The sequence below is a fragment of the Alnus glutinosa genome, chromosome 3 (assembly GCF_958979055.1).
Source record: "Alnus glutinosa chromosome 3, dhAlnGlut1.1, whole genome shotgun sequence".
NCBI classification, from domain to species: Eukaryota; Viridiplantae; Streptophyta; class Magnoliopsida; order Fagales; family Betulaceae; genus Alnus; species Alnus glutinosa.
Genome location: NC_084888.1, coordinates 7,142,354 through 7,208,547, shown reverse-complemented (window position 1 = coordinate 7,208,547; position 66,194 = coordinate 7,142,354). Strand labels below are relative to the sequence as shown.

At 34.7% G+C, this 66,194-nt stretch overlaps 6 protein-coding genes and 1 non-coding gene across 9 annotated transcripts; 2 read left to right on the top strand and 5 right to left on the bottom strand.

Moving 5' to 3' along the window:
• Positions 1-10,665: 10,665 nt before the first annotated feature.
• On the bottom strand, positions 10,666-12,611 carry LOC133864591 (ethylene-responsive transcription factor CRF5-like). The gene has a single exon (XM_062300974.1). It carries the CDS (start codon positions 12,338-12,340, stop codon positions 11,408-11,410), a length of 933 nt encoding a protein of 310 aa, XP_062156958.1. The 5' UTR covers positions 12,341-12,611; the 3' UTR covers positions 10,666-11,407.
• Positions 12,612-15,244: 2,633 nt separating this feature from the next.
• On the bottom strand, positions 15,245-20,528 carry LOC133863095 (ubiquitin-conjugating enzyme E2-17 kDa). Its single transcript, XM_062299086.1, has 4 exons — positions 20,315-20,528; positions 17,346-17,473; positions 16,007-16,111; positions 15,245-15,615 (listed from the first exon to the last, which is right to left on the bottom strand). The coding sequence occupies exons 1-4, from the start codon at positions 20,382-20,384 to the stop codon at positions 15,472-15,474; spliced, it is 447 nt and encodes a 148-aa protein (XP_062155070.1). The 5' UTR covers positions 20,385-20,528; the 3' UTR covers positions 15,245-15,471.
• Positions 20,529-24,770: 4,242 nt separating this feature from the next.
• Positions 24,771-27,238, bottom strand: LOC133863969 (NDR1/HIN1-like protein 6). The gene is made up of 2 exons (XM_062300142.1): positions 25,871-27,238; positions 24,771-25,145 (listed from the first exon to the last, which is right to left on the bottom strand). Exons 1-2 carry the CDS (start codon positions 26,590-26,592, stop codon positions 25,130-25,132), a joined length of 738 nt encoding a protein of 245 aa, XP_062156126.1. The 5' UTR covers positions 26,593-27,238; the 3' UTR covers positions 24,771-25,129.
• A 13,871-nt stretch (positions 27,239-41,109) lies between these two features.
• LOC133864787 (exosome complex component RRP41 homolog) lies at positions 41,110-45,657 on the top strand. The gene is made up of 13 exons (XM_062301199.1): positions 41,110-41,302; positions 41,767-41,933; positions 42,034-42,080; positions 42,167-42,227; positions 42,338-42,376; positions 42,455-42,522; positions 43,077-43,155; positions 43,239-43,275; positions 43,713-43,829; positions 43,924-44,009; positions 44,895-44,984; positions 45,156-45,219; positions 45,302-45,657. Exons 2-12 carry the CDS (start codon positions 41,880-41,882, stop codon positions 45,201-45,203), a joined length of 726 nt encoding a protein of 241 aa, XP_062157183.1. The 5' UTR covers positions 41,110-41,302; positions 41,767-41,879; the 3' UTR covers positions 45,204-45,219; positions 45,302-45,657.
• Positions 45,658-47,715: 2,058 nt separating this feature from the next.
• TRNAM-CAU (transfer RNA methionine (anticodon CAU)) lies at positions 47,716-47,787 on the top strand. The gene has a single exon. It is a non-coding gene; the product is annotated as a tRNA-Met (tRNA).
• A 126-nt stretch (positions 47,788-47,913) lies between these two features.
• On the bottom strand, positions 47,914-51,852 carry LOC133863706 (putative glucose-6-phosphate 1-epimerase). The gene is made up of 8 exons (XM_062299761.1): positions 50,656-51,852; positions 50,483-50,557; positions 50,309-50,365; positions 50,066-50,229; positions 49,391-49,525; positions 49,050-49,152; positions 48,462-48,561; positions 47,914-48,341 (listed from the first exon to the last, which is right to left on the bottom strand). The coding sequence occupies exons 1-8, from the start codon at positions 50,767-50,769 to the stop codon at positions 48,148-48,150; spliced, it is 942 nt and encodes a 313-aa protein (XP_062155745.1). The 5' UTR covers positions 50,770-51,852; the 3' UTR covers positions 47,914-48,147.
• Positions 51,853-54,933: 3,081 nt separating this feature from the next.
• LOC133863098 (common plant regulatory factor 1) lies at positions 54,934-61,882 on the bottom strand. Of its 3 annotated transcripts, none has more exons than XM_062299090.1 (13): positions 61,623-61,882; positions 59,314-59,452; positions 59,033-59,095; positions 58,800-58,895; positions 58,597-58,677; positions 58,098-58,139; positions 57,775-57,935; positions 57,579-57,627; positions 57,377-57,434; positions 56,184-56,425; positions 55,900-55,977; positions 55,680-55,805; positions 54,934-55,565 (listed from the first exon to the last, which is right to left on the bottom strand). In XM_062299090.1, exons 2-13 carry the CDS (start codon positions 59,374-59,376, stop codon positions 55,326-55,328), a joined length of 1,299 nt encoding a protein of 432 aa, XP_062155074.1. In that variant the 5' UTR covers positions 59,377-59,452; positions 61,623-61,882; the 3' UTR covers positions 54,934-55,325. The 3 variants fall into 3 exon arrangements, with proteins under 3 accessions (XP_062155074.1, XP_062155075.1, XP_062155076.1); XM_062299091.1 differs by having other exon boundaries at positions 57,775-57,932; positions 61,623-61,881; XM_062299092.1 differs by lacking the exon at positions 61,623-61,882 and having other exon boundaries at positions 59,193-59,331.
• Positions 61,883-66,194: the final 4,312 nt, after the last annotated feature.

Genomic DNA, 66,194 nt, shown 5'->3' with positions numbered 1-66,194 from the left:
AGCACCAAACATCTTTATTAGACTACAAAATATAATAAAATAAGAGCCCCAATGAGAATCGCCAACTTGTTTCAAAGTGTCAATTTGGTTAACTCTTTTTTCTATTTTCAAGTTAATCAATAGCTAGCATATGTGCAATTTGGGCCGCTAGCTTGGCAACTTGTAGTTTAGCATGACATTTACACAAAGCATCATTCAGCGTCGACTCAATAAATTTTAAGGCTTAAGATAACAAGTTTAAACGGAATTTTCATTATTATCTAGCACTATTTTGATATTATTGTGAAAAAAAATTGCATTGATGTGTCATGTGTGAGGAAAATGATCACACTCCTAGTACACTACTGACTATCTAAAAAAAATATTAATGAATTTTCATTTACTTATCTCATCTTTTACGGAATTAATCTCCCTTTTTTCTTTTGACTATACAAACAAAACAAAAAATGATTATCATACGTCTCTCATGCACCTCTTAAACACTTCATTCTACGTCGTGTCATTTTTTTTTTTTTTTTTTTTTTTTTTATCAACTAAATTTTAGTGACAGATTTAAAATGAAAAATGACACAACATAAAATGAGATGTAGGAAAAGTATATAAAAGATATAAAAAAAATATATATATATTTCTCATTCAAAAATACGTGGAGCTTCACATGTCTAGAAGCACATGAGAATGTTCTTTTATTGATAATATTACTAGCATTTGATACGGTATTGGCTCATTCATAGTACTATACATCCTTTTAATTGTGGGTCAGTTATTCGTCATCGTGGGCTTAGGCTTACAATGTAATTAGAAGCCCTTATCGAAACAAGTATTTTACAAAGAGTCGACAAGAAATTCCATCCATTTCACCAACAAAAAAAAAAAAAAAGAAAAAAAAAAAGAAAAAGAAAAAAGAAAAAAAGAAGAAGACAAGAAATTCCATCAATAACTGACAGGTTTGAAACCCACATTTTTCTCTATTTTATTGCATTTTATATTTTTCTCAATGTATAATCAAACATAAAAATGGCTTTGATATCACTTATTTAAAAACGAGACCTTAATAAAATATGAGTTTAACCCAATAATTATAACTTTTGGATTTAGATCCAATAATATTATATTAATAACCTATTTTATGATTATCAATTTAGGTGGGACATATCAACTTACATTGACACACACAAACTCCAATACATACGTCTGATGAAAGTTGCATTCATCACTTTCTTTTGTGGGCCTGTGGCAAACACATTATGGGCCCAGCCGAATCGATGTTCCTCTATTCATCTGGTCGGGCGTATGACTGCACCGTTTTCAATCCACAACGTAATTCAACGACAGCAAACGCCAACACCGGCCATCTTATTGTTGTGACCCGAAAAAAGTAAATAATTAATTAATGGAACAAAGCATTGGCCTACATAATCTGTGTATTGGATAGATAGGATCGAAGACCGTGATGCTCTTTTTTCCTGGAAAGAAAAAGGGAATGAAGTTTTTGTTAATTAATTGCATACTTAAGAATTTTATCAATTTTGAATTGTTTTTGCTTTGCTTAGGAGTTAGAACACAACGAACATTAATGACGAAATCAATCGGTAAATTTTGAGATGAATAGCAACAGTAAGAACAGATCGAGCAGCTATCTTGGATATCTCATGAGAAAGGCGGGGGACCAAGATAATGATGAGGTAAATGGTCCGATGTGAAAGAAGATAAAAAGCGACAGTAAGAACAGAACTGTCTCGAATGCACATTTACGTAGGACCCCATTAGATTGATAACACATTTATTTTGTTCTGTACTGTCGGTAGGTGTCTAGGTGAAATGGGCCTTATGACCAGTGACCACCCAACCTGTTAGGGTTTACAATAAATAAATACTAGGTTGTAACTTGTAAAGCAAACAGCATTATATCAAATATATATATATATATATATATATATATATATATATATATATATATATATATATATATATATATATACACATATATATTATCTCTCTTGGGCTCATTTCTCATTATTCTTTGTAGATTTACATGGCCCACTCAGACCCAATAAGCTTGACTGCTTGAGAACAGAAGCCACGTGCTATTCACATGATCCAAGGGAGTCAAAAAGGTAATTAGCCTGCCTTGTGATTTTGCGGGTATTTTTGGAATAAATATCTTCTTATTCCTTCATACTCTTTCCACTTTTAAGTTTAAATTGTTATTATTCATCCCTTTCCTTCTTTTTCTTTTTTGAATTTGTTGGTAATACATGCTTCCTGTCCTTCATGTTGGAAACCTTTGAATTCTTTGTGTAACGGGGGCAAAATGGTATTTGGATACACTTTTTTTTGTATATATTTATATTTGGTGTTGAACCCGTCTTATTTGCATTAATCCCCCACCGAATATGAATATGTGTACAAATAACACATTTCTTATGTATTAGCTATGTCTCCTATTCCGAAGAGTACACTTTCCTTACATGGTATTTTTTTTCTTCTTCTTCTTCTTCTTAATTTGCAAGTTGTTACTTAGTATCTTAACTACAATTGTTAAGATTGTTAAATTGTTAAATTTTCTTTCTCGCCAAAAAAAAAAAATATATATATATATATATATATATATATATATATATATATATATATTTTTTCTCTGGAGGCAAATCGAACTCGTCGAGATAGAAGTATAGTCGGCCTTCATTCGTGAATCGTTTGGTGTCATGGCAATGATGGCATGGCATGAATGACCTTTCAATCTTTACACCCATGGCCGACCTGAAAGCTTGCATTCTGTCTCATGGACCTGGCTCAATGTATCCATATATAGGCAATGGCAGAGACAAGGGGCGGACTGGCGGGGTCATGGCTTTTTGAAAAAACTTGAAAAAAAAATAAAAATTATTCATGCAAATGATCGATTCTCCAAAGTTTATTTTAAAAAAATAATAGGACTACAAAAAGAATTGTAAGACATGCATGTACCTAGGAATGAAAACCGTATTATATAAGCATATAATACGTTTATTTAGCATCTAAATCCACACTTTACGGATGACAATTTTTAGTAACCGCTCGCCATTCAGGGTTGTTGGAATCCTCCCATAACCGTATATGGTGGGTGTCCTTTTTTTAGATATATTAACCGCCTGTGCCATCTATTTTGCATTTTGGGTTCTTTTTGTTTTAATAAGAAAAAAAACTATGAACTTAATTTATATGAGCCTATTGCTTTTTTTAAAAAAGATTTTTATTAGCTTTTTTAGATTGGCTTAATCAAAATTTTGAACTAAATAGAATTGTAAATTGTAATATGGAAATACAAATTGAATTGTAAATATTAAGTAATACACAAGTATTTATAAACTGAATTTTTATTTGAAAAAATGAAACATGAGGTAAGACCTATTGACTACTGTATTTTTTCTATATATACCAAATTTTCCATACAATTACTACATGGAGTTTGATCTAGTTCTCCCATTATAAAATTATAATGTTAAAGGCCTTAAACTTTTACAAAGGAAATCTTACTAATTGATATATAACTTACTCATTAGAAATAATCAAAATAATTAATAAAAAAAAATACTACAAATATCAATAAATAAGTTCAATATCATCTTAATAAGGCTCATTTTATAAAAATTTAATTACATATAGAATTTGTCATGCTTTAGGCCAACTTTATAAGCCAACGCTGGTAGCTTTAACATTTAGGTGTAGTTGGGTTATTTTATCAAGGCCGGGCATTTGTCTTGAAGTTGGGAGTCCGTGGTCTATGGTGTTGGTTGGAAATTGGCATGGTGCACCTGCATGGATCACACGTGGAGCATGGTGGATTTTGGAACAACTTTGAATCTTTGATGCACCGATGCCACGTAGCAGAGAAAGTTATCGCACCTATTTTGCATGACACTTTTTTATGGAATTTTAAGAATTGTTTATATATACTATATATATGTTTTTTTTTTTTTTTTTTTTTAATAATTTTTACAGATACATGAAAAATAACTACAAACTAAAGCCAAATGTTAAAAAAAAATTACAATAAACAAGGGTTGGACAATCCAACAAAAATTAACTAGGAATAAAAGTACGTGAGGATAATGCATAAAATTAAGATGTTGGTCTATTGATGCTTGGTACGGATGCCAAGAACTCGGACACCAGTAAAGGTGGTTAAAGGTGTGCAGAGAGTCCAAATGACCAAAATAACAATACAAAGAAAAACATTGAAAAGAAACAGAAAATAAAAGGCCTAGAAATACAAAAGACAGAAAATAAACACAACACAGCTCCCGAGGGGGAGGGGGAGGGGGAGCCGGCGCGTGAAGACCACACGCCAACACTGGACGACCTCTCTCTGGCCAAGGATGTCGCGGACGACCACGATTCGCAAACAACAAGGGCGGGGGAAGGCTGGGGGGAGGGGCATAGCCACACGCGTCGGTGAGTGAGAAGCATTTGCTAGCGCATGCAAACGACGCTTCATTGCGATGAGGTTCGATGGGAGTGCGGTTTGTGTCGACGGAGGCAGAAGACGACGACGAGCACAGTTGAGAGGCGCATGTCATGCTGAATTTGAAACGAAAGTGTAGATCTAGGTTTGAAAACTTCAACCCAAATTTTGAACCAAATTTGGCGAAAGACACGGTTGAGGGCGATGACTCATGGGAGTTGCATTGTGAGGATGAAAAGGTGATAAAATGCCCCCGAAGAGGCGAATAAGGCTAAAGAAAATTCTAGTTTGATAGGGACATCGAATGAGGCGTGAGATGGAGTGTTAATATATAGTATTTTTAGATTTTTTTTACACATCCCAATTAATTTCCAGAAGGGAAAAAAATCATTACAAATCACAACTTGGAAACAACTAACAAAATCTCCCATAATCAAGGCCGAATCTTTAAGGTGTCATTCATTTTGATTAAGGGTTGATAAGAAACTTTGATTACGATCAATTAGATAACAATGAAAAAGTATAAATCAGTGACCGTTAACTTATTCTTTATTAACACTTCCTAAATTAAAGAGAAATTACTAAACATTTCGTACTTCTCAATTGGTAGTTAAGCTTTTGATGAAGTTATTATGTAGACCACGTTTGTTAAAAATATGAAATCAGTTTTTCCGTTTATATCATCTCAAAATAAATTTTAAAATTAAAAACAATAACCCATCAAAACTATGGGGTGTTTGGCAACAAGCAACTCATTTTCCTCATTTATTTTCACTTTTTCAAAAAACAATCAATTGCAAAGCATTTTACATTTTTTTCACTTTTTATATCGCATCAATAATTTTTTTTTTTATTATTCAAATTTAAAAAATTTACTATAATACAATTTTTTTTTTAAACTTTTTCATATAAATTATTTATACTTTATAAATTTATATATCACTTCTTAATACTACTAAAAAAAAATTTCAACTCAAAGGGCTTTATTAAACACAACCTTTATGTAATAGTAAATCACATGTTATTTCACGTCACATCGTACGTCGACAAATTTATTCAAAAAAAAAAAAAGAGAAACTTTGATTCTAAATTCGTCTTATCATATTCAAACCTGGGACTGAGAATAAAACACTTTAAAAAATGGAAAAAGCACATACGGAGATCTTTTACAAGTATGCAATAATGCAAGGAGCTAAAAGCCTAAAGGAGAGGAGCCAAACCCACAAAATATATATAATTTTTTTATTTTTTATTTTTTAAAAAAAAAAAAGACAAAAAAGAAACAAAAAGAAAGAAATCAAGCTGGATTCAGTACGGGGACATCGTCCACTTGCACTGGACGAGGAGATGGTACGAGAGCTGATGGCCGCAATGGGCTGTGCCATAATTCAAAAAGTGGTCGGATAATTTAGGCTCAAGGACAGCCTGGCAGGAACAGTTTTAAGGTAAAGGTAAGGACCCGACATTATGACATAAATCATCAAAATGTAGGCTACTCCCTGCCTAGTTTCTTCTGTACGCCAGTACGTGGATTACCCAACTCTCGTCACTCGTCAAAATGTACGTAGGTTAAATGGTTAATGTTATTGGAATGAATTCAATAATAATAATAATTAAACTACAAAATATCTTTTGATTGATTATCTTTAGACAATAGTTAGGTGTGTTCGTTTAATAAACGGTGCGTACTTAGGATTACTCTCCCGACCGGACTTTTCTGAGTCACTCATACTGATCATTTTGGTCCTTTTAATGCATAGGATTCCAATCCAACAATTCAACAAATGATCATCAGTTTTTAACTTCTATAATTTCTACACGTACGAATGAGATTGAAAAAAAATAAATAAATGTAAAAGTGAATATATTCCCTCTCATTAAAAGTGTTATTTTTGGACACGTGGGGTGGCAAAACATAAGAAAATCTAAATTATATATTAACAAAGTCCCATGGCAAATAATTGACTCCTAGAAATTTAAATTGGTTTCTCATGAATAATTAAAATAAGGGTATTTTAAAGAGGCCATGAGCTTTTTGACTCTCTCTCTCTCTCTCTCTCTCTTTTTCAAAGAAGTAGTAGTTGAGATCGATGTTCTTGCATTTATAATTTAGATGGTGTGGAAGCGTATTTAGGAAGAAACCGCCCAATTTGACAGGCTTTTTAAAGCTCTTGGAGTGGGTTTTGATTGTTTTGAACATGTTGTATGAGAGAGGCAGGCAGGCAAGTGGGTCTGATTTGAAACCTCTTTTTCCCATATTTAACACCTACCGGTAATAAAGGCTTGGACTGCTAAATATATATCTCCAACAGCACTTGATGTAATTTTGACCAGAAACAGGCCGGAGATTCAAGAAGCAGGCCGGGATTTCACTGAAAAGCAAGCTGGCATTGTCCTGGAATTTAACATTATTATTATTATTATTTTTTTTTTTTTGAACTAATAGCATGTAATATCATAAATTATAAAGGCTTACATCTTGAGAAATGAGGGATAGACCCCATACTCTTAAGCCAGAAAGATCTGACTTAAAAAACAGTTGCCTATGTGCCTATGCAGAATCCCAAACTTTACTAAAATTACAATTAAGCTCCCATTACAAAAAAAATTTCAATAAAATTTGAGCCATACATAGTCAAACTGTACCTAGAAACTAAGGAATACACAAACAGATCTAACAGAAAATCAACCCAAGTCGTCGGAAGGGACACTGACATCGTCGAAAACCGGCCCGTGTACGGCACGCGTCTCCCCCGGAGCTACCTAACAACAAATCGGCCTCCCTGAGTCCGGGCACCACCATTGCACGGCGAAAAAAAGCGGAGCGTGACCGTCACGCGCAACTCAAAGAGAAGACTTCCCTGGCGCATGACAGCCACGCGCCGGTCACCGGTAACCCACACGGCCGTAGCAAAGAATGACCGAACCAAAACACACAGATGGACCCATCTGAATGGCGCGTGTCTCTCAAAAGCCGATGGATAAGTGTAGATCTAATTGTGTCGTGAAATACTTGTTTAAATAGTAGTAATAAGCAATTGATGTAATATAAAATTTGAGAATGTTTTATAAAAAAGTAAAAAATATTTGTTTTGTAGTGATTTTTTTTTTTTGAATTGTAATAAAAAAATTATTGATGTAATGTAAAAAATATAAAAAAGTTAAAATGTTTTTTATTTTATTTTTTTGAGAGAAGTAAAAAGCGTATAGAAAATTTTACAATTGCTTGCCAACCATGCTCATAGAAAAAGCATTTTAATTGCCTATAGTAACCCCAAATTTTTTTTCAAAAAAAAATAATAATAATAATAAATAAATAAAATTTACTCCTTAATTTTTTAATTTTTTTAGTTTTATTTCTTTAAAATTTTTTGTTTTCAATTTGGCCCTCCATTTTTACGAGCTGGGTCGCCCCTGCCTATAGTCTACACAGATCGCCCCCCACCCTTTTCGAAGACGTGTTGTTTGTGTAACGATTTTTATACGTTTTCTAGAGTGTTGGGGGCAGATACTGGATGAGTCAAATGGACCCACTCCTTCTCAGTGGGACCGATATTTCATGCGGAGAACAGGCCTGCTGCGATGCGTTTTTCGTTTGCACTTCTTTTTTATGTCCAACCTTAAACAATTTAAAGTGGATTTCGTGAGACTTTATTATTATTATTATTATTTAAATGACGTTTTTCGCTGTGTCAAACTGATCTACGAGGTATCAAAAGCATTTAAAAAAATTTACTTAAAAAAAAAAAAAATGTATTTTAATTAGAGTAAGTTATGAAAAAGTTATATTTAAGTCCCTAAACTATTAATCTTTGGACTCTGATCCTAAACTATCAAAAAGTGCCAAAAAAATCTAATTTGTTGAAATATTTCCATAATACCTTGTGTCATTTTTTTAATTAAAAAATAATAAAATTTGAAACAATTTAAAAATTAAATTTATAAAACATATTTTAAGTTCTTCAAAAAGTGCCAAAAGGGCTCCTTTATTTTTTTCATATTTTAATTTTTCTCTGTTTTTTAAATTTAATTTTAATTAGTTTAAATTTTATTATTTTTTTAATTGAAAAAATGACATTTGACATGGGTATTATAAGAATATTTCGATAAATGAGCTCTTTTTGACACTTTTTTGTAGTTTTTAAGGGGTTAGAGTTTAAGGATTTGTAGTTTAGGGGCTACTTTCAAAACGGCTGATAATTTAAGGGACTTAAATGTAATTTTTCCATAAGTTATTTTGACAATGATCGATGATGTTATATGTTTGACAGAAATCGTTAAATGCACGTATAGATTGAGGTTACAAACAATTTTTGATGATTCAACTTAAAGTTTTATTCTTTTGTCTTTTTGTGCCGATGAAGCATCTTAGGAGTTCAAGTCCAAATCTGTGAAATCATAGGGATCTTGGGCATCTTGGAAGGGATCAAAGTTATAATGATGCGTCCATGTGTGTCAAGACAATGTTTGCTTCAAAACATCATTTGTCTTGGTTAAGAATATGACTGATAAAGTCATATTAGGTTTACCTTTCATTACTCTGTTGTATCCCTTTACGACAGACCAGGATGGTTTAATTACCTATCCTATTGATGAAAATGTTAAGTTCAAGTTTTTGGCTAAGCCAGAACGAAGTCAATTGAATGCTTTCAAAAGCAATTCAATCTCTAAGTCTGTTAACCTAATCAAGTCAAAGATCCAACAGATAGGGTTTTTACAAGAAGAGATTAAGGTTAAAAGAATCGAAGAACAATTAAGTCAAAAGACCCTTCAGCAAATAATCCAACTCTTTGAAAATAGGATCAAAAATGAAGTTTGTTCTGATGTTCCTACTGCCTTTTGGCATAGGAAAAAGAAGGCCACAACTTTATTCACATAGGATTAGTTCAAGTCGCCATTAAGCCCCTAACAACCATCCTGGTCTGTCGTAAAGGGATACAACAAAGTGGTGTATCGATATGAAGATATCAAACCAAGCCAATAAGGATAAAGAAAAAGGCTAAGTACGAAATGGGTAATTTCTGTGAGCAATATGGTCTGCTTTCGGTAGCACCATCTATATTCCACTCGTATAGTTTATCAGCAGAAATTGTAAATTGACTTTGGAAACTTCTTTCCTTAAATTGGATATCCGAAGGAGTAGGTTTGGGATACCAATTCTTGGTGAAACTTGTTGGTGAAAACTTAGGCTTGTGAATCCTATTCAACTCTAAAGCTGAAAGGGCTTTTTCGACTTTTTTGATGTTATCATCTGAATCAGACTCCGAAGAAGATTCTGTCTCTGATGAATTCTCAGAAGGCTCAGGGATATTAGTAACAGACAGAGTGTTGGAATTACTGGGCTGTTCTTGTTTGGCTTTGACCAAATCCTTAAGCATTTCCTCTATTTTTTTAATAAAGGGCTTATCCTTATTAACCTTTAAACTAGTTCCTGATTTTATCTCTGGAAACTTTATATATATATATATATTTTGGGTCCACATGTACATCTAACTACACCAGACAAATTTTATATTTTGGGTTAAGTACTTTAAACTCCAACTATCACTTATTTACACGTTGCTCTCACAAACTACCACATGTTACTCTTTTGTTAGTTGCAATCGTTATAAGGAATGAAATAAGGGTGGGCACGGGCAGTATGGGACGAATTTTCATCCTTTTTGCCCTCACTCCACAACCCTGCGGGTCAAGAAATTGTCACTCATGAACCGCATCAGGGTGAAATACTGATCATGTGCCACTCAGTATTAAATCACTTGCAGCCCACGGAGCTCAATTTGGCCTGGAATCGAGCAGAAAATGCGAATACCCTAATCTGGCAGAGAATCAACATTTAATAAAAGAAATGTTGAACTTCTTTCTAGTATTTTTTTTTTTAGGTCTTTTTATGCAGGGACGGAGGGAGGGGGGGGGGGGGGGGGGGGTGGCAGGGGCCATGGCCCCCCCCCCAAATTTCCTAAAAAAAAAAATTTTAAGGTGAGAAAAAAAATAATCTAAAAAATTAAAAATTTTAAGGTAAAAAAGAAAATTTAGCTTATTTGGCCCCTACCCAAAAAAAAATTTCGGCCATTAGCCCCTGCCCATAAGAACTTCTGGCTCCGTCCCTGTTTTTATGCTAATATGATACTCTATTTTTAATAAAAAAAAATTATAATTTGATTTATTTCTCTTGTTTTTATTAAAAAATATAAAATATCGTGCCAACATAAAAATAAAAAAATAAAAAAAAAATTCTAAAAATAGCTCTACCATTTCTCTTTATGCAAGGTCCCGAAGTTGACAGAAATAGAGCCACGTCGACGTATTAGTCTGCCACACAAGAAGAAGTTTTTGTCTTATGCTCTTCCCATGGTTGATAGGGACGTCTGAGTCTCTCTGCTGCTCTCAAAGGCTCAAAAGAGTGGGTAACAAAATGCGCAGAAAGATCGTGTGGCTCTCGAGTACCTAAGCTCGCCAACCGTCGAACATGGAATGGAAACAACTTTAGTCTTTATCCAAGTGGGCTGGCTTTTTTTTGAGCCCCGCGCCAACATACGCATATATATATGAATCCCCCGAAAAATAATATCTCACCAACTCCGAATCATAAGACCTAGAAAAACAAGACATGGAGGATTTGGAAAATAAGAAACCGTCTTATCCGCAAATCATGCAACATCTTAGCAATTTAATTACACATTTGACTTGCTTTTAGGGACGAACCCACAAATTCCAAGTAAAAAACACCCACTCTAAAATTACCACCATCATTTACATAAATAAATAAGCTCCCACTCTTCGTTTTCACCATTTTACCACCACCAATGGACACCAAAACCACAACGCTATTTACCCTCTCTCCCTCCCTCTCTTCACGTCCTCTCAGCTCCAGTAAAAAAAAAAGACTCTGATTTCGGCGATATAAACCGAGGCTTAAAAAAAATATGGATAATTAATTTACTGTGAAAATGGAGTCTCTCAGTGGAACGACTCCAAAGGATCTTGGAAGTAAGCATCCACGTCCCATTTACAAGACCCGAAATCTACATCCAAGTCCACCAAAATATCGCCGAAATCTTCTTTTAGACCCGTGGCCGCCGCCGCTACCAAGCTCATGTCATCCAAAAATATCGGCGGAGGGCTTTGAGAATCAAAATGATCCCCCAAAAGTTGTGGATCCAACAACACAAAATCATTTTGTCCTTCTTGAGCCGGTCTCCAGTCGGTCTCCGCCTCTGTTCCGAGTTCAAGAGGCTGAAATCTGAGAACAGAGGTTGGAGAATAGACACTGTGAGACTCTTTTCCAGAATCGTAATCGCAAAGCGGCGCAACATCAATTTCCGGTCGTCGAGCAGGACTTACCGGAACAATGCTGGCCGTAGGACTCTCAGCGTCAACTACTTCTTTCGGTGATGCGGGGTTTATGAAATTGGTGAGAGCGTGGGGTCCTCTTATGCGAATGGCGGCCCTGTCGTAGACCATAGCGGCCTCTTCGGCGGTGTCGTAGGTCCCCAGCCACACCCTCGTCCGCTGGAGAGGGTCTCTGATCTCGGCGGCCCATCTGCCCCAGGGCCGTTGTCGAACCCCTCTGTACTTCTTACCTTCTGGAAAAGACTGCTGATTAGGCCTCGGATTTGGCTTTTTTTGGTTGTGAGGCTTTGCGTCTTGGGCTGCATACTGCGAGAAATCTTTGATTCTGATCTCGTTAACCAGCCTCTTCACTCGGTGATGACGAAGTGGGTGCTCTTCTTCTTCACCGCTTGAAGAGTCGGTAGCGTCACCGTCCATGACGGAGATTCGAACGATTTTTGGTTTGTCGGCATTGGGCACCGGAAACTGTTTGTCCAGAGATTTCACGAGTTTATTGGTGATACGCCGGTGTTCTGTGTACCTGACTAAACCATTCTTCATTTTCAACGGTGTTAAAAAATGACCAGAAACCAAGAGAGATTGGCCCAATATTGTTGGGCGAAAAGCATCTAAAAGATGCAGAAATTTCGATCTGAACGAGAAGCCTAATAGCGAGATGAAGGACAAACTGAATCAGATATTTATTTCAAAAGAAGACAACTGGGATCAGGAATAAGGGATGTTCCTTAGATTTTTCTTTTTCCCTGGCAATGAGGATGCTACTGCTAATTCAAAGAGAAACTATCAGAGAGAGAGAGAGGGAGAGGGAGAGAGAGAGAGAGTTTTTAGCTGCTCAGAAGAGTCAAAATGCCGAGAATCGCTCTTTTATAGGGAGAATCCTAATTGCCAACTCTATTTTATTAATTTAATTGAATTTAGATTGCGTTCAAAAATAAATTTGGGTAATAGTTAATCAGTTTGATTAATATTTAATTATAGGATTAAGAGGATTTTTTCAAAATAAAGATACGACGTACGAGTAAAGGATGGTTACAGCCGGAGATTCCGGTGACCACCGGGGATCCCATACGACTCGCCGCATTCCCTATTCTGATGCTTGGATTTCGACACGTGGCGATGTTGTCCCGGTAAAATGCTTTTGGTTCCGCTGATTCACCTTGGTCTCCAAGTAACGGGCACGAGTTTCACGACCCACCTAATTGCGTGGGGCGCACGCGACTAGGTGACAAATGCACTTCCTTGTCGTAATAGGCGTTAGCGGGAGCGGGTTCTGACAGGCAGTGAGAGCAACGTTTCCCTCAGAGTCAGAGATATAGGTCACGTGAGGAGGGGACCAAATCTGCTGCATACATTGGTGGTTCTGATATCACTTGGTCACAGACATGTCAGTCAGTAACGTTGACTGCTTGAAAGATTAAAATTATCATTAGCATTGATAGTAATCCGTATACCGGAGCGTCAATTATTTTTGCTTGTCCACCAAGCGTCGACCTTTGATGTTTTAACCATAAATAAATTGATGAACTTTATTATACTTGCTTAAAAACATTCGCATTCACTTTTATTATATTATATTTTTTATTTTTAAAAATTTTTCTATTAGTAAGAAATTTCATACAATTCACGTATAAGAGTAACATATATCCTTTAAATATATGAAAAATAAATATTTTTTTATTAATGTAATAAAAAAGCATATGGGAAACATGACAATTTGTAGAAAATTTCATACAATTTACATATAATAGTGATATGTGTTTTTTAAATATGTGAAAATCACATGTTTTTATTAATGCTATGAAAAAAAATGTAAGAAGCACGTGTTATTAAAACAACATGTGATTCTCACATGTCAAAGGATACATGTCAATTTTATATGTAGGTTGAATAAATTTTCCTACAAACCAATTTGTAGAAAATTTATGTCCCGAAAAAACACATGTTATTAAAACAACATGTGCTTCTTACATGGCAAGAGACATATATCAATTTTATATGTGAGTTGTTTGAAATTTTCAAATATCTGCCCTTTTTTTTTAAAAAAAAAAATCTTCACTTTTAATATATTATGCTTGCAGGTTCTAAGATTTTTAAATTTAAACTCATATTGACTAATATTGCATTCCAATTATGTATAGTGACTCATATTGACTACAAGATTATGATTAATTCTAATTGGTTTTCATAATTCTATACGTGACTTTCTTATTAAAAAACAAAAAAAAAAAAAAAAACTTCTAAGTGAAGTAGATTAACATCCTTTGTATAGTATATTGTCATGTTGTCATGTCTCTTATGTCATGTTATTTTTAATATTATGTGCATCTTAGGGACAATTATATTTGATTATCAATAATGGATAATTACGAATAATTACGGTGATTCATTTTGGATGAAACTAATTAAACTCGGCTGATGACAAAATTTATTTGAGGGAGAGATAATTGGGTTAGACAGTGAGTTAAGGGATAAATAAATGGATCAAGATTTGAAAAGGGTTGGATTAGTGGGAGTGGAAGGCTTGGGGTTGAAGCTAGAGCAAGACATTTGTTGAAGTGGTAGGTAAGAAACGAAAAGACCTTGTGATAAAGTCGCTTGTTTCTGTCACTGTCTTTCATTCTATTCACGTGACCTCCCTTCATTTTCCTTTTATTTATTTATTTATTTATTTATTTTTAACTTTTCTCCCTTTCCAAGTTCTAAAAGGCTTCAAACGGAATTGACCTGCCCTGTAAAAACGTAAAATTAGGGAACAAACCGATTAAAATATGTTTCTTCCAAGATCTGAAACGTCCCCAAAACCCAATTCAGGAATCAGCTTGTCCAATCCCTAATATCCTATGCTAAAAAGAAGTTTCGTCAGGGCTATCGGGGCTGTCTGTCTCCAGTTGGCGCAAGAACTGTAAGGCCCCGTTTGGTAAAACCCCAACCTCCTATATTTCTCTCCCTCAATAGACGTTGTCCTTTTCTACAGCAAATACGCACATATCCGACCCGTCAAAGCAATTGAATGGCTGAGATTCGTCCTAATCCACATTTTACGGACAGTCCCAGCTAGGGCCGGTGGTTATTGATGAAAGGTCCGAGTGGACTTACGGGTTAATTTGATTGAAATATATTTAGTTAAATGTGTCAAACACTTCATACCATTTAATAAATAAGAGACCCAACTCACACAACCCATTTAATAAATAAATAAATAAATAAATAAAGATTTTAAAAGTGATTTTTATATAAAAATGAATTTATATGAATTTTTAACCTTTCTAAGATTTTGTTTTTTAGTTGCAAAAAAAAGCATTTAATTTAATTTATATAGATTAATTAGGGTCAACCCGAATTAATCCAAACTCAATTACACAACTCTAATTCACTAATTTTGGATCGAGTTTGCAGATTGTATAAAAAATTGGCTTACGAATAAAGATATAAGGAGAAACCGAATTTAGATCACCCATGAGTCAATAGTTATACCAAATATACTTGTAAAAAAACACAGGAAGGACGTGACTGTCAAGGAAGTAAAAGAGCGTGAAACAGCAAAGCATTAGAGCACACTCGCACGCTTTCATATCATGTGTAAGGTACAGATTTTAGTCCGTTGGCACTTCATTTTTACATGACAAGGAAGAAAAAGACTAGCTCCTAAAAGGCCGCAAAGCACGCTGGGCCTAGCCCATGGCATACTTCTGAGTCCAGCTCCTAGCAGTTGTCTCGTACTTGGCCCTGTCTGTCTTGTACATGTGAGCAATTTCTGGCACCAGTGGATCATCCGGGTTTGGATCCGTCAAGAGGGAACAGATTGAGAGAAGCACCTGAAAATGAGAACAACCCTTCCCACCAAATTTAAAAAACAGCAATGATGAAAGAGTGAAGAAGGGTGAAAAGCATCCATGCAGTTCACAAAAGACACGCCTCCCCACTCTCAAGAGCAATTTCCATCAAACATTTGGCGAGCTGATCCTATGAGGATATTTTGCTCCATGGAAATTCAAATTATGGGTAAATGGTGATGATTACAACAACACAACATTTTCGTGCCATATGATTTCAGACTAGTGATCCTTTCAGATAAGGGTCATTACTAACACCTCTCTTCTCAAGAATATGTTGTTTTATGCTTCCCATGTCCATACTTATGTTGGATAAGGAAAATTCATAACCTTATTAGTTAGATGTTAAACAAAGTTGTTAAGAGATCAGAACCTTGGATATAGTCAGGGCAGGGCTCCACTGCTCTTTTAAAATGTCAAGGCATATGCTGCCATTGCTGTTTATGTTCGGATGAAAAACTTTGGTCCTAAATGCAACCTGCAAGAAACATATAGAGAAGGTGGGAGAAAGGTTAAATGAAACTAATTATTGCATAGTTCATTCCTAAACTATCAGCGCAAATAAATCCAAGAAAAAAAAATCATGTATAACTCTTAATTATTGAAATATCCCAAGCAGAGGTTCCATTTGACTAAGATTAATTCCTCCCACATGCCACAAAATAGAAATTCATAAGGTCCAGGTTCCACAGCAACATAACCCACCTCACCAAGCTTAGATATAAATATCATCTAAATTAGTATGTTGATTAAAGATAGTTTTTCTTTGGCTAGAGATCACTGCATTGTTAAAATGAATAAATAACAAAAAACGTAATTCTTTTCACAAATGACACTCCTCCAGTTCCAATTTTTGACAATGATGTCTAATAAGTAACAACCTAGTCACACGCCAAATCCAATAGCCAATGACAGGAAGATGCTGTAAGAATCAGTGAATCACTTAATAATTACTCCACCAAACACAAGGCACACTAATACACTCCCTTAAAGATAAATGATAGTATATCCACCAGTTAGCATCCGGTGCATTCAGGCAAGCACAATCAAAACAAGGATAAAAATACTTCACTGAACTAAACATCAAAAAGGCAAAATAACAAACCAAAAGGAAGAATACACGCTTGAAATTCCTATCGTAGAACTTTTCATTTTTCCGATTGGTGAGTTATACATGCACACAATAGGTCTTGAACTCATGACATCATCCTTCATCCCATTGGCCCAAGAATCATATTCATTTTTTTTTCTTCTTATTTTAATGTATTCTATTAATTAATTTGAGAAAAAAAATCTCCCCACTTTGGTGTCACTGAAGTTTATTTTCCTTTTTCTCATTAGCCGAATTGGTGTAACAACAGAATCCATAAAAATTATTCAACATTCTTTTCGCGGGAGGGGGGGTGCTATGAAAACTTAGAAATCCAATATAGGTAGCACAGACATTCATTATGGAGAAATTGATCATTGACATAATAGCTGATACAACAGATATCAATTCTTTTCACAAGGTGGAATCCTTAAAAGGGGTTTATGGAATTTGTCTTTCCCTGTCAAGCACAGAAGTTCTTGTTGATATACTTTTTAGCTAATAGTTTCCCTTGCCACCTAATATAACTTATTCACAAATCAAAAGGCAAAAATACACAAAATTGCAAAATAAAGGAAACAACATCTACATAAAAATTCATAAATGATGTCATGTGTCATACCTTAGGTGGTTTAAAAGGATAATCAGGAGGGAAATGAATAGTAACTAGAAAGACTCCCCCTGCATAAGGACTATCAGGGGGACCCATAATCGTTGCTTGCCAATGAAACATGTCCTCAGCTACAGGGCCTGTCAAAGTAAAAAGGCAGAAAAGACGACTTTATATCCCAAAATATTTCATTACTAGAAGGCATTGTATTGAACATAAAAATTTCAGGTATAGATACTCTCTTTAATAAATGAAAACCACAAGTCTGATTGTTTTGCAAGAAAATTTTACAAAATGAAAGACATGACAGAAAAATCAGGCATCGTAAGTCATTTCAATTTATTTTTTTTATAAGTAACTGAAATATTATTAAAGAGGCGCAAAGACGCAACCCATATACATAGGAAGCATACAAGAGATACACCTAGCCAGAACGAAAAAGAAAATCAAGAAAATTAGGCAAATTAAAACTCTACTAATGTTTCAATAGAGTTGGGATGTTTGAATACATAACCGGCCCTGTCTGACTGGAATCCGTATATAATAAATAACGTACATTCAATTGGCTTCTATTAATCGGGAAGAGCTAGAGTAAACTATGATGTTCTTGGAACACTTGAGAACTATTTGAAGAACCAGAGAATTTAAAACCATGACATGCAAATTTTGTTCAAGACATGAGATAGTCTTTGAGTAACATCTATTGCATTTACCCCTAAAAGAGGGAGCTATTTAAAGTGATACACATCTACAATTATAAAAGGAATGGCAATTAAACAAAATAAAGTATTGATGAAGTACCTATAACTATATATCTTCATAAGTAGAGACATTAAAAATCTATGCATGACATGATATGGGTAAGAAGCAACTATGGTAAAGAAACAAAAAGATAAAGATCAACATAGTAATAATAATAATAATAAAAAAAAAATTTACATTGCATTTTTGACCAATCAAAAATAATAAAAAGATAAATTAAATAAAAATAATAGTAATACTGATACTAATCAACGGTTCATAGAAAGGAGATGCAACTTTTGGGAGCAATACTATGCATTTTCCACCAATCAAACTATGCTTAGCCAAATAACTCCTTGAACCCACACCTTAGACCAATCTATAAGCAGTCAAAGTATACTCACAATACAAGTGCAATAGATGAAACCCACAGTTTTCAAGGCATGATGAAAACAAATTATTCCAATAAGTACTTATTGAAGCTTGAACTAGGCATTCATCATAAAATAACATGTTTAACCCTCCATAATTACCACCATGTTATCCACCTGGCATGTGGTATGCTGCTACACGACTGGGACAAAAACACTACAGTCTACATTCAATAATACTGCACTTGACAAAGAGCTCATGAAACTCGTCATACAAGTACATAATGAATACTTTGTCTGTTGTTTAGACCATACAGTTTCGTTTTATTTCTTCTTCTTCTTTTTCTCCTTTTCTGCAGCTGGGATAATAATTTTTTTTTACAGTTACATGATGAAAAAATAGTACGAATAGATAGAACTAGGCCAAAAAGACTACACTCAATAGTACTGCATTTCACAAAAAGAGCTGTCAAAACCAAGTATGAAGGAATACTTTTCCTGCTGTTCAGATAAGACAATACAGTTTCTTGTTTTTCCCTTTTTTGTGGCTGGGATAAGCAAAATGTTTACAGATACACAATGCACACATTCAAAGATAGAGCTACATAACAATGACACAGCCCCGAGAACCTTTTATAACCATGTCTACCAATGTCAGCACGCACTAAGGTATAACACGTCATGCCACAACCATGATTATGTAGCTTGTTGACTTTTTAGAATTTTCTGCATCAATCCCCTTTTATATGAGTATTGAACACAATCACACCAGTAAATATAGAAAACATTGTTGATCAAAGAAGAAGAAAGCAGGCAAATAAATATCACATCATCCTTTGAAATATTATATATATATATATATAAGGTCCAGAAGATACTACAATGAAAGCGGAGACAATTGGAGAACTTTATATCCAGCAATACTGTTGGCCTAAAAAACTGATTTCACTTACAGATATTGTTTAGACTTTAGAGGCATATTTGAAACAAGGGGGACAAGTAATGCAGGGTATGCACAAGAAAAACCAATCATCATGCATTTCATTAATTGAGGATAAGCCCCCCAAAAAATGTAACCATTTCATATAGACAGCATACAATGCAAAGACTGCTGAAAATGTTGGCAGGGTACTCCATTTCAGTGATCAAACACCATTTAATGTTATTGTATTTCCCAAAAACGTACATGCCAGAGATGATTTAAGCTGAAAAAGCTTAGATAGGAATTAATCAAGACCAATTACATCTAACGTAAAATATGCCATCTTAAGAGACAGCCTCATGTTTGTAACCATATCTACTGCATCCATAAACTATGCCACAGCCACTAAATAAGCTTAGCCAGACTTCCACAAGTATTCAGCATCTGTTTAATCCTGTAAAACTAATATTTCCCGCAACTTGCAACAAAAACTCTTAACTTTACCTATATGCAAAGCAATCACAAAGAACAGCCCAATATTATTAACAAGATTCTTCTTTATCCAGTATCCACATAGGTAAGGTAAGTTAGCAGATTTAACATTTCTCCCATAACCCATTTCAATTTTTATTTTTTTTATCCATCGCCACGATCACGTAATTTAACATATCAAAATATCCAGATGATGCTACACCGAACAAACTCATGCAATTACATCACACCAAACGCTTTGAATTACAAGTAAATCCCGGCAATTAACCACGTGTATAACAAAAAATACATATCTTATTCAGAAAATACAACCCAGATCCTCAAAAGTTAGAAAGATCACAGATCGAGCCTGGAAAGAAGCTTGCGACCATGGAAACCAAAGAAATCCGTAAAAACAAGCAACGTGGAGAAAAATAAAACAGCAAGAGAAGATGTGTTGGCGAAGAAGATGGTACCAGCACTGCAGGAGGTAGGAGGGTCTTTCTGGAGGTCCTTGAGCTCCTTCAAGATCCGCTTCGAAGCCATGGATGAAGCTCGAAGATCGCCTCCGATCTGCGAGAGTTGAGAGAGAGAGAGAGAACAGAACTCGACGAAACGTACAAACGATGATTAGAGAGAGACACAGAATTCAAAGTCCATTTCCTTTTTCATGAGAATCTGGTTCTCGTCGGCTGAGATAGAATTTCAACTGTTGGATGTGACTACTACTTTTTTCTAAATAAATGAACGGCTGTGGTTCCATGGGACTGTGGGAGGAGAACTGGGATTGGCCTGTGCTCGGTGATGGTTTTGTAAGGCCCACTTAACTTTTAGACAACGCGTTTTGTAAGGCCCACTCTCAAGTCTCAACTTGTAAATCGGTCCGTGTCCAGTTAATCTGCATCTTGCCATTATAGTGGGAAAAAGCTTTTATTCCATAAAAATAAATCCAGGACAATAGGTTTTAATAAATAATTTTTTTAAAAAAAAAACTTATAAAAATTAATTTAAATTTCACCTTATCCAAGTGAAATTCCAAATGAGCTCATGGGCGGGTTTATATTTTGTTCGAAAAATTCACAAATCCATATTTGATTGTTGTGTCATTGGGAAAAAAATAAATAAATATTTTTCACCATAACAACCTTCATTTCGGACTAGGATCCTCCCCATTTCAGTGAAAGGGCAGTGGTTGCTACTCATGGGAGTCAAATTCTAGCATACTTTCTTTTTTTAAAAAATAAAAAAATAAAAAAAATCTGCGTGTTTATAATTCAAAAGATAAATGATATTTTGACATTTAAAGATACAACTATTTACTTTTTTGTTTTAAAAATAAATAACAAAAAACTAGACCCCGACCAATTACATAATTTTATGATTTTTTATTTTTTATTTTTTTTTTTAAAAAAACTTTTCTTTTTCTTTTTGTTTTCCTTTTTCCTTTTTCTTTTTTTAAGAAAATATTATTATTATTATTATTATTATTATTATTTTCTTTAATTTGAAAGTAAGGGTAAATTTGAAATTTAGAAAAAGTTTCAGGTCATAAAGATCATTTCACCCATTTTATTGTTTGGTTTAATGCCAACCTAAAAGGAGGGGAACATTGCATCAAATTAGAGGTTCTATAAATGAAATTGAGAGTTTTAAAACTTTAAAAGAATGTCATTTCCAAACGAGTGAAAGTTCATTAAGGATTTGTAAAGTTTTTCTTTTTTATTATTTATGTATGCACTTAATAGGACAGTTTTAATTTCTCTCTAATTAGCAAGAACAACCAATTTGTTTAGAGCGCAAATTGCTCTAACACTTTGATTAATGAATGAGATCAATTTTCTTCAAAGTAAGACTTGATACGAAAATAAATAACAATTAAAGGTCCATAAATCTTGAGATTCCCAAATATTAGACAACTAGTATACAGCTAAGTGTCCATTAGCGGCAAAAAATCAAGAAATATCGTTCATGGATGATCACCAAAATCTGAAAGAATCAGGAAATTAAGACCATCTTGGTCTTGGAGAACAGCTCAAAAATCCCATAAAGGTCGTCAACCCCAATTAAGGTATGGCATAAAAAATCTCCAAAATTTTCTATATTAATGTTATTTTTTAGAAACATTATTTGACTTAATTATCGGATACTCAGCCAGACCATTCAAAAATTCTGCATCATCAAAACTGTACATCCATCCATACATTTTTATTGGAAACGAAGTGTCTTTTGAATTAAAGCCTTTGAGAATCTTTAAAATCAGACATGTCAACTTACTTATATCAAACTCAACAATTAATGACGCTCCCACCTGTTTTTAAACTCCATAGCATAGACCATAAATACTGATGAAGCAAATTTTGAAACCGGTTGACCGGCTCATGTAAAATAGAGAGAACCACCAAAGTGGCGTCGGCCAAAGGCCAGGGTAGCAGGGAGCCTCCAATGATTAAAGCTCTATTTGATATCGTCCTTCCCCTTCCCCTTCCCCCTTTCTCCCATTTTTTCACGTGCACATTGATGGGACAGGCTTTTGTTAAGAAGGTTGAAAAAATTCAGCCATTTTTTAAGTTGGGACATGCTTTTTTTTCCATTTTACCCCTGGCATAAAAAAACATTGTGCAGCGTAAACAGTTGTATATAGGGATAAAATGGGAAGAAAAAAAAACCCGAGTAAAACAAGCTTTTTTTTCCCATTTTACCCCTAACAGGAAAAAAAAATTGTGCAGCATAAACGGTTGTGTACAAGGGTAAAACGGAAAAAACTGGCTGATTTTTTTTCAAACCTCCTGACAAAAGCCTGTCCTATCAGTGCGCAGGTGGGAAAATGGGGGAAGGGTGAAGTTGGTAAATGGTTGTTGAGGATAAAAAAAAAGAATGGAGAGGAGGTTCTGGGAAAGAGAGGGTGTACCTAATTTGGAGGGGGTGACTCATTTTAATGTGAGGCTTCCTAAATGCGGTCTTATGCTTGCCACATCGCGAGTTTGTAGATTCGTAGAAGTGCAATTATTGTCTATAGGCAGGAGGTTCCTAAGCCTTCTATGCTCTTTATGTGAGTGGGACTTTATGTAAAATGGGCATCAGGTTTTGGGCCCTGCGCTTATTTATTACATTATTATTAACGAAATTTAAAATTTTTAAAGCTGAATCCATATCACAAAATTTTTACATCTGTAAGCAATCTAAATGCATCCAATTGATCACACCAAAGCTTTCTCCACCAAATATACACATGATGACAGATTTGGGTCGATTGCAATTAACTGTCTGTCTTGCATGTTTGTCGGAACAAGTATATCATGCACTTATCTTCTTTGTGGAGTTACATCTATTGCATACGAGTAGTGATTGGCAGGAGACGTTTTACTGTTTTAATTAAAAAATAATTTTTTTTTTATCAAAAAGTAATTTTTGATGACATCAGAAGTCACAACGTCCCCCACCCATCATTCCCCATTGCTTACAACATGGACAGCCAATTTCATCCTCTGATAATACTTGAATTACTGCTTTTCTCTCTAAATGATGACTAGTTCGTTGTAACATGAAAGTACTAAAAAATTTATCTAAACATTTTCGTAAGTATGGATTTGGCTTAAGTGATGTGTTGTAGTTTTTTTAATGATTAAGATCTAGTTTTAAGCGTTTTACAAAAAAGAAAGAGAAAATAAAGTTAGAAAATGAAAATGCAGAAGCTACAAATTAGCTGACATTTTCATACTTGATAAATCGTACACCTAATTTGTGGGCTACTCACCAAATTGATTAATGTTATACCTTTAAAAGTTGGGAACATCCAACCCAAAGTTGAGTTGTGCCTTTCCTGAACCAAGTCGTTGTAGAATATCAAACCAAAGGGGCAGCTTAACGTCTATGTATTAATAGATTTTACCAAGTACCACTAATCTAGTCTCCAAGGGATAGCTCAATCGGCTGGGAATCACGCCTCATGAAGCGGAGGTCACTAGTTCAAATCCTCCCTCTCCCTCTTGTGTGGACATGTCAAAAAAAAAAAAAAAAAGTATCACTAATCTTAAAAAAAAAAAAAAAGGTGATAAGCTATTGATGGAAATGTCATGAAGTGAAGTATTTCCAAAGTGATTATTTTTCTTAAGAGCACATTATCATCCGACTAGTCAAGATAATTCAAACATTATTTTGGTTAGTGAATATGCTAATTAAAATAAGACCAAAATGAAATATATCTAGGATAACAAAATGGTGAAACATTTGGTGAGCACTATTCACTACAAAATGTGAAGAAGAAAAAAATTAAAAAATCTATTAAATTGTCTGTCCTCTAAAAAAAAAGAATAAAAAAATCTTTAAAAATGAATAGTCAAAGTAGATTGCTAAAATAGAAAGCCAAATGTAGATGAAAAAATAGATAGTTAAAATAATACCAGAATAAATTGCTGAAACATTGGTTAGCGGTTATATTAATAATGTTCACTTACCAAATGTGAAAAAAGAATTAATTTTTTTTTAAAAAAAATTATCTCTGCTCTAAAAAGAAAGAATAAAAAAACCCTTAATAGAAAAAAATGATTTTTTTTTTAACTAAAATAAAAAACAAATTTACTAAGCCAGATGTGAGTGCTCTAAAACATCTTGGATCTGTGTGTGAGACACATAGCAGTCGCAGATACCATATCCCTCTCTGGCTATCCTTCCTTTGGGAGGCAGGCACCCTTTAGTAACCCACAAGTTGTCTTCCCCTTTTAGCTTACCAAAAGGGATGATATGTTGCACCTTATTCTCCAAAAACAAAAAAAAAGATTAATGAAAATATTAGACGTTACATCTTAATCCCACCTCAATTCATATATAATTTTGATTCATTTGCTTCTTACAAAGAAATGGCAGCCTGGCAGTTCCATCAGGAACCCGAGACCCCAACTTCCAACCCCACAACAACCAAAAAAACAAAAGAAAGAGAAGAGCAAGATATATATATATATTAATTAAACGATGTGCCAATCAACACCCAAGAAATAAACAAACAATTAAATCCAACCCCATAAATAAAATTATGTGCATCCCAGTATATACTATACACACAAACAAGGATCCAAAGCTTAGGCATGGACACGAGTCGAGACTGTTATAGATACCCTCCAATCTCCATTTTCATTTTTCTAAGTAAATAATATGGTATACGTTTATTTTAAATATATAAAAATGATAAAACTAGCTAACGTTCATGTGTAGGCTCTTTGCCAGAAAATTTGCCTAATTCACTCTTCCACGTACACCATCAGCCATGATCTCCAAAACACGACAACTTAACCCCATCAATGTATGTTTATCCTGCGGCAAAACAACAATCTCAATCAGGATTGTCAACCCATGCCATCATCAATATTCAAGAGTGACTGATAGTCTGATAATCAAAATTCATTCGTGTAAATAAAAAGCTATCATTGGTTACCCTGTTGCTATCATATGGGATTTTTTTGATAAGCTTTACTTTAATTACCACGTAAAGCTGATGGGAAATATTGTAGAAAGTATGAATCTGCAGCCTCTTTTCATGCCTAATTAATGCAATCGAATTTTACAGACGTGCATGTGCTTCTCAAAAATGGGTTTTTAAATAAAATTGTGAATTATTTTTTAAAAACGCTATTTATTAAATCACCCGTTTTAAAATTCTTTAAAAAAAAAAAAAACAAAAACAAAATTTACTTGTAATAATATGTGTATTACACTAAATCTTAACGGACGGATAATATTGCAAACAATTTAAAGATAAATACAGTAAACTAAGAAACATTGAACTCTTCCATAACATTGCAAAAATGGCGACAATTATTTAAAGAAATATAAATTTTCAACAATTTTCCTACTCTATGTAAAAGGGTCTTTATAGAACCTAGCTAAGCAACCGCTTAGTTGTTCGAACAAGTTCTTTTTTTTTTCTTTTTTTTTTTTTCTTTTTTTTTTTTTTTATCTGAATTTTTAGCAATCCAAACGAACATTGCATCCGATCAATCCAATTCAGTGACCAATTTAAAAAGGTAAAAAGACGTTACCATTTGAGGGTATTGATGGTGCATTTGGGCATGACACCAGACTCGAGCCTGTTGAAGCTCACACCACCACACAAAACCTTCACTCCCAGGGGACCTAACCTCACCCCATTCACGACAAACCCCACCCCAGTCCGAACCTCCACGTTGACAACCAAATCCTTGCTGAGGAAGCCAGCCTTGAGCCTCGAGCCCTCCCCATCAGTCACCAGCTGATTCCTCACACCAGTCTCCACCTTCAAACTCGTCGTGTTCTTCTTCTCCTGCGTGAACCCGCCCACGTCCGCCGATCCCAACTCCGTGTCCTCCTCCCCAGCCGTCACAGCCACGCGGCTCTTCTTGTAAAAAAACGACAGCTTGCCGTTGGGGTTCTTCACCTCGACCCTCGCGACCGTTCGCGCGTCCAGGTACGTGCCGTCGGCCTTGGCGCTGACTTTGAACTGGGGGATCCGAAACGACTGCAAGTGGAAAACCGGGAGTCTCGGCACGAACCAGAGGTACAAGAGGCCGAGAGCGACCGCGGCGACGATGATTAGCATGAGAACGACGACGCAGAGGCAGCAGCAGCAGCCCCGGAAACAGCTCTTGCGTCGCTTCGTCGAGTGGAAGGAAGGCGGGAGGACCGGTTTTCGGGGCGGCGGTGTCGGGCCCGGTTGAGTCCGAACGGTAGGGTCCCGGTATCCCGGCGGTTTTTGGAGAACCGGTTTTTGTAGCTGTTGGGCCATTTCGGAACTCGGGTTTCTCGGTCTCAGTTTTCAGGGAGTGGAAGGGAATGATGATAATGTGAAAAATAGTAAATTTTGTAATAATTGAAGGTAATCAAGGAACAAATAGATGAATTAATTTTTGGGCTTATAGAATTCGTTTGAACTCGATTTAATGGTCGGTACTTTCAGAAGAGAAATCAGTTGGACGGATTGCTAGTTAATAAAATCTGAGGACGGAAAGCGATGAAGATAGTCAAGATTAGTTTGTTTCTTCTATTCCCAACAAAAGTTGGTTGATAGAAAACCGATAATTCTCAAGTTTGTTCGTAAGATGAGAAACAAAAGCGGACGAAAATGCAGGGAAGTTTGAGCAAAACAGAGAAATGACACGCAATGAGGATCAAACCTCGAGAAAGAGACAGAGATGCATTTTGGGGAAGGAAAAGAAAATCCAGGAAGCGATTGGGGATGGAAGAGATCTCAATTCTGATCCGAGAAAAAGGAAATTTTTTTGAATTGTGAGAAAGAAAAGAAAGGAAACCAAATTGAGAAAATCGGATCCCCCGGAGAAAGTCTCGCTCTGAAATATATATACATGAGAGAGAGAGAGGTGGGAGGGCTGTCTCTTAAGAAATGGTTTCGGGGTACCAGTGGCAGAAATTCAATAGCGAGATTCACGCGCGGTGTTTAGGTGCTGACATGGCGGGAAGGTTTTCGACACTTGTGTAAATGTAATGTGATATTCCTTCAACTGACGAGACGGGATAGTTTGTTGGGAAACGGAGAAATTTTTGTTATTTTTGTACCGCATGTTTTTCTAAACATCCGAAGATTACCACAATGGCCCTGGTCGGCTTTTATCTGGAATGTAAAGGGGGATACAGAATGTAAAAAAAATAAAGTGTTTATATTTGAGAATGTTTAAGGTACGTTTGAGATTGCGATTTTTAATTTTAAAAAAATTTCGTATATTCATATGTAGAGCTTCTTTAGTAAGCAATTGTATTGTAAAATATTTGTTTGAATAGTAATAAGAAGTGACTTATGTGATATAAAATTTAAAAATATTTTATAGAAAAGTGAACAAATTTTGTTTTGTTACGAGTTTTTTATTTGAATAGTAATAAAAATTTATTGATGTGATGTAAAAAGTGTAAAAATGTTACAATGTTTTTTATTTAATTTTTTTTGGGAGAAGTGAAAAGTGTGTTGAAAATTTTATACTTGCTTGCTAAACAGGCCCGTAATAATCAGGTAATATTTTTTTTCTAATTAAATAAGAAAATGATTACATCGGAGGATCTTCCCAATCTTGATTCGAATGGAAAAATCAGTGAATGATTCTAAAAACAAAAATGGGGTGGACTCCCCAAAACAACAGACTCAACACAACCTAAAATAGTACAGAAATAATTACAAAATGTAGGAAATATGTCAAACAAGTGATTCAGTCTTTTAATAGGCCTCACAATACAGTTATAGAAGCAAAATGAATATAGATTAAGGTAAACATATCTGAACCCCAACTTAGAATCAACAACAATCACTGAAAAGAGCCTGAAGCCGAAAATACACTATCGTAATCCGATGTAAGTATGGAAGAAAAGAAAACCACCAACACAAATTTGATTACAAAAATCTCCTCGATAAAATCAAATTGCCTAAGACATAAGAGACATCAACCCACAAACAAACAACCAACCAAATGCAAAAGTCTCCACCATAATAAATGTGGTTTTGTATAGTCATTTGACTCATTTGTGTATTCCATAGACTAAGATGATGAAGTGGATGGCCTACATATTATATATAGGTACTTTCACATTTAGACTGCTTTAAATATTTTCCACGTTAGCTTGTGAAATGGGTTGTAGTCAATAAATTTTTTTTTTATAGCATTCTCATAAATTATTTTTTGAGATATGTTTATTATCATTTTTTTAAACATTTTTTTTTTTAATCTGTCGTTGAATGTATGAAAGTTATTTGTAGTCCCATAAATTTAATGGTAATTTTGTTGCGCATCTTCTTTAATTATAAAAATGGACCAAAAATATATAAAAAAAGGAAACCAAACATTTTCTTATTTTTTTATGTTTGCTGTCTTCCATATTGCTAGTGAATAGATCAAATTTTATTTTCTTTTTTCTTTTTTTCCTTCTTGAAACAAAAAACAAAAAATAAAAAGGTCGATACCACGAGATAGTGGAAAGGGAGCCATACGAATCCATAGCTTCATTTTTAAAACTGCACCTAGTGGTTAGAATCGATTTAGTGCTTATAATTTTATCAATTTGTTAATAAATTTTCATTTAATTTTCTTTTATCACATCAAAAGTGAATAAATCTAATAAACATATGAGAGCACAAATACTCCAAATTGGGACATGCATGATGGAAGTTGGCCTACAGCCTACCCATCATATATATATATATATATATATATCACGGATAAATATTGGACCACCTAATAATATTCCGATGACCCAAACATACAAATCATTCGGTTTGTCCAAGCTATTTTTTGGACCAATTGGAAGGTTTCAGTGTTTTATTTTGGCAATGAAGAGTCCCATGATTCATAAAATTAAAAGCTACGACAAATACCAACGTTTTTTCGATTTTCTTGCAAATGCGTTAGGCCAGTGAACTGTTTAACTTGCCTTTGTGCCACGTTAAAGACAGGTGGTGTTTGTACCTATGTCCAAGAGGAGTTGAATGCTGCATGTTCGTCCACGTGGGACATGACCCACTTTGCCGTTATCCATTTAACTTGTCTTTTCACCAACGACAACGTCAGAAACGGACGCAAAAGCATGAAATTCAGGCCTTGTTTGGCTATCGGCGAAAAAAAAAAAAAAAACAAACAAGAGTAATGCTACACATTATCCTCTTGTTCTCCTTTTGTTCTCTCAAATTTGATGTGGCTCTTAAAATCACCATTGAATTTATGATAGATCATTATTGAATTTTGATCTAATGGTAATTTTAAGAGCCACATCAATTTTGGGAGGACAAAAGGTGGACAAGAGGATGATGTGTAGCATTACTCAAAAAACAATCGACATCAAAATATATATATATATATATATATATTTATATTTTTATCTTTTATATCATATTACTAATTTTTTATTATTATTTAAATAAAAAATTTAATACAATATAAAAATTTTACACTTTTTTATACAAATTATTTTTATTTTATATTACATCTATCACTTTTTACTGGTCTTGTTTGGCAAGAGAAAAAAAATTCAAAATATTCTAATTTTATATCACATCAATAATTTTTTATTACTATTTATATAAAAAAATTCACTACAATACAAATTTTTCTTATTTTTTTCATACAATTTTTTTTTTTTACTTTATATCACATCTATCACTTCTTATTACTACCTCCAATTCCCGCTCCCTTACCAAACAAGGCCACTAACTCAAAAATTCTTTATCTACTATTCTCTTTTGTTTCTTCACTTGCCAAACATACCCTCGAGCTGTGTTTTTTAGGATTTTTTTATTTTCTTAAAAAGTATTTTTTTATATGACATAAAAATCAAAATAGCTTTAAAAAATATTTTTATGTTTTATTTTTTTTGTCTTTTATTTTTTCTTCTCAAATAAAAAATATGAATAAAGAACACAAACACATAGCATTTATAAAACATAAATCAATTTTCAAATAAAAAATATATAAAAAAAAAATAAAACACTTTTAATCAAATGTATTGTTTTGTAAGTGAATATAGTTTTTATATTATTAGTTTAAATTTAAATTCTAAACTAACGTGTTGTTTGCATAAATGATACTTCCATATATGCATCCAATATTTATCTATGCGTTAACACTATACAGAATTTAATTGATTATCTGTGTGTGTAGAATTTTTCTTGTTATTTTGTTTTTTTAAAAAAAAAAAAAATGAAAAATGAAAAACATAAAGCAGAATATATTTGTCATACCGGCATGGGTTGAATATGCAGAAACAAGTTGCTCCAATAGGGTAAGAGAGCAAATGCCGAAGCAATACGATCCGTTCTCTCTCATCATTTTTCTCTAAAAACCTCACAATCACAGCTCTTTTGGGTGGAGGGAAGCTGCTTCCCTCCCCCTCTTCTCTCTTCTCTCCCTCTTATCCGTTACTAGTTTTTTTTCGCCTTTTATGAGCTGATACCCGTTTGCTCCATCTTTCTCCACCGAGTTTTTGGTGATTTTTGGTTTGGTTGTTGATTGGGTCTCTTTGGATCTATATCTATGATCTTTCGTCAATTATTGTCAGACACGCGCTTCTTCAGTGGGATCACTGTCTTCTTCCATATCCACTGATGGCTGCCTCAGCCGACATCCACGTACCAGCACATGGCCTGCACGCGTCAGAGAGTTTATCTCCCTTTTCGGCGAGTGATGACCACGTTTTTCTTTCCATCCCTACCCCCAGCATGATTTTAAGTGGTTTACGGTGATTTCTTGTGATTTTTGCTAGAGGGAGGCTTTCCTTTGGTGGCGCGTGATTTCCACGCGCTGGTGGCTCCCACTTCCCTCCATCATTCGATTTTCTGTTTTTTTTTACCTGCCTTTTTTTTTTTTTTTTTTTTTTCTTTTTTTTTATGTTATTTGAGTTTTTGTTTCTCTTTATAAGAATCTACTGAATTTGTGTTGGTTATTCTCTTTACTGTAGTCTTATTTCTGGACTTTAACAGCGTTGTTACTGTTCTAGCCATCTTTTGGAGGTTATTGTAGGTCTCAAGTGGGGGTGCAGTTGGGTTTGTCATAATCTGTTTTCCTTTCACTTTTTTAACCACCTTGAGCTGCCCTTTGAAATGACCGGGTTATTTATTTGTCCAATTTCCTACTTTTTTATTCATATCTATGCGCTGTTTTAGTTTGGTTTGAGTCTAATGTTAGGGAGCTCACCCATTTTTCATTATTTGGATTAACCACTTTCTCTTCCATTCGGATTAGAAGTGGGATGGATTCTCTCTTGTAACCATTTTCCTTATTCAATTAAAAAAACAACGTTGCTCGAATAGAATTGAACTCTTTTGGACGGTTGATTACTCAAATTAGCACTTTTTAGGTAAGGCAGGCCTTTGGTTGATCCAGGTTGTTTAGAACTCGATTCTGCTAATTAAGAAAATCAACATTTTCTTCTTACATTGTGGGAGGCCACTCCTTAAGTTGTGTTTTTGGTGTACTATTGGATTCGATCTGCAGCCAATTAAGTGCTAATCACTATTAGTTATGTAATGTCAAGGGCCACGTAAATGAGATCCCTTAATTAGAAAACGCTGGCCGACTATTAATCCTTACACCCAAGTCAACAATGGGACTATATATAAATGGGTTCAAATTATAGAAAACAGCTAAGACAAAACTACTTCCCATGTATTTGTATGACCTTATTTTAAAGTATCCATTTAATGATTAGAAAACTCTTTCTATGTATGCGCAACAAACTTTAAATTGAATTCACTCGAAAACGGCTTATAAGGAGAGATTGTCCAATAGTTTATGGTTAAGATTACACTTAATCAATGTGAGACATTTGAGATTGTAACATTTCACCATGTTTTCGAATCTGATATTCACGGCAGCTCACTCTATTAATACTGATTCGATAGTAGTCATTTTTAATTCCTTTTGGCGGCTGAATAAACAGTTCAATTCCGGGACAACCCGCTTAACCCATGATGATCCGTATAAAGAAAATTATATATATTTTTTTCCTTTTACAAAACAAAACCTTAAAAGCTAAACTTGAAACTAAATTAAAGTAAGCGCCGCTTCATTCTTTTACTCTCCCTCTCCGTAAGAATCGTCGTGAAGAAGTTCATTAGCCATAACCAATCCCGCACGACCACAACAAAACTTGATTTTCAGTTGCTTTAGGTTAGGGCTCACTAAAAAGATGTCAAGGCTTTTTGGCTTGTGTAGTAGCGGAGGCACAGAATAATGAATTAAAGATAGATGGATGATATCCCTATTGGAAGAGAATTCTAAGATGTTTTTCCAAACAATCTATCATGGTTAACCCCATGCATATCGAGAAATTGAATTTTTTATTGATCTCATTATGGCCGAGGACAACACCTATTAATTTCTAATGCACCCTATAGGATGGCTCCAATTGAATTGAAATAACTTAAGAAACAGTTGCAAGAACTGTTAGATAATAGGCTTATATATATGGCTTAGCGTACCTCTTTGGGGAGCACCAGTGTTGCTTGTAAAGAAAAATAATGAGTGATTAAGGTTATGTATTGATTACATAGAGTTAAATTGGGTCACACAGAAGAATTCCTTGCATTAATGACTTACTTAATCAGTTATAGGGAGCACATGCATTTTCAAAGGATGACTTTCGTTCAAGATACCATTAGTTGAAAATTAAGAACAAGAATATTTCAAAGACGACTTTTATAACTATTTATGGGCATTTTGAGTTATTGGTTGTCATTTGGATTAACTAACAACCCCACTTCATTTATGGGTTTGATGATTTAGATGACATATTAAAGATTATAGATGCATTGGTTAACCTGCATAAATTTTGAAAGACAAATACTTGTAAAAGTATTATAAAAAGAAAAATATGTATTGGATGCCTATTGTCATTGTGGGTTTTAAGTGTTACAAATGTGGTATTAGAGCCTGGTTTCGATCTTAGGACCTTTGGGTTGTGGGCCTACCATGCTTTCGTTGAGCCAAGTTTATAATCATGGATACTTCTAGATAACTTATTTATGATTTAGAGAAATATTAAAGACTATAGATGTCTTGTAGGGCTATATAAACGATGGTGGTCCGTGATTATTGCCTCTAACTACTAATTGTACCACCTTTCGCACCGACCACCATAGGCGACTAGTAGTTTTTGGCAACCGTTGATTAGCGGTTATTTATGTCTAAATCTGCACCACAGCAACTGCCTGTCAGGTATTGGGCATTTTAAGCCTATTTTGGTGTTTTGAGACTTTTTTGAACCCTTTTTTTTTATTTTTTTTATTTTATGACATGTTTTAAACGGTTGTACGACTGTGTTAGAGCATAAGCAATAGATTCCCAATTTTGGTTCCCTTTCCTGTATTTAAGGAAAATTTCATGAAAATGATAAAAAAAAAAAAAAAAAAAAAAAAAAAAAAAAAAAAAACCTCCCACAGCTGGTGGTTTTGGGAATATACAATGATTCCCTAAATATACATGGGCACAGTACATTCCCTATGTATTATTTTAATATAAAAAAATATATTTAATTGATATAGGGAAGAGAGAAAATGAATAAAATAAGAGTAAAATAAATATTTAATTGATATAAAGAAATATAAGGGAATCTATTGTGAAGTGTTTTTTTATAAGGAAGCAAAAAGTAGTTTTGTTCCCCAAGAGCACTAGTAGCAGATTCCCAATCATTTTCCTTATATTTAGGGAACAAAGCTACTTTTTGTTTCCCTATAAAAAAAAACACCCCACAATAAATTTCATTACATTTCCCTATATCAATTAAATATTATTTTTTACTCTTATTTTATTATTTTTCTCTTTTTCCTACTTTTTCTCTCTTCCCTATATCAATTAAATATATATTTTTTATATTAAAATAATACATATGGAATGAATAGTAGACATGTATATATAGGAAATTACTATTCATTCCCAACCCCATCATCTAAATATAGGATATCTGCTGTGATAGGTTTTTTTTTTACGTTTTTCATGAAATTTTCCTTAAATATAAGGAAGGGAGCCAATATAGAGTGACTACTGCTAATGCTCTAAATATAGGAAAAATGGTTGGGAATTTATTACTAGTGCTCTTAGTGTTTTGATATGAAAACTTATACCAAAAGTCCAAAATGACCCTGTTCTGCTAAAGTAAAATATATATATATAAATAAAATGCTTCCGCCTACCCTACTACCACTAACTGCTCTGCCCTATGTAGTTAATTGAAAAAAGTCACAGGCAAACACATCACTTTAGGCAATTAGCGGTTATTAACTGCCAGTTTGTACAATCCTAAATTCTTAATGTCTTGTTAACCTGTGGAAATTTTTTAAATACAAGTAACTTGTGACAAGATAAAAGAATAAAAATATGCATTAGCTTCTATAGTGCGATTGAGGCGTGACACCACATGATTGGGCCTCCACTTCCACCTTGACTGTGGACGGCATTTTCTTTTTAATCTAAACCAAAATGTATTATTGTCATTGTAGGTTATGTGTATCGTAAGCCCCCCTTAATTCATTTTTCGTCTAATTTAATGATAAACCCTAATAGAGAAAGGTAAGTGAAAATGACTAATAGTGTAAAAGGCCAATTGTAACTCCTTCAAAGTTTACGAAAACATATTAAGATATTATCAAGATCACAATCTCAATATTTAAATAACCATAAGGGGTTAGTTTAAGTGTTAAGAGCTTTGGTCTTTATGGTAGTCTCATGAGGTATAAGGTTCGAATCCCTTAGGTGCAAACAATTCATTTGGGCCAACCAGCCTATAAAACTGCAATATTACCCGATTCATGTGGAGGGGGTGCTTTACATAGGTCATATGCTTACCTGATATAGGTGGATACAAAAAATGACCATGTCTTAAAGGAGTTCTTCGTTATTAAAAATATATATATATATATTTAAATATGCATTTATAGGAATTTGGCACGTTTATCGTAATGTGATTTTTCTTTTTATGTTTCGTTTGTTTCGGTGTTAAATATTTTTTGAAAAATATTTTTGGCATTTTTCGGTGTTTGGTGGGGTGAAAAATAATAATCAACTTGAAAATGATTTCCTTTTGAAGAAAAATGCTTAATAAATTTCGAAAAATAATTTAAGCTTTTTAATTTCGTAAATCAATTTTTCGGACACTAAAGGCATGCTTGGGTAACAATTTTTATTATTATTATTATATTTGATTATTTTTCAAAAACATGTTTGAGTTTGTTTTAAAATTAAAATTTTATTAAAATTTTGTTCAACTTTTTATAATTTTATCTTAAATTTTCAAAATCATCTAAACATAATTTTAAAAAACAAATTTATCTTGATATTCACAATTTTAAATATAATACAAAATAATAATGAAACATAATACAAAAAAATCAAACACCCAAACAAATCCCAAACTCACGCACTCGAACCTGACACTCTGGAGTCAGGACCGACTCTCTCGACTTCTCCTTCACATAGACTAGTCTCTCTCGTCTTCTCATTCACGCTCAAGACCAGTCTCTCTTGTCTTCTCCTTCACGCTCAACGCAGAACAGCTCCTCTCTCTCTCTCTCTCTTTGTTGGATTCGATTGAGGAAGATTTCTGAAATGGGTGTGTCCTCAGTTACAAGGATCGGTGATGGACATAGCTAGAGATTTGATGGGTCAGTTTGTGCGATTTTTATAGTTTTGATTTCAGCGAATAAGGTTCCTAGGCTATGGTGTTCTTTGATTTTTGGAATGCGAAGTTTGCTTTGGTCTGCCTCATATTTATGAATTTTTGTTTCATGTTGTTAAGGAATTTGCTTATCAGAGAATTTAGGGAAATTAACGTAGATTTTGTATTATGTAAATTTGTGTTGCTCTATTTCTGTGTATCTATAAATACATGCACTCAAAGTGTTTGTCAAAATGTCAAGACAAGACCTTTTATGGGTTCTGCGCAAAACACACACACTCTTTCTATAGAGTAAAACTAGACTTGTTTGGTTTGGGATAGACTTGGAGTAGTAGCGGCGGAGGAACAGCAATGGGAGGCGCTGCTGTTCTAATGCGGTGTTGTAATGAAGAGTGTAATTTTACATACCGTCAAAGGGTTCTTGAGGTTTCATCGTTGTCTCTTGCTCTTTTCATGCCTCCTTGAGGTTTCCTTTGAGATTTATTCATTCAATAGGTTCTCCAAAATCCTTGCAAGAGCATTTTTGGTAAAGAATGCTAAGCTTAAAAAGTTTTGATTGGACAACTTCTGAAAAAATCATGGAGCTTAGAATTTGCTTATCATTGATATGCAGTAAGATAATAATTAGGGAAAAGTACATATAACCCCCTCAAACTACCACTCAATTGTCAATGTACCCCCCAAACTACCAATTGTGTTAATGTCTCCCCTTAAACTACTAAAAAATGTCAATATTCCCCCTAAGAATAACAAAAAGACAAAAATGACCTTAATTTTTTTTTGAATAAGACAAAAATATCCTCATAAATTTAAAAAATTAAAACTGTAGCTAAAAAATTAAAACATTAAAAATTAAAAACTAAAAATTAAAATTAAAAAAAAAAAAGCAACGAAAAAGAAAAACCAATTTTTATTAAATTAAAAAACGAAAAAGAACAATTTAAAAAAAAAAAAAAAACAAAAAGGGAAAAGTACACATAACCCCCTCAAACTACCACCTCATTGTCAATGTACCCCCCAAACTATCAATTGTGTTAATATCTCCCCCTAAACTATCAAAAAATGTCAATGTCCCCCTAATGACAAAAATGCCATTTATAAAATTATTAAAATAAAATAAAACTAAAAAAATAAAAAATAAAAAAAATTTCTTCCAAAAAATAATAAAAAATTTAAAACTGTTTTTTATTTTTTATTTTAAAAAAATAATAATTTTCAGTTTTTTTTTCTTTTTTTTTTTAAAAAAAAATTGTTCTTTTTCGTTTTTTTTTTATTTTAATAAAAACTGGTTTTTTTTTTAATTTGTTTTATTTTTTACAAAAATAAATAAATTTCTGTTATTTTTTGTTTTTTGTTTTTTTTTTCTTTTAAAAAAAAATTGTTCTTTTTCGTTTTTTAATTTAATAAAAATTGGTTTTTCTTTTTCTTTTTTTCATTTGTTTTATTTTTTCTTTTTTTAAAAAATAAATTTCAGTTATTTTTTGTTTGCTTTTTTTTAAAAAAAAAAAAAATTATTCCTTTTTCGTTGCTTTTTTTTTTAATTTTAATTTTTAGTTTTTAATTTTTAGTTTTTTTAATTTTTTAGCTGTAGTTTTAATTTTTTGAATTTATGAGGACATTTTTGTCTTATTCAAAAAAAATTAAGGTCATTTTTGTCTTTTTGTTGTTCTTAGGAGGGACATTGACATTTTTTGGTAGTTTAAGGGGGGACATTGACACAATTGGTAGTTTGGGGGGTACATTGACAATTGAGTGGTAGTTTGAGGGGGTTATATGTACTTTTCCCAAACAAAAAATAACAGAAATTTATTTATTTTTGTAAAAAATAAAACAAATTAAAAAAAAAAACCAGTTTTTATTAAAATAAAAAAAACGAAAAAAGAACAATTTTTTTAAAAAAAAAAAAAAGAAAAAAAAACGAAAAAAAAAACTGAAAATTATTATTTTTTTAAAATAAAAAATAAAAAACAGTTTTAAATTTTTTATTATTTTTTGGAAGAAATTTTTGTTATTTTATATTTTTTTAGTTTTATTTTATTTTAATAATTTTATAAAGGGCATTTTTGTCATTAGGGGGACATTGACATTTTTTGATAGTTTAGGAGGGGATATTGACACAATTGGTAGTTTGGGGGGTACATTGACAATGAGGTGGTAATTTGAGGGGGTTATGTGTACTTTTCCCTAATAATTAACTTGATTATAATAACATATATGATTGAACTTGGATGGCCGTAGTACGTTGGCCAAAACTTTGCAATATTTATGATTGAACTTTTATCTGTAATTTAAATGTATTGTTGAATGTTATTTACAGCTCTCTCAAATTAAAAAATGATTTTTGTTAGTCAATGTATATATCTTAGTTAAACATAATTTTTTAGTTATTTTTTTTAAAAATTATTTTACATTAATATTTTTATGTTGTAAATAAAAATTGATTTTTATAAGTTAATATGATTGAATGGATATAAAAAATATTTGTGATTTTCCGTACGTGTCAAACACTAGAAAATATTGTTTGTTTTCAGCGGAAAATATTTTCATGAAAAATAATTTATTTGAAAATATTTTTCGACGGAAAACATTTTACGCCGAAACAAATGGAGCCTATTAGTTTGTACTGTATAGCTTTTATATATGTTTTTACCTACTCTTTTTTTTTTTAAAAAAAAAAAACCTGAATGTTCAAACTAATGTAATCCACTTTTTTTGGTCTGCCAAGCGGCCCAAGCCTGCTATAGGGCCTTTCTATTTCTTTCGATAGCAACGGCGCCGTTTCAAGCACAGGGAGCGAGACCGTCATCTCGTTTTGAGAATGAGAATAACTTCAATTCGGCTATGGCAGAAAGTAAGCTTTGTTTGCCCACCAATAAAAAATTGACACGTAAGCATGGAGCAAGAAAATCACATACAAGCAAAACACTCGAATTTTTTTATCTCTTTGCAGTGAAATGAAGAGAAGAGATCGAGGGAGAGAGATGAGAGATGAAAACCCAGCCCCAACCACCGACCCTCGACCCAGACAACCAAACCAGCGTAGCCCATGGAAGCCGCGCCACCACATGGCCGACCCGAGTTCGACCTTGACCACGTTGTCGTTCACCATTTTCGGTTGAACCAGAATGTCGAGAGCACCAAATCACCAGACCAAATGTGATCATCGACCAGATCTGATCACCAAAAACCACTAGAGGGGCGAGAGGGGAGAACGGCCAGCAAAAGGGAGAGATCCCGGGAGAGGAGAATGCTCTCGAATCTGTGGCCGGATCTCTGTCGACGGTGTCGAGAGGTCGTGGGGAAGAGGATCTGGAGGCTCGCTTGTGGTTGCCGGATCTCTGTGACCGGATCGCTGTGGCTGGAGGACCGGTTGTCCGGCGACGGGGAAGAGGCAGTCGGCTGATGGTTGGGTTGAGGAGCTTCAGTTTTTTTTTTTTTCATATATATTTTTTTTTCAGTCCAGGCGGACGTGTGGTGATTTGGGGCGGATTAGGGGTGGACCGGCGGATGGGTGGACCTGCAGTGGTTTTTTTTTGTTTTGGAATGGTGGTACTCTGAAGTTGTGAGAGGATTGTCTACTTCACCAAAATTTCAATTTTTTTTACATTTTTTTGTTTTAAGCTGATGTGTCAAGTGATTATTGGTGGACATAAACCCTCTCTTTTCTACCACTACAGTATAGAAGGGGCTCTTTTTGAGAATAACTTTTATTCGGTGGTGGGCCGGTGGCAAAAACCAAGGCCTTTCTGCCCACCAATAAAAAGTTGACCTATCAACATGGAATAAAAAAAATACAAAAAAGGTAAATGTTGGCCATTTCTTAAAAAAGATCTAAGGTTATGCATTGGCGACGTCATTTAAAAGCTATTTCACGGCAACCAGAAGAAAACGTTCAACATTATCTTCAAAAATCTCAACCTCTTAGTTACAAAACATAAATTCCTCTTCCATCTCCTTGTCTGCTACAGAATCTAGGTTGGGTTCATGGGCGTTTGAAACTAAAACGCCGGCGATCCGAGTTTTTGTGGGGTGGAATATGAATTCTTGGCGTTCGACGATAACGTTGAAAGAGGAACTTTTGCTCCAAATTCCGAGTCTACTTGGATCGTCGCCGAGTTGGGTCTTGGATCACTCGGTCTCGCTCTCTCTGTCTTGAAGCACGACAAAAAAGCACCAAAAACCCCACAACGCCAAAATCCCTTTCTCTCTGTTCTGTTACTCTAACAGAGAGAACAAAAAAACCAGACACCAAAAGCAAAAAATCATTCTATGAAATACTAAATATAATGGTCCGTTTGGATTTACGATTTCAAAAAGTACGATTTTAAAATGTGCGATTTGAAAAAAGTAATTTTTAAAAACGTAGTTAAGCATTTGGTAAAATTGCAATTTAATATTTAAAATAGCAAATTAACCTTTAAAATTATGCGTTTTAAAAAAAAAATATCATCTTATCTACGATTTGAAAAAGTAGATTTTCTGCGATTTTAAATCGCAATTTTTAAAAACGCAGTTCTCAAATAATTTATGTTCTGCAATTTAGTTTAAAATTGTACTTATTATTAACGAAATCACAATTTCAAACGCCCCCTAAGCATCAACCAAAACCCCAAAACAGACTCAGAGGATTATAAATGTATGGCCAAGATTTTCCCCCATAAAAGAGACAAAGATCGGTTAGAGTATCTTGTGGTTTGCTTTTCTTTTTCCTACCATTTCTCGGAAACCAAACAGAAAGTTGCAGCTTGACTAGAACAACCTATGAACCACAACCCAGATTCTCTAGCAGAGATGGAGATGGGAGAAAATTGTAGCAATCGAGAAATAAATCAAGAATCTCGTGCTTGTTTGCTTTTCTTATTCCTACAATTTCTCGGAAACCAAACAGAAAATTGCAGCTTGACTAGAACAACCCATGAACCCAATCCAGATTCTGTAGCAGACATGGAGATGGAAGAGGAATTTAGGTTTGGATGGAAGAGGAGGAGATTTTTATTTTTTATTTTTTATTTTTTTTTAAGTAAGAGGAGGGGATGTTTGAAGATAACGTCGAACGTTTTCTTCTGGATGCCGTGAATAGCTTTTAAATGACGTGTCAAATCTATAACCTTAGATCTTTTTTAAGAAATCTGGACCATCAACCGGCTCCTCTCCATTTCAAACGAAATGGAGAGGATCCGATTCCCCTTCTTTCACCCTAAACAAAAACCAAAAATCCTCCCAGCCACAGAGCCACTGCCCCACGCGGCCACACCGGACACCCGAGATCGGCAACTCCGCGCCGGACACTCGAGATCGGCAACTCCACGGACGACGAGACGGAGCCGAACAAGGTGGGTAGTCCCGTCCGTTCTTCTTGGACCCAAAGTTGGCCGGGGGTGGCCGCGCGGCTACCCCCGGTCCATGGGGCGGCCGCGCGGCCATCCCCGGAGTCTGGGGGTGGCCTTGGGGCCAACCCTTCTGTCCGGGCGTCACTCACTGTCGGCCGGGCTGTCACTCACCGTCGGCCCAGGTCGACTCCGACTCCGCCGACCGGCCCATTGGTGGCGACTCCGGTTGCGGTGGCGGGTTGGGTTGGGTAGGCGGTGATGGAGAATGGGGATGGGTTTCAGCGGGTTGGGTGTATGAATTTGGTGTGATCGGGTGTTTTCACCCTATGGTGCTTTGGTGTACTAAACTGACGTGTTGAGTGTTTATTGGTGGGCAAAAAACTCTTGTTTCTGCCATGACCATATAGAAGGGCTCTCTCTCGTTTTTGTTTTTGGGTCGGTAAAGGGTTTTGAAATTTGGCGTGCAGAGTGTTCCCATCCAGCTGCACCGAAACGGCGCCGTGAGGCATAATCAGTGTCGCTGTCATTCATTGTTGCGTCTCTCACTCATAGCACACGCCATAGACAGATTTTTGCAGATATGGAGTACGTGAGCCCTGAAGGCCTTCGCTTAGATGGTCGCCGTCCCATGGAAGTATATATCAAACTACATTCGTTTCTCTAGCTTGGTCTCTTTGTTTACTTGTTCTCTTATGATCTGCTTTATCTGTTTTTTATTTTCTAATTTATTTTAGATGAGGCAAATTCGAGCAGAGATTGGTGCCGTGGCCAAAGCTGACGGGTACTAACCATTTATATGAGTAATTCTTCAAATTAATTTTAATTTGGGATGTTTTTAATTAAATTTACTCTGCCTTTCAATTTCAGTTCTGCTGTGTTTGAGATGGGTAACACTAAAGTCATCGCTGCAGTATATGGCCCTAGAGAGGTACCCTTTAACATTGAGTCTTTGTTTGAGATGTTTAGTTTGCAAGATAAGTACTTTTTCAAGTTATTGCAATGAAACTTTGATTACTAATGATATATGCTCACTTGCAGGTCCAAAATAGGAGTCAACAAATGAGTGACAAGGCCCTGGTAACACCCTTTTTGTTATTTTCCCTTCTTTAACTAGTTCTAAATGCATTCATGATTTTTGTCTTTGTTTGTTTTCAGGTGCGATGCGAGTATAGCATGGCTAATTTTAGTACTGGGGATCGCATGAGAAAACCAAAGGGTGACAGGTAATTCTCTTTCTCTTTGGTTCATTCTAAAATTATTGGTCACCTAATTTCCGTACATTGCCATGAGTTAATCCGTAGTCTTTCCCATGAAGAAAGCCACATGATTGCATGTATAATCGTCTTAATAGAATAATAGTGCTGTATGATAGCTTTTTAAATGCTTTGAAAAAGTGTCCTTGGAAATTTTTTGCAATTTAGATATAGAGGGTTGTAAAATCTGTATCCTTAGGGAACTGAATTTGTCTGGCTAAAAACAGGCTGGGATAATTTTTGAATGACTAGGTGTGTTCTCTGATGGTAATTGATGAACCAAAACCATGCCAAAGTGTCTTTCATGGTGGACATAATTTTGAATTAGTTATGACTTCATTGACTTGTCTCTGGAAGTGATGTAGTAGGTTTAGTATAAAAGAAGAGAAATACCTCCTTTTGGCTTCACTTGCAAATTAAAGCTTTTGGTGAAGTGTGTGTGTTTTCTTTTTTAATTTTTTTTTGTTTTTTCCTGCATGCGTGCTCTTTTGCTTTCTTATTGATGTAAGTTCTCTTGCACTCAGGCGATCTACAGAGATATCTCTAGTTATTCGCCAGACCATGGAAGCTTGCATATTGACACATTTGATGCCTCGGTCTCAGGTTCTATTACAGCATCTTGGGAACTTTTCCCACGTGTGGTATTGCTAGTTTCTATTCTGAAGGTTTGTTTACTTATCTTGCAGATAGATATTTTTGTCCAAGTACTCCAAGCGGATGGAGGTAAGTTGAGACTCGACTGAATATGTGCACTTATTATTCTTGGATGGTAATCTGGTCATTTCAATTTTGTGTGCATGTGGGTTTTTTTTTTTTTTTTTTGCTTTTTAGGCAACAAGGGTTTCTAGGCAATCTACTATGTAATATAATAGATGGAGAATTCAGCACAGTTTATTGTTTTGAGATACATGCTAGTATGTTTTTCTTGCCATTATGAAGCTGTGTTTGGTTAAGTTTTGTGCTACCCAATGTACCCATAGAGTTGTGGACCTGCAGACATTAATTGTTCATTGAAAGGAAAAATATAAGGACGCCCAGTAAAGCATATGTAAAAGTTGAAGAGCTTCTGAACAGGATACTAGTTGAATATATAATCAAGTGGAACTAAAATGTCATGTTGAATTCTATTCGTGAATCAGTTTTTTTTTTTTTTTTTGCAGGAACTAGATCTGCATGTATCAATGCTGCAACTTTAGCCCTTGCAGATGCTGGGATCCCATTGCGTGATCTTGTTACTTCATGTAGTTCTGGGTACCTTAATACCACTCCTCTGCTTGGTAAATTGCATGCCTTTTGTTTTTCCCTTGCTTTCTTGGTACATCTAAAGTTTTTGCTTTCCAAATGAATTCTTATTTGGAGAAGTGTGAACAGATTTGAACTATGTAGAAGATAGTGCTGGAGGTCCTGATGTCACTGTTGGGTTTCTCCCTAAGTTGGACAAAGTGACCCTTCTTCAGGTTATATCTGAAACTTTGTTCTCATTTATTCTTCTCTCTACCTCTTATAGGTTTAGAATTCTTTCACGGTTGACATCTTGGGCTCATTCAGTGCTTTTGTGATTTTAAAAATTTCTAAATTTGGATTTCAGAACAGCCCAGAGCCTTAGATATAAAGAAATTAAGCTCTACTTTAAATATTTGCCTGAAACTTCTATCCCTACCCCTGCCCAACAATTGCTGAACTACTTTTGGCCTAGGTTCATGCAAGATCCTTCTCCCAAGGCTGGTTGGCCTTAGAGATTTTGAATGTTTACAGTTGGTTGCAATATATCTTGATGGATTATACTCTTATCCACATGGTCAACCTGAGTGTTGGGGATTAGACTTAGAGCCTGATTGGGATTGTGTTGGGAAATAGAGCTTTTGTCTATAGAAAAAGACTAAAAGAGCTTTTTAGAAAGAAAAAAATCTCATTTTCAAGCTTCCCTTTGAATGTAGTTTTAGGATTTTTAGAGCAATAAAGTACTTTTTAAGTTTTTTTTACCAAACCAACATTTTTTTTTGCATGAAAAGCTTTTTAAGTATTAAAAGCACTTTTAAGCTCTTCAATGCAATCCCAAACAAACACTTAATGGTTTTGGGTTTTCTGATTAATTGTATTATTGATGTATCTGATACTGTAATTTGCAGTAATTTTGAAGCACAAAACTTGTTACCTTTACGGTTTTTGAATTTTTTGCAATTTTTGCGATGTATAAGGCTAAATGGTTCAATTTATATTTGCATTCTATGCACCTCTATTACTTTGCCATTAAGGTTTTTCCTTGTTGATTTAGTAGCACCACCCAATCAAGGCCAAAGATTTCTTTTTGGACCACTCATTTGTTATGTGTTCTGAAGCAGATGGATTCTAAGTTACCAATAGACATTTTTGAAAACGTCATGCAACTTGCAATTGAAGGCTGCAAAGCAGTGGCAAATTACATTCGAGAAGTAAGAGCATTTTTCTTTTAGCCAATGAAAATGTTGCCTTCTTAGAACTTGTTTAGTTGCCTCTGTATATGAACAATGTGCAATGACATCTACTCAGAGGTATTGCTTCATTCGTTCTCTTAGTACGGTCATGAGGGATTTATTGGGATTTTCTATTGGTTGGTTTGGCAGATATTGCTAGAGAATACCAAGCAACTAGAGTATCGTCGGGGCCTATAGTTTGTTTATAAACATGGTAAGAAACTCAAAAAATCATTCGTTGATTGTCATTGGAACTAGACATATATGTCTTGCAGGTCCTAAATTTCAAACTGCAGGTATCTCCTCTTTGACGTTGGTCTTTGGAAACTACAGCTTGGCCTGATCATCGTTAGACTTCCATTGCTTCAGTGTGGATTTGGGAATCCCCATCTACAATCAAAAGCAACCATATACGTGTTTCAACACTTCATGGTTCCCTGCTTGTCGTGGGGAATGTGGGAGAGCATGTCTGCCTAATTTTTGGTCTTTAGCTCTTGGAAATCCTGTGTTTTTTCTTTGGTTTTTTTAGCCATACCTCGAGCTTGTTAGTATTTAGACCATAAACTGAATTGTTGTCATAGAGAATCTTGATCTAAAGTGTTAACTTGTTATTATTGAACCATGATGGTATGTATGGAGTTTAATCTGTTTCTTTCTTTTGCTTTTTGGTAGGGGTGGGCAAATTATCCGCCTACCACCTTCCGATTGCTTACCGAACTGCCATCAGAGAATTTTGGTTCGGTAGTTAGTATAAAATTTTGTTCTGAAAGTCTGTTTAGTTAAAATTTTAACCGACTTATCAAACCGAACCGTATTTTAACCAACCGATTAATCTAACCAACATAAAAAGAAAAAACACGTTTTAGTAAGAACAAATTTTTTTATTTTAAAAAAATCAAAACGTCGTCGTTTCATTATCTATGTTAACCTACCTAACTGACCGTCTACCGACTGACTTAATCGATCTTTTTTAAAATATAGTTTTTTGAAATCAAGTCGGTGAAGTAATTGACTTAACGGACTGAATTAACCGATTTAACTGCATATCGAATCGATATTTGCTCGTACTTTTTGGTTGGGGAAGGAAAGTATCAACACCCGCCCATGCCGATAGGGGTGTAAATCCGGATTGGGTATAACCGGCCGGGAAACCGGATCCAGGCATTAACCGGCTCCGGAAAACCTGGTTGCAACCCGGGTACCCAGCTTCGGGAAACCGGGTACCCCGGAGCTGGGTATTTATTTACAAAAACCCCGGGTATACCCGGGTACCTAGATCCGGGTAGCTTCAGCAATTAAAAAAAATAAATTTACCCCCTTACCTTTGCATTACATGGCTTAGGAACTTAAATAGGAAGGGCCTTTTTAGTCTTTTTTCCAAACATTTGGTTGCCCTACCTTTTTTGGTTTTCCCCCAAGCTCGCAAGCCGTCGTTCTCACAAATCTGAAATCACAAATTCACAATCTCACTTCTCGCTCGACGCTCACGGACTCATGAGTCACGGCTTCTCGTTCGGCTTTCGGTCACTTCGCCGGCTCACTCTTCTCCTTCGCCACTCACCGACTCGTCGCCTACCTGGTAACCGACTTTGTTCTTAGCTCTCAGTTGTTCATTCTTCTTCTTCTTAGTTCTTCATTCTTCTTCATCTTTCTCTGTTTCTCTACAGGTTTGACATTTTCGAAGTAGAAACTAGAACCCAGCAGGCTTGAAAGCTTTGTTTATATGCTTTCAAGTTTCAAGCTTAGGTCTTGAGGTTGGTCAGGGAATTTGTTTTCATTTTTATCCCCCTTGTTCATAAGCAAAACAAAATCACAGTTGATGTATTTATTATTCAAGTTTGTATTTAATTTGTTAATTGGATAGGAAGGAGATGCTTCCAATTTCTTGTTAATCTAATGGTCTTTAGATTAGAGAGATGGTGAATGAGAGATTTCACGTTCAATCATGGCTGTGTGAGTTTTCTTTACATTTATATATAAAAAATAGTGTCAATTGGATTAATCACTTCAGCATCAGTTGCTGATAAAAGCTTGTTAGTGAAGGAGTGGTGTTCGGGTTTAGGAAAGGGTTTTGGGAAAGGGTGAGGCTTGATAAAAGCTTGTTAATTTTTTTTTTTTTTTTAAAAAAAAAAATATACCACCCGGACCGGATACCCGGGGAAAACCCGGGGTACCCGGGTCTAGGTGATTAAAACAAAAAACCCGAGGACCCGAAGCCGGTTCCCGGTTTTTACTCAATACCCGAGAACCCGCTCCGGATTTACACCCCTACTTGCCGTTGCCGACGACCATTTCTTACGACATTCTTCTACCATATTATAGTGAGACTTGACTGATTTCTCGAATTTTCTTGTAGCCAAATGGTACGTGTTGTCATTTAAAATTGGACCTTTTTTTTTTTTTTAACTAGTAATAAATAATAATTTATTAGACAACCAATCAAAATTCAAATACTAGTGCGTGACAAAGCGATGGAAACAATTACTTTCATAATCAACGGGACTAGTAAACCACACAATGAGGGTAAGACTTGTCCACCCTTCCCAAATCCAAATCCCTCTTTCCACGGTTTAAATTATGGCCTTCACCCTCTAAACACTTTAAATCTAACAAAATCAACATAGGGGGCAAAATAAGTTAAGGAAAAGATAATTATCAGCCTTGCAGAGAATATAGTATAAATATTTTTTCTTTTATAAATTACTCAACAATCAGAGTGGCGCAGCGGAAGCGTGGTGGGCCCATAACCCACAGGTCCCAGGATCGAAACCTGGCTCTGATAATAATAGAGTAGCTTCCCCCGCCAAATTTTTTTTTTCCCTCGTGTTTCGAAGCATTTGTTTGACCAAAAAGTTAATCCTTTATAACAAGGAACAAGATAATAAAGATACTGATTATACCCAGAAAAGAAAGAAAAATAAATGAGAAGTGAATTAAAAAAACAATTCTTTTCCACCTTCCTTGGGCAGCCATAGAATTAAAACATAGGCTGTTCTGATGATCCTTGTAGTACATCTTAACGTTTGACTCTTTTTACAACTTGAGCCATTATATATATAACATTAACTATGGTGTTCCTACGGGGAGGTAGTGAAAAAGAACTAAAGAAGACAAAGCTCATTGTTTGTCTTCTTCAAATTTCCTAAAGATTGAGGTGCTCACTGCAGAAACTGGAAGGCACAACCGAGAGTTGCAACCGCCCTGTCCACTCCTCGCCTGGCTTCAAAGTGACGGGTTTCTCGATTGCTGCCCCATCAACACAAACCATCTGTTTGTATTCCTCATCACCAATGTCTGCCATTGATTTTGATTTCTTCTCCCAAGGATTCCAAACCACTGTAGTAGAAAATGAAGACCATAAACTGTTATATTGGTAGAAAATAGCTACCAGGAATTTTATTTCCTTTTATTGTATGTGATGGTTATACTTGTTCATATGTATGGCAGGCAGCTTACCGGCATCCGGAAGTCCGTCCTTTCTTATTACGTACGTCCGCTTTTTTTCATGGTCAAGGACTGCGATTACATTAGGAGAACTAAGATAAACTCGATCCAGCTGCCAGGAAGAAAAAAACAGAAGAAAACATGGACTCTTTAATTGTCATCCCTCTGTTTGCACCCAAAAAAAAGCAGCAGTAATTAAATGCAAGATTAAAAGCCAAGTAAAGTAGAGGCTCAGTGACATGATAAAATACTGCTTCAATGTTATTCTTATGAAATAACTGCAATTGAAAAAGTTTGATTTTTTAGAGTCTAAACTATACAAATAAGACCGTTTCTTCGGAAAATTTATGCCATTAGAATCTCAATATCAACCAAGATGTTTCCTCCCCATATCAGTCTTGAGAAATGCAGCTATCATTCTGTTGTCAATTTCTAATTTCTTTAGCAGAAAACTTTAACTTGTCAATGAAAGTTTCATAGAAAAATAATAATAACATCTTGATACAATCTAGTAAAAAAATTTTACACCATTCTCTATATCTCGAGTCTCCTGCTAAATAACTCTAATGTTTTTGTTACAAATAACAGTCGAGAACTTACCTCGGATTCAAAAGTTATAGCATCTCCTTGTTCTGTAAAACGTTCTCTTCGGCAAAGATTGTCTAGGTAGTCAAGTGTCTCCAGCCCTTCTATTCTTACTTCACTGTGGCACAATTGATGTTCATATAAGTGCAAATCGCACACCCAGAATAGACATGTACATAATTACAGCAGCCGAGAACTATAACTTGTGTGCCTTTACTAGTTGATAGATACAATTCAGAAGAGATAAGTAAATTTGTCATTTTATTTCCTTTTTTTAAAGAATGTGTTTCTGCCTTGTAATATCTGATTTTCGATTTTTAAGTATGTTTTAAAGTTCACAAGATAATACTCCATACCTTATGTCAGAAACCGACAAGTATGTGTGATAGGCAAATGAGAAACTAAACGGCTTGCCATTGACGTTCCTAACTCGTGATGTCAGTGTCAGATCTCCGTCTGTTGCAAGAGACACCCTAAGACGTAACTCAAAGCTGGAAAGGAATAGAAAAAAAATAAAATAAAATTATGTTAGCAAAACATCATCCTTTGAAACACAAATAAAGATAGGTCAGCATAGGCTGTCATATGCTCAGGAAAGGATTCATCAATGCAAGTTTGTCAACATATCATGTTACCCAGGAAAAACAACGAAATCTAGAATCCAATCAGCTAAAGCAACCTAAAGAGGATTAAGGTTCTAATCTAATTATCATTACAATTGTTTATTTCAAGCCAATTAGAATTTTTGAACTTCCTGTATACACAATTCCAATATTCTAACAACAATAAGAAAATAAATTTCATTTTGTTTTTGGGCAAACCAGTAGAGTCTCAATTTCAACAATAACTAAGATCATAATCATGCACACCAACAAAGACCTCGTACTTCATCCACTATATTTTCTATCTACAACAAAATCAATGGTGTAAAACTTAATCAACAAAAACATAAAGAGTTACTTCAAACTGAAAGTGCTATATATCATACTTGATGGTGGTTTCCACTGATAAAACAGGAGCCAAGCTCATACCTATTGGGCCAGCACTTTAGGTCTTCTTCCGATGGTTTAAGTAGTAGGTCAATGAAGGATTTCACATTGGAATCATTTGGGAGGAGAGGTTGAGGATTATCATCAATTGCCCAAATCTTGTTCCTTGCAAATCCATGTTGTTCTAGTGACCCACAGTTTCCAAACTTCAAAAGCATTAATATTTGATGCATCAGTAAGAAATTTTCGAAAGTCATGCATGTAAACAAGAATGATTAGAAGTACCTGAGGGAAACAAATGGGTATTCCTCCACGCATTGCTTTTGGAGGCTTGAAAATGGCCTGCATTTTGATAAAATACAGATAAATAAATCATCTTTGCATCTCTAGCAGAGGTAATACATGGAGCATAAAACAAACACAGGATAACCATAAGACGATAGATTTAGACAGCCACACCTTACTACTAGTGAATAGGAGTTCTTCCCCATGCTCATTTCTCCAAGAAGTTACCTGTCCTCCATGCAAGCTAACCTATATCATCAAAAGAGAAATAATTCAAATCTCTAACCCATTAATTAACTACAATTATACACAAACTATATGTGCTATATACAGTAAGAATTTCTCACCCGTGCCAAAGCCCCTTGTGGGTTCCGAAGAACAACCTGATCGATCCCATTCCAGTCCTTTGTTATTTCAGTTGCTGCCCTATAATCCCATACCGCTGCAGAATGCTGCCCCATTTTGAAAAACAAGCAAAAAAATGCTCAATCTCCCTCTCCAACTATAATTTGAGCAACTCCTAAGGACTTCTAAGATCAAATTGAAACTCTCCGAACAGAAAGAACACTGAGGCTAGTTAAAAAAGAAACAGAGTCACACTGAGAGCTGAAAATCTGAACTTCACCCAACGCCTATCTGGTGATAGTTTCGTGATCTCGTGGCTTAAAGCAAAACCCAACTACCAATTTAACTTTCTTGTCTCTCAGATCTAAACAACTGAAACCCCCCACCCCCAGATGCTAACATCGAAGAAAATGCTATTGAAACCTAAAATCCAAGTACAGGAACTCCAAAGGTGGAACATTTGGCAACTGAATAGATAAACGGCATTGATCCAAAAAAAGAAAAGAAACCGTCCAGCACCTAAATTTCATAAAGAAATCCCCGGAAGGAAGTCATATAATACTAAAAACAATACAATAAAATTTACTTTAAACCTTAACTTTTAGGAAGATTTTTTTCCCCAATGTTCAAAATTTTCTACTAAAACAAAATCCAATTTCAAAAACCCATCCAGCAAAAACAAAAAGTGAATCTCAAAATCTGTCGAAAAGTGTATCTGTAATTACTTCAACTACCTAAAAAGTCCAAGTTCTAAGAAAACCCACTAAATTTAAAAACCCAGACCAAGCAAACCTCTAAAGTTTAGAAATTTCAAAAGTAAGACCTTAAACCAAGCATCCCATTTGAATTAAATTGTTCAAATCTGATAGGAAAGCAATGCCCATTCTAAACTACATGAATGTCCAAGTTTTCTGCAGTGTTCAAGCAACAACTTTTCCAGAAATGTTTAAAATCTGTGTTTGGTATCTGAAATTAGTATTTAAAGGAACCAAAAACAAAATTTAAAAAAATGAAGGGTCAGGACAAGGAGGCAAAATTGTTGGAGCATGAGAAACGAGTGAAAAAAAAGAGAGGAAAAATCATATAATATGACAAACAGCACAAAACAGTTTTGTTTTTCTCCTGCAGATTACAGTTACAAAGATCTAGGACGTGGAGATACGAGGAGGACATGAAAGCTGCACAAACGGTCAAAATTTGAAGCAGGGATTTTCAGATTAAGACAACTTTTATTATTTTTTAAAGGCTTCTTAGAAAGGGGAGCCATCCGCTGGATGTCACCCATGACACCCAACATTTGTTTTTTTTTTTTTTTTTTTTTTTATTTATTTTTTTAATAAGGACGCCACTCAGCTTGACAAGTTACCATTAAAGTGAATTGAAGATTTCGTTAATTCATATAGTAAACATTTTTTTTTTCTACTCGATACAGTAAACATTATTAGCACTAAATTGATAAGTGTATAAATATTTTTCATTTTAAAAGAGATAAATGTCTTATTAAAGTATGATAATATAATTAAATTTAATCATTTTATCAACACTTTAATATTTTTCTTCACGTGTGGGTTCAAACCCTCTTCTAATAAAGGAGTCCCGACATGTAAAATATTTAATGAAAATATAAGTAAATAACGAAATCAAGGCTCGAACTTTAAACTTTTAGTTATGATATCAAATTAAATAATATAAGACAATATAAACAGATTGATCATCAGGTACCACCTTCAAAATTCAATCTTTCATAACACACTCTCCACTAAATTAATATTTAGGTGAGGGATAGGTCCTATGAAAATGTATTTGGGATTTATTTAATTTGATGAGAAATGCGCGCGCGTATATATATATATAAACTTCACTTTATCCTTTTAAATTTTTATCGTTTATATAATTTTTTTCACAAAGTTTAAAAACTCTTAATTTAATGTATCCAACTTTTTATTTTTTGTAATCTCACCTCTCTATTAGGGTTTTGAGTTAAATTAAACGGTCAAAAAATAAAATAACTTTCATATCCTTATAAATTTTATGAAATTACAAAATTAACCTCAAATTAATTTTTTTCAAAAAAAAAATAAAAAAATACAAAGGTATTTTTGATAATTTTCATGTTTTCCGTGAAGTCTTTTGAAATTGTAAAAGATTAAAAGAGTTTGATTTCAATTCTCAAGTCTTGGTCAATGCATACGAGCACTTGCTAGAAATAACGTGGAAGTATTTTGAAATTGTAAAAGATTAAAAGAGATTGATTTCAATTCTCAAGTCTTGGTCAATGCACATGAGCACCAGCTAGAAATCACGTGGATTAGCGGTTAGGAGGACGGAAGGGAATGGGCCTCTATGGTTTAGGTCCGACATCATGCGGCCAGCCTTGGACTTTGTGTGGACCGACCGGTTAGCTACTTCCTTTCTTAATTTGACATGTGTCACTGCATTCATGGATTAAGATTTTTTAAATTATTCATTCAAATTTAAGAAAATTCGAACCGAATAAACAGTTGGACAACTTAATTTTTATTTAGTCAAATAAATATCATAACTGATTTCTCATAATTACATGCACAAATTCTCTTAAATTCAGGCAAATACCTTGAAAAGATCTTGATCTATATTCACGCTCACCCAATTTGATTTCTCGTTTGGCTTGGCTTTCTCTTAAGTGAAAAATCATAGGGGATTTTCCTCTAAATAAAAAAAACTATTAAAATTACTTCAAGTTAAAATAAAATAAAAAAAATCACTAGAATTCTTTTTCAAACAATGAAGCTTCGTTGATTTCTTTGGATGAGAGAGGAAGTAGATTCAATTTTGTGTGCATTTGTGACGCCTGCACCCCTAGAGGAATATAATTCTTTAAGGAAGGGGTCAGCACAAAATAGTCTTTTCTCCTACTTTTCCTACATTTCTAGTCTAATTTATACGTGCGGCGAATTTTTTTTTTTTTTTTTTTTTTTTTTTTTTTTTTGACTTCCACGATGGCGGTCCGTACGATCAAATCTTTGGGCAAGTGAATCATCACAAAGATTATGGTCGGGCTTTGTGTAGTCACAAAGATTATCCTTTGTTATCTCTATCTTTTAATTGCAAAACATGAAAAAAGCTAGGCCATACTTAATAGATATGATAGAAGATAAATAGAAGATAAATAATTTTAAATAGGGAAAAAAAAATAAATGTAAAATTAATCTATGTTGTTTATCGAATTTACAAATAACTTTATGTGATATAAAATGGATATAGAAATTTCTAAAGTATGTAAAAAAAACCAATTGACTCTTTAAAGACAAATTTTGTTCATTGAATTAACAAATTATATTATTTTGACACGTTACAACTAATAAAATTATAGCATGTGTCTTATTTAAGTCAGCATCACAATAATATAATTTGTTAATTCAGTGGATGTAATTTGACTGTGTAGCATAGTTTAGGAACTTTTGAGTTTATTTTGATACTAAATAAAGCTAATTGCAAATCAGGTAGACTACATAGGCTAATTTTGCATTTTTTTTTTCTTTCAAGAATTATGGACCTATTTATGTTAAGGTAGCTTGAGGCATTTTTTTTAAACCTTCCAAAAAATAAAGGACAATCTTGATAACCTAATCCTAATTAGACTCCATATATGATACATGGACTTTTTTCTTACCTTTATATTTCTCACGTTGGTAGCTTCCCATGCAACCCATGTTTCTTACGTCCATGGGAGTCCGTAACAATCCTGCCCCCCTTAAAACACCCTTGTCCTCAAGGGTGAAGTCAAATATGGCTTGCTCAAATACCACTTTTTACGTGCTTGGATAAACAGTAGGCCTCCATGGTAGGGTAATTCCTGGAACCGTAGGCCTCCTAATCGAACGATAAATGTTTGAAAAAAATTATATTTATAAGCTCGATCTCCTTTTATTAATAAATGTAGGGTGCCTTAATATATGCTTACAAAAAATAATAAACGATCTCTTTCTTTTTATTCTCTTATTATTTCATCAGTGAAAGCAAGTTACACACACAACTGATCATGCCTCTTAATTGGGCAGGCCTGCCTAGAGGCTGACCCAAAAATGAAAGGAAATCTGCCCAAATATCAAATGTCAAAGGGGAAAAAAGGAGGATAAAATAGGATGAATGGAAGTCGTACTTCATAATATATCTATTTTTTTTTTTAAATTTTCCAATTGCCTAACAGGAACAAAAGAAACATCTTGGTCTTTTTTCAACAATTTGTGATCATGATGCTAAGCATGCCATAGTTGTTGAGTTCTACAAAACGTCGGCCATTTGAAGTTAATAGATAATACCATAAAAGACATCCAGACCTTGTCAAATCACATACCATGACAGGCCGAAATCAGTATCAAGTAAAAATTGCACAAGCAGATACATACGATATGTTCACACGCCTTGATCCCCACAGCTAAATATCTCTAACTCTTCAATGTACATTACCTTCAGTGGCTATCCACGCACTCTTAATGCTGACAACACATCAATCAGTTCAGACATGAAAAGACTAACTTACAAGTAATAATTAGTGTCTGCATTTTCACATGTACAAATCCTATTCACCTGTTTGTTTCATTCTTCTGCTTTTACTGTTAGCAGCAATTCTGGACTTGTAATATTGCCAAAACCACATGATTAGAAAACTGCAGCGATGCTGGTTCCTTGACTAGCCAGCAGCCACAGCATCAGCCCTGGGACTCGCATCTAAGAGTTGATGCAGCTTGGCACCAGAGTTTGAGTTGTTCTCGTACATGTCACTCTTTTCCTCGATGCTCCTATCAATGGGACCCGAATTATTAACTCTTGACATTAGGTTTTCTGTACTAACAGGTACCCCTCTCTTGTCGTCAATGCTGTTCAAACTACTCTCTACTGTCTGTCCTAGTTTTGCATTTTTCAGTTTCTCCTGTATGTTGAAATCAATTTATAAGTTAAAAGAGCAGGAGTAACAAACTCAGGAAACACTAATCCATTGCTGATGCAAACAAGGAAATTATAGAGGTGGCACGTGGATATATACCATTAAGGTTGCATTTTCTAGCCTCAGTTTCTCTGAGTTTTCTGTCAATCTTTCTAATTCAGATTTTATTGCCACATTCTCCGCATTCAAGGATTCGACTTTATGTGCAAGTTCTTCAGTTTCAGCCTGCATGGAGTTTGCAAAGCATTACATCAAATAAAAAGGTGGTTCAGACCAACAATATGAGACTTAATTTATTAAAGAACACACATGTCTATACCTGCTTTCTCAACCTGGACCTTCTAGCGGATTCTCGATTAGACTGTTTCCTCCTCTCTCGTTTTACCTCCCTTTCATTCTGAGCAATATAACAAACCATCACCAGACTTTACAATCAGTTAGGCAAAGGTTTAGGCAATGCTTTATTATCCAAATACAAAGCAGTAACTTCTTGGAAAAGCAAAATGATTCAAAATTTTGAAAAAGTGAAGCATATCCTGGAAAAATATGGGAGGCAAGGAATCTGAAAAATTAAAAACCACAATTCTCAGACAATAACTGTACCCATGTTTCAGGAGGCAATACTGCACAGGGCTGTGGGACACTATTAGTTGTTGTCTTGGTATTCATATTAGGAGTGTTCCTGTGCTCCAATGCTGTTGTCATGCCAGGAGAAACAACAGTTCCAACCAAATTTCCAGCAGCACTAGCAGGAGTAACAGTTGCACCCAAGGGCTTATCAGGAGCTGAATTTACCTCCTTAGCAGAAACTGAACTGGCCTGTGCCTCAGTCTTGCCATCACTGCCTGTTCATATACAGATCGAGTAAACAGAAATATCATCAAACATGAATTCAATTCAACAGCTCAGTAACTTCTTTACCACAGACAGTTTTCTACAACCACTCATTTGCATATACATGACACTGATCTCTGGGTACGTCATATCACTATTTCATTAATATGTTCATAAACCAGTAATTAAGAAAAGAGAGTATAGAATACCAAATGGAACCATAAGAACATGTAAAGAGGAATTCTTAAACTGGTCATTTGTCATTGATCTATATCATTCTGGTGTTAGGACCCGATACATTAGTAGTAGAGCCTGATCTTTTCAATGTTGAAAAGGGATTACAGCCGACAAGAGAAATATACAGGTGATAATACTATTAGCCAGAAGAAAACAGACTGGTTACTCTAATACTACTTGCAAGATTGCAATCCATCAGCAACGAAGCGGTACCTCTGTTACTACTTGCTTTCCCTAAATTATATTTCCTAAAATCACCCACCAGCACTCAGATCAGGTTAATAACCACCCAATGTCTCAGTCCCTCCCTACCCCTATCACTGTCAACTTCTTTTGCATGCCAGAATCATCCAACATGTCACTGCATTTTTGCTCCTAGGTACCATTAAGCAGAGCAGGTTCTTAACAAACCCTAAAGGGCAATTCTAGTGCAGTATGAGAGGCAATGCAGTCATTGCATCAATTGATACATTGCCACCTACTGCCTTCTAGCGTAATGTACTTGTCCATTCCTAGGTGAGGTCCTTGTGGGTGTGGAACTTTTGGGAATAAGAGATTCTTCTAATGCTTGTCACTGTATACCTCTCACTGTATACATGGCATGTACTAGTCACTGTACACGGGCACATGCCATGAATACAGTGAGAGGTATCCTACACTACTCAATACCGGGCCAACTCTATTGTTCATCAAGATTTAAGACTTGGTGAAGAAAAGAGTAATACCAGCGGCACCAGCAGTTGGTGTTTCCTCACGGCTTCTTTTCCTTCTGGTTTGATTTGCCTGAACATAACACAGGTGAAGACCACAGTTAAAATCTAAAATGTTCTCCTTCACTATGTATGTATGTACAAGAATCAAATCAACAGACAGAAAGTGCAAAAGAGTTGCAAGAAAACAGTTAAAAAGAAAAGTATAAATCCTCACCCTGGCAGTATTCCCGCTACTTCCATCACTGGAACCTTCAGTCTCCAGACTGTTCACGTCGCCAAAGAAACTAAGTTAGCCTAGCCGCAAGAGGTCTAGTAGGAAGACTAATGCAAGTGGGACATCTACATGGAACCAGATTCTAAAGAAAATACAGGTCAGCATATTGCAGAGACGAGAAAAAGATTCAACAAACCTCTGTGACAGCCTATGCTCAGCCTCACCCTCAGCAATCTCAGCAGTACCATTGCCTATTGACATTGCAAGCCCATCAAACTCTTTCAATTTTTTCATTAAACCTCGATCTGTATTTCCCGATTTTGTAGGTGTTTCTATGCCCAAAGGAGTCACAGCCTGCTTCATTGCACCATAATTAAATCCCAAATTAATTAAGGGGCACCTATTGCCTTTCCCCTCTCATTATATTTCTTCTTCTTCTTTTTGTGCGTCATTTAACAGCAGAAAGCAATAAAACTACAAGAATTTGAAAGAAAGCCATAGAACCAAAGCTTCACTTACAGCGGGTGATAATGGAATCCCTTGACCATGAGGATGTGATCCCTAGTTTATAAAAAATAAAAATCCATAAGTACATGAGAAAGCTTTTCTCACTTGTGTGTAATATTTGTAAGTTTTATTATACAAGAAGAAGGGGGAGGGAGCAGTTAGAACTATTGATTAGGAGTTACAACTACCGAAAAACAGTTGGAAACTCTGCTTAATTCAAGTCACCTAGACAAAGCAGTAAGAACCAATTAGAATGTCTGCCAAGTACGAGTAATTATTTTCATTATTCTAAGATAACGCATAGCAGATAGCTACCCAGCCAGGCCATATTTCCAAATAGAACTTTCATATTGCATGCCACCAGGGAGGGCTATAACAGTCCACAAACTCAAATCTTGGAGACTGAAAAAGACATCCAGTTATCCTCCAAAGGTGCCAAGGCAGAGGGAATTCGTAATAATTGTTAAGAATGTTAGATTCTAAGCGAAAAATAGCCGGAATGTAGACTTACAAGAGGAACTCCAGGATGTGCATAAACGCCTCCATGTGGGTAAATTGCCGCATAAGGCGTCCCATAAGGTGGCATCATAGGCTGGAAGAATAAAAAAGTTAACAAAACATCCTAGCATGATGTTCACAATTCGTTCCATAGCCATTAGAATGATTAATGCAAGTCATACAGAAACTTTCTATTGCCTTGATGCTGGTCAATACCTGTGCTGGGCCCCACATGTATGGGTGAGGAGCATGACCTGAACCGACTGTGGAGTTGTAATATGGTGGAAGAGCAACTCTGGGGCCATAATATGCCTGAATATGAATGGATTAGCTTGAATTAATATTACCATTTCTTGCAAGAAATTATGTAATGAACCTTTTATTAAATAAACATGTTCTAACAATTGCTTTGCAAGAAAGGAGATCAAGTGCAGTATAAAATAGATAACCTGCATGGCCGCCCAATCAGGATAGACTTGAATATTGGTCTGATTGGTCTGATTAGTCCGATCCTGTAAATACAGAAGGATTGGTGATTACTCATACATGGAACTTCAGAAGTAAGATCCAAAGAAATGAAAGAATAGATGTATCTGCATATATAACTACCTGATTTTATTTTTTCTATCAAAGGTTACAAAAAACATGAAAATAGACAAGAATTGGTCTTTTTACTGAATCACAAACATTTCAGTTTTAACAACATAAACAGTGTCGCTTCTCAGCTTACTGGTGTTGCTGGTGAAGATGATTTTTCGGGCTTAGAAGACTTCCCCTCTTCATTGTTTCCCATGACAAGCACTTTGAAAATCTTGATTTGAATTATGTAACAAAATCCTTCACCTTCCTCTGATTTATAACTCACACGACTGCATTAATAGTAATCATGTCAGACTGTGACCGGGAAGAAAAATTCCCAAGGTACCGGATGAACAATACAATAAAATTGGAATTTATAATTTTATATAGAACTGACATATTGATCTAAACCATTCATGTTAAACTTTCACAACGCATAATATCGTCATTGAACATCAAACACAAGAACTGTGACATACTAATGCAATAAATGATAACCTTAAGCTACTGCTCCCAATTAAAAGTAGAAATAGCCAACCCAGAAGCAACATTATGACTTAAGAGGATGCCACCACATTGACATGCTAATACACTAATAAATTACAGGCTACTACTACCCTGTATTGCCCAGCCAAAGCAAGGGTCGACCTGATATGGATAAACCCTAGTTTTCATCATTTTGCTTTCAGCAGCCGCTTTGCACTTGACATACCAAAACTTCAACCACTGCATCAGGCAGTGGCCACTATATGACTTCAAAATTTAGGTTAATTGTCAGACTTAGCAGTGGAAGCATAAATTTCAGTAAATTAAGTTCACCTGTCTGAGCTTTCTTTATGCAACCATGGTGTTTGAGGCATAAATAGATGGAACTTTTTTTTACCAGCCTGTTTAAGCCTACTTTTCACCTAAAATTTAAACAAGCTCTCTACAAGAAGGTTACGCATGAGGCCATAAGCTAAAGTATTTAAATTGAAACCCTCTTTCAGAAAGCATTAGAATAAAACTCAACTTGACACAGATATTCCATAAGTTCCACAAAAACAACAACAATACCAAACCAACCTTCTGAATTTGTGATTTCAAAAAATAAAATAAAATCTGAAGTTGTTAATACGACTCAAGTAAAGGAAACAGGGTGACATGTATGATAAATTCCTGACACACTGAATGCTACCAAAAATAAGATCAATTAGCGCCCCTGTACAATATAGTAAACCCACAGACAGAAATTTCACAACAATAGCAAGGGAAACATAGGATCCAAACTTTGCATTCGCTACAAAAATTTTAGACAGTTATCACAAAGTCATAGATGTCACTTTTTCATCAATAAAAAAAAAAAAAAAAAAAATCATCCTTAGGAGGTTAAAAAAAAAAATTCCTAGCATGAATTAGATGTCATATATGACGAGGGATTTCGTGAGTTTCCCATACTACAATATAGATGGAATAAAAGATCGCTATGCCCACAAGTTACTTTCACTAGTAAGCAAAATTAAAAAGATCATCTACTAAAGTAAATAAATAAACAAACAAATAAATGATTGAAGTGAGGAAAATATAGAGGGAAAAACCTAAAAGTTCAACGCCACGGAAAAGGCAGTAAGGTAGAGGGTCATTATCGTCCTTTTACCACCGCACTCGATAACAAGAAACTTAAGAAAGCGACGGACACAAGCAGTGGATTACCACCAAATACCAAATATATCTCAACAGGATATTCAAGGACGCTCCGAAGAACCAAAAAACTAACAATCGGGGGAGCTATATGACAATAATACCCGCGTGCACAAATATGAAAGGAAAATGTGAAAATATGAAACTTTAAACTCGTTTCAGATAAACATCTGAAAGTTTTGTACGTAATACTTTCACAGGCTTCGATCGTAATAAGACTTCGTTTTCCATTTCATCCATTTTCTCTCTCTCTCTCTCTCTCCTTTTTTTTTTTTTAAATAAAAAAATAAAAATAAAAAATTAACCCCAACCAATCTCTACCATCTCTCAAACGACTAGTGGGATTGCATGAAAAGGAACATATGCAATTCAAAAGGAAACTAAAACCATTAAAGAAAGTAAATTACCACACGCGTAGGTACGGAAATTCAAAGTTTCAGCAGAAACGCAGACGAATAGTAGAGATCTATCTAAGTTTTAACTCTAACCCGTTGTTTGGTTGCTGGGAAAATGAACGACAAGAAAAGACAAAGGAACGTTAGAGTTCGCTGTCGGAAAACGAAAATCTCAACCGAACTAAACATAATAATTCTATACATCCAATAACTCACTATAGAAACCAGAAAAAATCAATTTTTTTTCAATTCCCTACGGTACCTAAAACTTCACTTCCATCCAACTTCTCAGCAACCAAACAGAGCCTCGATTAAAAGAAATTCACAATCAAATTTTCATTCTCCAACACTATAACTCAACAAATCAAACGAAAAATTCACATACCTTCAACTCTCGAATCCCAAATCTCCACCTCGTGACATCCCAAAGCCAAACAGTGTAAGGAATTTCGAAAACAGAAAAATGACTCTCAGAGCTTCAACTACCCCCAATGGCAAAGACGTAAATATGACGAAAGGTGTTGACCCCCTAGTTTCTCACCCTCCGCATTTTGACTCGGCTTTCTCTCTCTAAAACCAGAGAAAAAGAGTTTGGGCTTTCACAGAGGATGAAGAAATAAACAAATGGTGGCGAAGAGGAAGTAGGAGGAGGAGGAGGGGTTAAAGGAGCGCCAAGGCAACGTCCACGTCACCATACACGTGTCGTATTAGTGAGGAGATGTATACGTACACAGTAGATACGGGGATGCTATGGTGGTCGTTGAGCTGGCTCTCGAGAATCGCGCTGGCCATTTATTTATTCCGACGTCACCTAGGCCGCACACGTGCCAATCCAGCACTGGACATACGCGTCCTTTGAGGTTGGGGTCCAACGAATTCCACCCGTCATGTGGCTTACGTGGTCCGACCCTTTTAAGAAAACATATTTGGAAGATAAATCAGATTGAAGGGGTCCTTTGGAGTCCACGGCTGGGCAGTTAATTGAATTTGACGCCATTAACGGGGTCTTAAAGGATTTTGTTGGATATTTTTGTTGTAATTAGGACTTAAAAATCTCTTGATCTAGAATCATTTGTTCATAATGTGACAAGTAATGAGTCATCTAGTAACTTTAAATTGGTGGGACTTGGATCTCTTTTTCATGTCTCATTTTTAGTGGTTCCAAGTCTTTTTCAATATTTTACCTCTATTTAGGTGGAACAATTTTTCAAACCTCATGACGTAAAAACTTAGTTTTTCACTATTTTATTTTGACCACAAACTCTTACTTTTTAATCTCTAGTCTACCATATGATAACCACTAATAATTTGCAAACTTTGCATTAATCGGACTTTTTTTTTTTAGTTAATATGGTTTGACCCGGTATCAAATAGCTCTAAGAACATAAAGATAAAATAAGAAATTAAATTCTTCTAATCTGTGTTACAGAGTCGCTTTTCCTAATAAGTTATTTGCTCCCACCAATATTGATGAATTAGTATGCATTGGGTTACATCAAATACTTCTTCAAGATACAAAAGAGGAACCGGACATTTTAATAAGAGGGGTTTTTTTTTTTTTTTTTTTAAAGTAGCGGCTCAAGTATATATATATAAAGCCAAATTTTAAGTGACTTAAACATAACCGAGTTTTATATTTTTATTATTCCCTTCAAATTAAAAATCAATAAGCAAAATTGAAAATAAAGTTTTTGAAAAAAGAAAAGAAAACCGCTGTCAAAGATTCAAAAAATAAAAAAATAAATAAAATCTTAGTTTCTGTACTGAAATAAAGAAATTTCAGTTTGATGAATTATGTGATCCTCGGTATTCTCGCAAGACTTTACCTGAATGATATGACTCTTTATGCTAACATTCTCTTGCTCCTTTTGTTGGAACAACCCACTAGCTATTATACAAAACATACTATATTCTACACAAAACACATTATGCTAAACGCAACATAAAACAAATGAAACACATATCTTCTAAACTTTTATAATGTCATTTAGCTATATTGGAATGAATTCTCATTTTACTTTATCTTTGCCACACATCCTTAGGAAATCAAACTTTGTCAGGTGTTTGACTTCTCGAGTCTACACATTTCTTCTTTCAATGCATTGCTTTACTAAACCCCTTTTATGTACTTTGAACAAAACATATGCAACTCTGTAAAGCTTATTTGATTGTTACCCTTTTCAGACATGTATGTTGCTACCCGTGAAACGTGAAATATTAAAGGAAAACATTTTGATAAAGAAGCTATCGTTCCAAATAGGATGAAACCAGTGTTAAAGTATTTTCAAAATTAATATGTATATATATATTTATTTTGTGTCTTGGGAATGATTTAAAAGGAAGGTGTTAAAGAGTATTAAATGAAGATAGTCCCATATGGGAAAAAGATAAACTAAAGTTGGCATTTATAAGGACCAACACACTTTAAGCATTTAAAGTAATGCTTGGGTGTATACTCTAGTACGGTGCGAAGCACAAGACGCACACGCGCGCGTGTGGCAGTGGACTGTAGGGCGCTAGTGGCGCTTTGATGGCGCACTTGGCACTTGGCACGAAGGATCGGAACTCGGAACGATCTAATCATGATCTTTTAATTTTGGATGGTTCTGATCAATCGATCTAGTGGTTTAATCTAAACCATAGGATGCTTCTTAGGTAAATCCAGTGGTTGGATTTACTGGACAATCAAATAAATAAACTGTAAGGTCAAATCACATTTGATCTAATGGTTGAGATTAATCAATAACGATCTAATGGTTATTATTAATCAATCATAGACAGTTATTTGATCTGATGGTCAGATTTAAGTGTCTGTTAAAACAGCAGTTTATGACTGTTACTTAAGCAGTTATGGACGGTTGGATTAGTAATTATTTCAATATTATATAGAAGTAACTGTTGTCCAATTATCAGAAATATACAGAAATAACTGTTGTACAGTGTTTAATAAAAGAAATAATAAAAAAAAAAATTTATCTTCAATGCTTTTTCTGATACCTTTTGTATTTAAAATTAAAAAGTCTCTGTCTGTCTCTTGATATAATAGAAAAATCTAAAAGTGTTCGGGTTTAATTTTTCGTTAGTGCAAAACGAGATTAAACAAACAGAGGTTTCTGGGCTCCATTGTATCCTGGAGAAATATTTGCTGTAACATTTTTTGCATACCTTTCTGGTGGGGGCAAATAATTTCTTAAGGAAAGAGACGTTGTAACGCGCCTTAGGAGCATTTCGTTTTTCTGCTTTCGTTTATATTTTCTAACAACCAGTTGAAGAGGTAATAAAAGGGAATGGGCTAAAAAAATTTATTGCTATAGGCCAATAGGCAAAAAGCCTTATAATTTTTTTTTTTCTTATTTTAATTTTTTTTTCTTCTTAAAAGTTGAAGGGGCGGGGGGCCATGGCCCCTACCGGCCCCCCTCCCTCCCTCCATCACTGCAAAGGAGCACTGGAAAACGTCTGTAGTAAAACGCAACCAAGCTAGAATATTCTTAGAGTTTCTATTTTATCAAGGCAGATAATCTCAAATTTTAAAACTACATAAGGTTTTTAGAGAGAAAGAAGAAAAGATAATAATCGGTACTTTAAATTGGTCTACATTTGACTATTTATAATGTTAAATCAACAATTTTAATGTATGTAACATACATGTAATTTCGTAATTGACTTTAAATAATGCTTCTTACAAAAAAAAAATATATATTAAATAACTGCTAATTTAAAAGTAATTAAAATATGACCATCAAATATTAACAAACACTTAATTTTGTCTATTAGATGAAAATTATAATTAACAGTTATTTAATAATAAATATTATATTGTAATTGTTAGTAACGATCACTTAATCTCATTTGTTAGATCAAACTTAATTTAATTTATAGTTGACTTTACAAACAATCAAGTAAATCCAACTGTTGGATTTACCTTATAAGCATACCATGATCTAGATCGTATGATCATGTTGTCCAAAAATTAATGGTCATGATTTGATCGTTCCAAGCTTCGATACTTCGTGCTAAGTATCAAGTGTGCCATCAAGGCACTGCCCTACAATCCACTGCCACACACACAAGCGTGCGTACACCATACTAGAGCAACACAAGTGCATACACTTAAGCATTACTTGTTTAAAGTAATAGCTTGGTGTGAGTTAGGCGTGATAAATGCATACTTTATTACTCTTTTTCCATGTGAGAAATGTCTTCTTCCAAGATATTTAAAAACCTTCCATTTCAAAATACTTCCAAACAGAGACGGAGCCAGAAGTTCTTATGGACAGGGGCCGGTAGTAAAAAAAAATTATTGGTAGGGTCCAATAAGCTAAATTTTTAGTTTTTTAACTTATATATATATATATATATATATATATATATATATATATATATATATATATATATATATATATATATATATATATATATATATATTTTGAGATTTTTTTTTTCAAGGAAATTGGGGGGGCCATGGCCCCTGCCAGCCCCCCCTCCCCCCCTCCCTCCGTCTCTGCTTCCAAACCATAATATAGATATACATATAATTATATAATTTTGAAAATTCTTTTAAAATCCACCATCATTTTTCGAGAAAAAAAAAAGAGCTTGATTATAATAGGAAAACTCATGCATAGATGAAGGTATCTTGAGGACTTGAACCTTTATTTAGTAATAAATATGTCATAACTAGTCATGATATAATGGTAGGTATGCTTTCATTGGTTTGAACCAGCTATCCTTTTTAACTAGCTAGACATATCTCACACATATGTGATCTTCTCTTTAGATAGTTCTATATGCTGACACGTGGATTGACCTTATATTCATATATTGGTTTCATGAGCGCTTTAAATACAAAACCTTAGTTTCATAGAAGACGGCACCACCTAAAACACTCATATAGGTAATCTTATTAGAAGTGCTTTGTAACTAATACAATTCAACATAAATCTGTTATAAGCCTACT

Coding starts and splice junctions, on each gene's coding strand:
- LOC133864591 (XM_062300974.1), bottom strand. CDS start 12,340: ATGAAGAATGGTTTAGTCAGGTACACAGAACACCGGCGTATCACCAAT.
- LOC133863095 (XM_062299086.1), bottom strand. CDS start 20,384: ATGGCTTCGAAGCGGATCTTGAAGGAGCTCAAGGACCTCCAGAAAGAC. Junction 17,474..20,314: donor TCCTACCTCCTGCAGTGCTG/GTACCATCTTCT, acceptor TTACTTTGACAG/GCCCTGTAGCTGAGGACATG. Junction 16,112..17,345: donor ATCCTTTTAAACCACCTAAG/GTATGACACATG, acceptor TGTTTCTTGCAG/GTTGCATTTAGGACCAAAGT.
- LOC133863969 (XM_062300142.1), bottom strand. CDS start 26,592: ATGGCCCAACAGCTACAAAAACCGGTTCTCCAAAAACCGCCGGGATAC.
- LOC133864787 (XM_062301199.1), top strand. CDS start 41,880: ATGGAGTACGTGAGCCCTGAAGGCCTTCGCTTAGATGGTCGCCGTCCC. Junction 42,523..43,076: donor AGAAAACCAAAGGGTGACAG/GTAATTCTCTTT, acceptor TCTTGCACTCAG/GCGATCTACAGAGATATCTC. Junction 43,830..43,923: donor TAATACCACTCCTCTGCTTG/GTAAATTGCATG, acceptor AAGTGTGAACAG/ATTTGAACTATGTAGAAGAT.
- LOC133863706 (XM_062299761.1), bottom strand. CDS start 50,769: ATGGGGCAGCATTCTGCAGCGGTATGGGATTATAGGGCAGCAACTGAA. Junction 50,558..50,655: donor CACAAGGGGCTTTGGCACGG/GTGAGAAATTCT, acceptor TTGATGATATAG/GTTAGCTTGCATGGAGGACA. Junction 48,562..49,049: donor CTATAACTTTTGAATCCGAG/GTAAGTTCTCGA, acceptor TCTTCCTGGCAG/CTGGATCGAGTTTATCTTAG.
- LOC133863098 (XM_062299090.1), bottom strand. CDS start 59,376: ATGGGAAACAATGAAGAGGGGAAGTCTTCTAAGCCCGAAAAATCATCT. Junction 57,628..57,774: donor GAGCATAGGCTGTCACAGAG/GTTTGTTGAATC, acceptor CGACGTGAACAG/TCTGGAGACTGAAGGTTCCA. Junction 55,978..56,183: donor TATTGCCTCCTGAAACATGG/GTACAGTTATTG, acceptor TATATTGCTCAG/AATGAAAGGGAGGTAAAACG.